The sequence below is a fragment of the Citrus sinensis genome, chromosome 3, assembly GCF_022201045.2.
Source record: "Citrus sinensis cultivar Valencia sweet orange chromosome 3, DVS_A1.0, whole genome shotgun sequence".
Taxonomy (NCBI): Eukaryota; Viridiplantae; Streptophyta; class Magnoliopsida; order Sapindales; family Rutaceae; genus Citrus; species Citrus sinensis.
In genome coordinates, this window is record NC_068558.1 from 38,427,865 (window position 1) to 38,496,945 (window position 69,081).

A 69,081-nucleotide genomic window follows, 5' to 3' on the forward strand; every position below is an offset into this window, starting at 1 on the left:
TTTCTATCTATTTGTTATTTTCATTTTTAATAACGCCAAGGATCCCGATATTTGAATCGCATTTATATTTCAATAGATAAGTGACAAATATAATTATAAAAAATAATAAAATTTAAATATTAGATCGAACGGGTGGGGTTTTCGTGCTAAATGAAGTTATTCTCCTATTCTTCTCTTTTGAATGAATGCAAATAATGACAGAACAGTTTTTGTTAAATTACTTAAATAACATTCATATAAAATAAAATGGTTTGAGTTTGAAGTTGAAATCCGTTTGCAATTTTCTAACATCAAAAAATGCTCCGGGCCGCTTAAAAGCATGCCATGTTTTAAATTCAATCAATAAATAATAGGTTGAGGCTTTTTGGCGGCAGAATACTCTTATTTTAATAAAATATTTTATTATAATATATATAAAAACTGTCTTACAAATTCTTACAAACTAGTATAATATAATTATTTTAAACATTCACATAAAACATTCATTATTTAATATATAATTCTCCTGCCGTAAACACTAAAAATTTTACTGCCAATCTCTTAAATAATATTTAACTAAATAAGAATTAAATTAATAATTTAATATATTTTGAACATATTTTTGCCTTTTGATTTTTTTGAAAAGTTTTTTTTTGTAATCTTCTCTTTTTTTCTTTTTTCTTTTTTTTTTGGTCTACCTCTTCTTCTACTTTTGTCTTTTTTTTTTTAAATTTTAAAGAGTGTAAAAAAACTAAATTCTTTTGGCATGTTAAAAATTGTAAAAAATAAAAATAAAAATTAATTTTTTAATTCAGTACATGAAGTAAATTGATTTATTTAGTTAGGAGAGCCCAAAACCCATACACAAGTTTAATAATTCTCTCACTAACGACGTGAGATATTAGTTTATACAAAAATATAAATTTATATATAAATATTTGCCGCTGCATCACATTAATCTTCTATCTAGACTGAGCAACAATCAGGCACTCTCTCTACTCTACGTATGTAAAAGACAATATAATTCTTTCAAAATTGAGCAAAGCCAACAGACGAAATGCAGCTCCGTATCATCTCCAAGAAAATTATCAAACCATCTTCTCCAACTCCTCTGCACTTAAAAACCCACAAGCTGTCCCTTCTCGATCAACTTGCTCCAGATATTTACACCTCATTGCTTTTCTTTTACAATGGCCCATCAAGAGTCTATGACGAAACCAACACTAGTACGAATAACGTTTATCATCGCCTCCAAAGCTCTCTGTCCAAAACATTAAACCTTTACTACCCTTTTGCAGGAAAACTACTCCAAGATAATTATGTTGTTGATTGCGACGATTCTGGCATCCCTTTCGTTGAAACCCGAGGACCCAGCAGTATTAGCATGTCCGAAGTTCTTAAAAATCCGGAGATGAACACACTGCAACAATTGCTTCCATTCAATCCCAACAAAAAGTACTTAAGTAGTACTGATGATGTCAACGCGGCCGTCCAAATCAATCATTTTGATTGCGGAGGTGTGGCAATAGGCCTTAATTTCAGGCATATTGTAGCTGATGGAGCAGCATCGGTCGGTTTTATCCAGAACTGGGCCAAACTTCATTCCAGTGATGATAATTCCATTATTAATTATAAGCATACTGTGGTTGACTGCACGGATACCTTCCCACCAAACCAAGAGATTTCGAGTTACGCGAGGAGGATCAACGAATGGCAACGTGCACCAGAATGCGTGACAAAAAGGTTTGTGTTTGATGGTGGTAAGGTAGCTGCTCTTAGAGGAGAAATAATTAAAAAAGACGCAAGCTTGAGTTTGAATCAATATCGCCCGACAAGGTTTGAGGCTGTGAGTGGGCTTATCTGGGATGCTTTGATAGCTATGGATAGAGAAGAAAATGTTGGTTCTACTTGTATAGCATCGGTGCCTGTGAATCTTCGAAATCGAATGAATCCACCGTTACCAGAAGATTGTATTGGGAACCTCTATCATGCGGTGACATGCACAGCAAATAAGACTTCGGCAAGAAACATTAATCAATTTACAAAGATGGTCAGTGATGATTTTGTGAGGAAAGTTTATCAAGATGGTGGTATTGTTTTTGTTAATCAGTATAAAGAAGCTGTTGAAGAGATTATGAAGGGTGATAATGGTGTGAGGCTGTTTGGTTTCACTGGTGTGATTGGACTTCCATTTTATGAACCTGATTTTGGATGGGGAAAGCCTGTATGGTCTACCACGGCCATGAGTCTCAATAATATTGCAGTTCTATTAGGTACACGTGATGGTAAGGGAGTAGAAGCTTGGGTGGGATTGCCTATTAATGACATGCCCAAATTTGAACAAGATCCTGGTATCCTCACCTATGCCTCTTTCATTCCAAGCCGTGGAGCAGGATTTGATTGAACCATCTCCCAAATGAGAAAAATCTTTCTCCACATCTATTGTACTCACAATCAACCAATAAAATATCATGAACTACATCATGACATGGATGGATACCTTTTCGTGTATTTCGCTAATGTGTTATGATTACAGTGGACTGTTTTCGATTGTAATGGATAATTGTATTGTATTGTGTTAAGCTCCTCACGTACACAATAGGTAATATTAAGCGGTATTATGGAAACTCTAGGGGGTAAGTCGTAAAAATGTTATATTTTTATTTTTTATAATCCTGCAATACGGCCGTTGGAATTCTTCTAATGTAGCTAGGATTCCTGGTAGAAACAGAAGCTTTTAGTGTAAGCATTAAAAGTATATGAAGATAGGACAAACATAAATCCCTATGCTGCATAAAATTTTTGATATGGAGAAGGAAAGGTGAATTATGTTGTTCAAAATCTGTTGCATTGTTTCGAAAACCTCATGTTGAATGATGCTTTTCGTTGCTGATGTAAGAGAGATTGTAACATTTTTCAAGTTTTATGGTTTGATAATCTGGACGAAAACGGTTTTCCGTTTCTTGAGCAAACGGCTAACTCTTTAAGTCCAGAGAGCATGTTTGCTGTTAAGGATAAAACGGCTCATCGTTATTGAGACAACGGCTAACCGTTTAACTCCAGAGAGCATGTTTTATGTTCTAGAGAAAACGGCTCACCGTTATTGAGAAAATGGCTCACCGTTTATTTACAGGGAGCAACGTATTTGACATTCTGGAATAAAACGGCTCACCGTTTATTAAGAAAACGGCTAACCGTTTATTTCCAAAAAGGCGTCAATTGAAAAAACGGTTAGCAAGAATGAAAATTTCAATTGTCAATCGATGCAAATTCAAACCAAAAGAGTGTCTTCGAAGAAGTACCATTTCTAATGGTTGTATTCTATCAAATAAACCTCTTCTTCATTAAAAAAAGACACACAATTAGATTGATTATCAGATTTTGCAGGTTTCATATATGTTCTGGAAATACAATCTTTTTTGCTAGAGTTTGTATTCAGGATTTGATATATCTTGGGGGTAATTCGCCAAGAAAAACTCTATAGCAAATCAAGATTGGTGAGGGCAAATAAAACCTTAAAGGAAAGTGTGCAAACACGTCTCAAATCCTAAGAAACTTTCTTTGTTCTTTGCCTCCATATTCTTATTATTCTCTAACAATCTTTAAGGTTTTATTTTCTAAATGGAGGCTGAGAAGAGTTTAACGTCATTTCTTAATCATAGTGTCCATCTCGATCGTTTTGATGGAACTAATTTCACTCGTTAGAAGGGAAAATTGTTCTTTCTCCTTACTATTCTTAAAGTGGCATATGTTCTTGATCCGAAATTGGAACCATTTCCAGAACCAAGAGAAGATGATACCGAAGTTGTTAAGGCTGAAAGGAAACGTCGTGAGGATGATGAATTGATGTGTCAGGGTCACATACTCAATACGCTTTCTGACAGGTTATATGATCTCTACAATTCTATGACTTCTCCGGTGGAAATTTAGAATGCTCTTGAGTACAAATACAAAACGGAGAAAGAAGGTACTGACAAATTCCTTGTATCTAAATATTTTGAATTTATTATGGTTGACACAAAATCCATTCTTGATCAAATATATGAGTTACAAATTATTGTTGCTAAGCTTCGAGAGTTAAAAGTTGAAATTTCTGAATCATTTCAAGTTGGGGCTATTATTGCTAAATTGCCACAAAGTTGGAATGATTATAAAAAGAAACTCCTTCATAGTAAAGAGAACATAACTTTAGAAGAATTGCAAAAACACTTGATAATGAAGAAGAGACTAGGTCTCGCGAATCCAAGGATAAGCATGATTCTACTAAAGTTAATGTTGTTGAAGCTAGTAAATTCTCAAAGAATTTTAAAGTCAAGAATGACAAGAAATTCAAGAAGTCCAGCACACAAAAGTTTTCTGGAAATTGTTTCTTTTGTGGTAAGAAAGGTCATCGCCAAAGTGATTGCAGATTTAAGAAGAAAAAGGAAGAAGTGAATTCCCATAAAGCTAATGTTATTGAAAACAAATCTGAAGAGATTTGTGCTATGGTTTCTGAAATGCAAATTGGCATGATTACCAAAACCAATATGGCTAAAACTAAGTCCTATGATTGGTGGCTCGATTCGGGTGCAACAATTCATGTTTGTAATGATAAGAAATTTTTCTTATCATACAAAGAAGAAACGGAAAGACAAATAGTTCTCATGGGGAATAATAATGCAGCCATAGTAGCAGGGAAATGAGTAGTTGAGATCAACTTCACTTCTGGAAAGAAAGTCACATTGTATAATGTCTTTCATGTACCCTCCGTTAGGAAAAATCTTATTTCTGCTAGTTGTATGTGTAAGTATGGGCTTAAGATTGTGCTTGAGGGTAATACTTGTATTATCTCAAAGAATGGATTATTTGTTGGGAAAGGGTATTCTTGTGATGGAATGTACAAACTCAACATTAATAATAATAATATCAACTTAGCTTATATTGTTGAGTCTTGTGATGTTTGGCATGCTAGATTAGCACATTTGAATTTTAGATCTTTGAAATACATGTCTAAGCATGGTTTCATTAATTGCAATGATGTTAAAGGTCATAAGTGTGAAATCTGCATCCAAGCTAAATTAACTAAGAAACCTCTTCCTAAAGCCGAACGAAATACTCAAATAATACATTTAATACATACAGATATTTGTGAGTATAATGGCATTTTAACAAGAGGAGGTAAGAGGTACTTTATCACTTTTATTGATGATTGTTCTAGATACACTTATGTGATACTTAGAACAAAAAATGAAGCTTTTGATAAATTTAAAATTTTCAAAGCTGAAGTTGAAAACCAAAAAGATAAGAAAATCAAAATGGTTCGTAGTGATAGAGGTGGTGAATATTTCTCAATTGAATTTAATAATTATTGTGAAGAAGTTGGAATTATTCACCAAAGATCAGCTCCATTTACTCCTCAACAAAATGGTTTGGCTGAAATGAAGAATAAGATCTTCACTGATATAATAAATTCCATGATCCTTAATGCAAAACTGCCAAATAATTTATGGGGGGAAGCATTACTCACTGCATGTCATATTCATAACAGAATTACATCTTTGAAAACACATATATCTCCTTATGAAATTTGGAAAGGAAGAAAACCAAACTTGATGTATTTAAGGGTCTGGGGTTGTTTAGCTTTTTATAAAATACATGATCCTAAATCATCAAAGTTAGGTGCTAGAGGTATAAAGAGTGTTTTTGTAGGATATGCTGAAAATTCCAAGGCGTATAGGTTGTTAGATTTAGATTCCAATGTGATTGTGGAATCTAGAGATGTTGAGTTTATTGAGAATAAATTTCAACTTGATTCTAATATTGAATTAGAATCAATCATTGATCAACCATGTGTTAATACTCCTGTTACCTTCACTAACAATAATAAAAGGAAAAAGTCTATGATATCTTTCGAACCAAGGAGGAGTCAACGTAAAAAGAAAGAAAAGAGTTTAGCTCCGGATTTTATTTCATCACAAGCACTACTCTTCTTGGTTGAAGGGGATAGAAAGAATGTACTTAACAAAGTACCATTGTTGTTCAATATTGAAAAAAGATCCAAAGACATTTAGCGAAGCTATGTCTTCTAGAGATGCTTCTTTTTGGAGAGAGGCGGTAAATGATGAAATGGATTCAATTATGTCGAATCAAACATGGGTCTTGGTTGATTTTCCTCCAGGATCTAAACCAATTAGCAGCAAATGGGTATTTAGAAGAAAGTACAATAGTGATGGTTCTTTGCAAACTTTTAAGGCTAGATTAGTAGCCAAAGGGTTTAAGCAACGAAATGGTATTGATTATTTCGATACATATGCTCTGGTAGCTAGGTTAACTTCTATAAGAGTGCTATTTGCAATTGCTTCATTGAAAAATTTGTATGTGCATCAAATGGATGTTAAAACAGCTTTTCTTAATGGTGATCTTGATGAAGAAATCTATATGGAACAACCTGAGGGATTTGTTTTGCCAAGAAATGAGAAAAAGGTATGCAAGTTAGTCAAATCTCTTTATGGTTTAAAACAAGCACTAAAACAATGGCATGAGAAGTTTGATTCGGTAATTTTATCTCATGGTTTTAAGCATAATAATGCTGATAAATGTATATATTTTAAATTTACGAATGATTTTGGCGTGATTATATGCTTGTATGTTGATGACTTGCTTATCTTTGGAACAAATATGCGAGGAGTAGATGATACAAAGAAATATTTATTTAACTTTACAATTTAAGATGAAAGATCTTGGTGAAGTAGATACTATCTTAGGTGTCAAAGTGAATAAACATAGTGGGGGTTACTCGTTGTGTCAATCTCATTATATAGAGAAAGTGCTTCTTAAATTCAATTATTTGAAATTTAAAGAAGCTAATACCCCATATGATTCTAATATTAAATTACTAGAAAATGCAGGTCGAGTAGTAGCACAATTAGAATATGCTAATGCTATAGGTAGCTTGATGTATGCTATGCATTGTACGAGGCCTGATATAGTATTTGCAGTTTGTAAAATGTCAAGATTCACGAGTAACCCTAGTGTTGAACACTGGAAAGCAATTGGTAGGATACTTGGTTATCTTAAAAGGACCATTAATTTGGGTTTGTTTTATAATGATTATCCTGAAGTACTGGAAGGATATTCAGATGCTAATTGGGTAACCAATACAAGAGACAATAAATCCACTTTTGGTTGGATTTTTACAATTGCTGGAGGAGTGGCTTCTTGGGCTTCAAAGAAACAAACGTGCATAACTCATTCAACAATGGAAAGTGAGTGTATAACACTTGCAGCTGCAGGCAAAGAAGCAGAATGGCTGAGAAATTTGTTGTTTGATATAATGTTGTGGCCACAACCGATGCCATCTATTTCTTTGTACTGCGACAGTGAAGCTACATTGTCTAGAGCTTATAATAAAGTGTATAATGGAAAGTCTAGACATATTAGCTTGAGACATGAATATGTGAAACAATTAATAGCAAATGGTGTTATTAATATTGTTTATGTTAGGACTAATAAGAACCTAGCAGATCCTTTAACAAAAGGTCTTTCAAGAGACTTAGTTAAGGATACATCTTTTGGAATGAGATTGAAACCTTTGCATAATAAAGTCACCAACAATGGTAACCCAACTATGTAGTAGTTGTACCGCTACTCCATAGTTAAATGGGTAATAACAAGTTGTTGTTATGTGACTGGTTTGACATCGAATAATAAATAATCTCATTCGAGAGTTTCGGTGCAAATAGCTACGAGATTAAGGTTGAGTATTTACTCTTAATGAAGTTCAAGTCTTATAGTAGCTAAAGACATGATTTGAAACTTCACCTAAGTGAACATAAGAAATGGTGCCGTTTCTAACAAGGTCATGGTTTAATCTTGTAAATGTTCATGAATCTAAGATAGAGCACAAGGCCGGAATAGTGCTAACTATTGGAACACAACTTTGAAATCTGGGATAGCTTATATGTGATGTATCTCCGGTATTTACTTAAGAGACAAAGTTTAATGCTTAGCACACTATTGTCCTGTAAATGCTTTGAAATACACTCACTAATTAAAGGTTAAAATCGAAAGATATTTTTTTGTATGTATAAGTTTATCATTAATAAATCTGAAAAATATTACAAGCTAGTGGGGATTGTAAGAGAGATTGTAACATTTTTCAAGTTTTTTGGTTTGATAATCTGGACGAAAACGGTTTACCGTTTCTTGAGCAAACGGCTAACCGTTTAAGTCCAGAGAGCATGTTTGCTGTTCTGGATAAAACGGCTCACCGTTATTGAGACAACGGCTAACCGTTTAACTCCAGAGAGTATGTTTTATGTTCTAGAGAAAATGGCTCACCGTTATTGAGAAAACGGCTAACCGTTTATTTACAGAGAGCAACGTATTTGACATTCTGGAATAAAACGGCTCACCGTTATTGAGCAAACGGTTAACCGTTTATTTACAGAGAGCAACGTATTTGACATTCTGGAATAAAACGGCTCACCGTTTATTGAGAAAATGGCTAACCGTTTATTTCCAGAAAGGCGTCAATTGGAAAAACGGTTAGCAAGAATGAAAATTTCAATTGTCAATCGATGCAAATTCAAACCAAAAGAGTGTCTTCGAAGAAGTACCATTTCTAATGGTTGTATTCTATCAAATAAACATCTTCTTCATTAAAAAAAGACACACAATTAGATTGAATATCAGATTTTGCAGGTTTTATATATGTTCTGGAAATACAATCTTTTTTGCTAGAGATTGTATTCAGGATTTGATATATCTTGGGGGTAATTTGCCAAGAAAAACTCTATAGCAAACCAAGATTGGTGAGGGCAAATAAAACCTTAAAGGAAAGTGTGCAAACACGTCTCAAATCCTAAGAAACTTTCTTTGTTCTTTGCCTCAATATTCTTATTATTCTCTAACAGCTGATTCTTCTTCTTCTTCTTCCAAGCAAAAATCCCAAGAAGCGGGTTCAACGCCAGCTTCAATGCCATTATATTCACAAAGTATGTGGGCTGTTCATAGCAGCTCGACTGACACTGCAAATTTCAGTGCTTTTGAATTAATATCTAATCCTAGTATTCTTTTGTTGGCTCAACATCAACGGGGCTTAGATTACATGCAGGACAAGTCATCTTCCAGGGACTTCAGGATTACGCAAAACTTATTTGAGACGGTCAGAGTTTAATTCAGAGCTGATGAATCACCAATATGGTCTTTTTGACTATCAGCTGAGAGAAGTTTCACTGAAGATAACACACGAACAGTTGTTTCTCCGGATATCAACCGATAAACATGGCTTATCCTTGATCAACAAGCTAATCAAAGTGCTTGCAAATTTGTTGCTGGTTTGATATGTAATGGCAACTTTGAACAAATTATTCAAATTCCTAATGATGATTACATTTGGGTCGTCCATCATATTGCAGTGCTTACATCCTCTTTACAAGAAGAAGTTATGATTTAATATATCAAGCAGCGTCAGACCATGCCTCTTTCTGGCATGCCATTAGCAAGAATGTTACAATATGGAGATGAAAAGGTTCGCAGAGAAGATGATAGGTCCCAGTCAGAACTACACTAATTCAATGCGTATGATTCTCTTTCGGTGAGAATAAACCACAAGATAATTTTAGATAATTTGCTGACTGATTATTATTGAACTCAAGAGCGTATTTATACATTTAATCACAGCCCACTACTATGATATACAGCCGAAAATAGAGGCTTATAATACGTCCACTAAGCAAATAGCAGAATACAAAATAAATGCAACTACCTAGCTATTAACCCGTTCAGCAAAACAAGTAGCACAAGATAATTTAAATGCAACAACTAAACAAGCTATGAATACTCCAACGTCTATTTTAAGTCGATAACTATGAATATTGCTTCGGTTCCTACTCCCTTGCATGTATGACTTTCACGCCCTGCATGCCCATGTCACACGTTTAGACCCCATCCTTCATACTTGAAATTTGGTTTTGTCACCCTTGTTATCTTACATGGTTCTCCAGCCTCATCAATACCCTCCCCTCAAAGTGGACTCTTGTCCTCAAGGTCCATATTTTTAAATAGATTCATTGTTTCCTTTATGATTCGATAAGGAATGAAATGAATTTTTTGGTTTGGCACAGTCTGTTGGGGTAACCTCCGCAGTAATTTCAGTTTCTTCATACATAATATCTCTCGCATCAGTACTTCCTTCAAGCAACAATATTTGAGGGCCCATACATTTGTGACCTACAGTAAACTTCTCAGGACAGTTAAAACAAAGCCCTTGGGCACCACGTCTCTGCATCTCGTCCCACGTCAAGCGTTTGACATTAGATGTTGATGTTCCGCTAACTGGGAATGGCTGGGAAAACTTGTGTTGGACTTGGTCTGCTTGCATATGCGCCAAACTGATAGCTTCCTTCAAAGTCTTTGGCTTGAACATCCTGATGCCATCATATATCTCAGGCTTAAGACCTCCCATAAAAGTTCCAACTAAAGCTTTTTGCGTCCACCTATGAACTCGATTGCCCAATCTTTTAAACTCTCGTTCATAATCACGTAAGGTGCCCACTTGCCGCACCTTGGATAGAGCTTCATCAAAATCTTCGCACTCGGTAGGTCCGAAACGTGCCCATAATTCTTCTTCAAAATTTGTCCATGTAACCGTTCTTCCCTCCTCCTTATAAGCTTTGTGCAGCCACTGCCACCATTGGTTGGCTTCACCCTCAAGATGGAATGATGCCAATGCAACCTTTTGTGTCTCCGTTGTTCCCTGGTATTCAAAGAATTGGGAAACTTTGCTAAACCACTCCCTAGGATCATCTCCAGCGTACCTTGGAAATTCAAGCTTAGCCATTTTTGAGGAGAAAATCATTCGGCTTCCACTAGCTTCCTCCTTGGTATGCTCCTTGTAAGAATGGCTAGGGTGATTATTGACGTTATGGCTGGACCCTTCCTTGTTTGAAAAGAAAGCCTCGGACATACGATTGATGGTCTCCTTAAGCTGATGCAGTTTGTCATTAATGCCAATCTCCATTTGTTGCAATCCATCTTGAAGTCCATCAAGCCTCGCTTCTAAATTTTCAATCCTTTCTTTGTTAGTTGCCATGAGAACAATAAAGTTTTTGAACAAGATAATGCGGCTCTGATACCAATTGATAGGTCCCAGTCAGAACTACACTTAATCAATGCGTATAATTCTCTTTGGGTGAGAATAAACCACAAGATAATTTTAGATAATTTACTGACTGCTTATTATTGAACTCGAGAGCGTATTTATACATTTAATTACAGCCCACTACTATGATATACAGCCGAAAATAGAGGCTTATAATACGTCCACTAAGCAAATAGCAGAATACAAAATAAATGCAACTACCTAGCTATTAACTCATTCAGCAAAACAAGTAGCACAAGATAATTTAAATGCAACAACTAAACAAGCTATGAATACTCCAACGTCTACTTTAAGTCGATAACTATGAATATTGCTTCGGTTCCTACTCCCTTGCATGTATGACTTTCACGCCCTGCATGCCCATGTCACACGTCTAGACCCCATCCTTCATACTTGAAATTTGGTTTTGTCACCCTTGTTATCTTACATGGTTCTCCAGCCTCATCAGAAGACAAATTTTGCATTTAATTTCGATCAATGCAGCAACCCTTTCCGGAGATCCCTTCCGGAACTATGTCGTGCAGCATGTCTTATCCCTCGAGAACCCAGAAGTGATCGAAACAATCAGCTTTGCACTTACAGGCCACTGTATTTATCTCTCCTTGATAAAATGAGGCAGTTTTGTACTTCAAAGATGCTTCAAGTTTCAGAACATAGTGCAATATATTGTTAAAGATTTTTTGAGCTGTTACAATATCCTGCTACTTTCCAATGACAGATATGGGAACTATGTGATTTAAACAGCACTGAAATAGACAATTCGAGCGAAGGTGAATAGACCTGATCTTCATGATACACTAGTGATCAACCTCGTCTTGCTGCTCTGCAGATAATGAGATATGGAAGGAATGTTTATAATGTAATTAGCCATATGATCTCAGAATTAGGTAAATTTGTTTAATCGTTTCCTCGTTCATGTCTGTCATAATGTTTTAGGAAAACATTTTATATCTTTCTGCTTGAGTCTTGTACTGTCTTCTCCTGTTTCCAATGTAATAGAGTTTCTTCACAAATGGAAAAAGCTAGTTTGGCCAGAAGCTTTTGTAGTAGTTGCACAGAAAAATCGGTTTGAAGAACAGAGCAAAAAGCAAAACTATATTTCACAGAGAATAAACATTCATCTCGTTCTTTATGACATCTTTGCACTCAAGAGTGCCTCCAATGGCTTGCAAGCCTGAATATATTGGTTTATAGATCCCAAAATGCCAGCCATTTTGCAAGCCGCAACGCAAAGCATAACTGGTTTATACTCACAAAGTATTCTCTCCTCATCATTAGAAAATATATTCCATTTACAAGAGTCCTCAAATATTACTTCGGTTACAGAGAATGCAAAGCAAAATTTTTGAGAGTCAAGAGTACCTTAAGCATTGCAGCGGTTTCCTATGGCTCATACGTATAAATAAGCCATATCTAAGCAGAAACTATGTCAGTGACGATTTAATGTGTGGACAAGAAGTCCTACTCGCAAAAATTGAACAGGCTATAATGGATGATAACCAAGATTACCTCTAAAAACCATATTCTGTTCTTAGAGTCCAATAAATATGCATCAGATAAGGTGCCGGATTGTGGCAAAAAAAATTAACATATGCAAAGGCTTGGCATCTTTTGGTGTAAAATGCAAGTCATGAATAATAATAGGCAGAAATCAAGGTGCAACCATAAGTAAAAGGTGTTAAGATTAAATTTTAATAGGAAAAGGTTCCTCCGTCAAGTTCAATCCCTGCCCTCCTTACTCAAAACTAAATAAAAAACAAAAAAAACATACACAGCTAAGAGTTTTTAGTCAAAACGAGGCACCTCTATAGTTCTATGAGTCAAATTAATATGGTTAAACACATGCTAACGAGCACCCCCATGTAATAATTGGCCCCTTTAAAAGCCTCCCAAATTACAATCCTGGATAAAAAGTTCACAGGATTCGCATGAGTTTCAGGGGAATGCCTCTTTACTTTTTATTTATTTTTTTTTTTTTTCAGTACATCTGTTATCAGGCCAAGGCCCACGAGGTGTGCCTCATCTTCACAAAACTGCAGTCGCCACGCTTATTTCCAAGTGACCAGGAAAGTCGACATTTTCGTGTCAGAGTATCTAAATAACGCTGAATCCATATAATTATTTTCCACCTACAGTTAGCTAAACCTTGCTAGCAGACAGTTTAATACAATGAACAGGAAATCTGAAGACATTCAACTGGCAGAATCTAGGAAGGATCAGGCATAAGTTCGTCCGAATAATATTCAGAAAACAAATTACAATCTGACTCGTCTTCGTAACTAAATCCAGTGCCACTGAGCTGATTGCTACATGTAACATTCAACGGGTCCTTCTTCACGCCAGCACTCGTAGTTTTATTGTATAACCCTCTACTCCTGTCCAGGAACCCTTCCCTCATCATGCTTGCAAATCTTTCTCGGGCATCAACAAGGGGGTTCTTTACCAAAAGTTGCTGTTGATCGTAGGCTTCCCTAAGAACAATAGTCTGAGTGTTAAGCTTCATAGAGATGTAAAAAATTCCAGGATGCCGTTCAAACACTTTGGTAAACTTTTGAGGCAGAGACAACGGTATGCGGAGATTACTCACATTCTTACGCTCTGTTTTTTTTCGTATGGTGAGATGAAGAAGCTCATGAAAGATGCCAACAATCCTCTTTTCAGAAACATCAGTACGAGGATCCAAATGAGAGGCATCAGTGTAAGGTGAAGTATATGGCAGACTCTGCCACTCTTTTAACCACTCCATGCACTTCCTTTTCAGCCCAAAACCCCTTGTAAATCTAATTGGGAAGGCCAAACTATTACTTCTTAAATCTTCTTCCTTCTGCTGTAAAACAGCATTTTTTTGCAATTGGGAGACAGCAAGGTCATCATCCCATGATAACAGTTTCAAGCCAACACGATCATCCGGGAGGCGGACCAAAGAAAATAATTCAGGGTGACGTGTAATTAAGTAATCACGGTAATCATAAGGTAATCCCATATCCCATTTCAGCTGGTCAATGGTTTGTAAAGGAAGCATTCTGTCCCTAGTGAGCATAAGAAGTTTACATAGCCTATCAAGAATGTCTTTCTGGTTCTGCTGAAGAATATTAAGCCCTTCATGATGAACATCGGCAGCTTCAGGAGTCAAACCAAAGCAGGGAACGCGAGTGCCTCCACTGTCCAGAACATGAGACTCACAAAAAATATTCGGGTATCTCCTTATAAACGTGGAGAGCTTAAGATTTTGTGGTAGACCGAGTTGCCCTCGATGCCTGCAAAGGTGGTAAATAGGAACAAAACAATGCGAAGCAGAGGAAATGATAGAAACAAGGAAGCAGGCCGCTCTAAGATCCTTCTCAGCAGCCACAACAGCATCCAGAGACTTATCTTTAGCCCATTTCAACTTAACATTCACCAGACCGAAATTCTGCTGGTAACTAAACCCTTTTCGGCATTCACTTAAAAATGCAGAGTATACAGCTCTACCCGAAAACAACCAGTAAACCATCTCATTCTTCAAAGGACCAACAATTTAATGTGCTACAAATCCACCATTAAGTGTTTACAGTTAAAGATTACCCGCCCTTTCAATGCGCAATAAGCAATCTGCGAATTTGCAAAGTATCAGAATAACTAAACAATCCACCGCCTTAATTATCGTCCCCAAAAAAAAAAAAAAATTAATTTCACAGATTAGAGGGCCAAAAGTGTCCATATAATTGAAAAATTCAACCATTTTCACCCATTTCTAATCAAATTTAAATTTTGATTGTAGACACTCTCTCTCCGAGTCGCAGTCCAATTTGCCCACAACTAAAATACTCGTCGTTAACTCTAATTACTAATAAAATTATACAAATTGACCTCTAATAAATATTAACCTCAAAAGCTTATTAACAAAAAAAAAATTAAAAACAAAAATACCAAACCGCTCGAGTGCTGGTGGTGCTCTCAGGATTACTCCGCTTCCATTTGAGACTTGTAAGCGCTATGCTTGTGATAACTCTTCAGTTAATTTTGTCCACTTAATTAATTAGAATGCTTTCGGCCTCTCCAAACTAGGCCTTCCGAATAGCCTAAGACATCGTCACGTGTGTATGTTTAGATATATGATTTAAATTTTCTTTTAAAATTAAAGTAATTGATAATAATAATTTTTGTTATACGTCAAAAATGTTATGCATAAAAGTACACAAAACGAGGGTGCAGGCTGTCTTTGGTTGCATAAAAGTACACACAATTGCAGCCAAAGATTGGTGCAACCCTTTTTTAATTTAACCGGTTGCCTTTTTAAAAAAAAAATATTAAATATTAAAATAAAATAATATATTAACTAAAAAATTGTGAAAAAATATAATTAATAGTAACAAAAATTAATTAATTAATTAAAAACAAAGAAAAATATGATCTTATGAAAATAAAGAGAAACAAATAAAATATTTATATAACAAAAAAAATTATTTTTATTTTCATATGATGTCTCATATTTAACATAAAAATTTTCATGTATGTTGTTACTTGTCTCAAGTTTATTATTCTAAATATCCCTAAAAATTTCTTTTCTTAACCGTTTCATGTTTGACGTTTATGTTGCATGTTTAATAACGTCTTCCACATGTATCACTTGTTTTGTTACATGTTTACATCAAACTCATGTTTAACTTCAATCGTGCCGTGTTCATATTATTTTTTTATATGTAAACTTCATATTTCATGTTTACGTCACATATTGCATGTTTGCCTTCAATTATTACATGTTTTAAATAAAGATAAAAAATGAGGATTTTCCATCCCCTTTCATGTTTAACATTTATGTTGCATGTTTAACATCATCTATCACATATATCACATGTTCTATTGCATGTTTACATCGAACTCATGTTTAACTTCAATCGTTGCATTTTTAACTCCAACCCTTGTCTGTCTAACTTCATGTCTCATGTTAATTTTTTAAATGTAAATTTCATATTTCATATTTACATCACATGCTGTATCTTTGAAATGTGGTGTTGCATGTCAAAAAAAAATAGCGTCAAAAGGTTTTTAATTCTTATATGTGGCGTTTATGATTGATACACAACACAAAACAACAATTAAATATGAGTGTGATGTAAACTTGCAACATGGCAGCATTTCATGTATGTGACAGACAATGTTGTACATGAATCATAAACACTAAACATGAAACGAATAGGATTAAAACCTTTTTATTGCCATTTTTTTATGATATACAACACCACATTTCAAAAATACAACATGTGATGTAAATATGAAATATGAAATTTACATGTAAAAGAAAAATATCAGACATGAAAAGATTGAACTTAGACACAACGATTGAAATTAAACATGAGTTCGACGTAAACATGCAAAAGAACGTGTGATACATGTAATAGGTGATGCTAAACATGCAACATGAATGTCAAACATGAAACGGACTGGAAAATCCTTATTTTTTGGCTCTATTTAAAACATGCAATAATTGAAGTCAAACATGCAACACGAAATGTAAACACGAAACATGAAGTTCACATATTAAAAAATAACATGAACATGACACGATTGAAGTTAAACATGCAACGATTGAAGTTAAACATGAGGCATGTAACAAAACAAGTAATACATGTGAAAGACGTTATTAAACATGCAATATAAATGTCAAACATGAAACAAGTAGGAAAATAAATTTTTAGGAATATTTAGAAAAGAAATGTTACAATCTAAAATTTTAAAGTGCGGGAACGTCCGGGAAAACGCATAAACCGTGCGGTTTAAGCGCTTTAAGTTTTAAACCGCGGGGTTTTAAAGTTGTCCTGGACGTTTCCTGCACTTTATGATCCCGGACCAGAAAATTACTATATTTTAAATAATAAACTTGACACAAGTAACAATATACATGAAAATTTTTATGTTAAATGTGAGACATCATATATAAAATGAAAAGAATTTCTTTTGTAATATTAACTTTTATTTATTTCCTTTCATTTTCATAAGATTATATTTTCTTTCATTTTAATTTATTTATCTTTTTTTTTAATATTCGAAGGGTGTCTACTTCACTCACATTTTGTAAGGAAGAGATTGTCTCCACTCAATTAACTGATAATTGAGGAAGTATTAAAACTAACCTCCATAAAGCTCCTATAAAGGCTCGAACCCCTACTCTCACCATTGTAAATACAAGAATTCTCCTATTGGATCAAAGGCCCGTTAGTTTTGAAACCTAACAATTGACTTAGCTAACAAAAATAAGTCTCAAATCACCCAAAAAAAATATATATATAGAAAAACCAATGGAATAAGGCTCCAAAGAATAATATAAAAATATATGCATTTGCATTATGAATAAAAAACGATTTGCCATGAAAATTCACGAAGATGCGTAATACTAGCATAACCTCAAAGTGGATAGCTGCAAATATTGAACACAATTTAGCTTAAACTTATTTTACTTCTTCCGATTCTTTAAAAGAATCTATATACAGAATTTCAAATCTAATGTGAAAAAAAAAATTGGTCCACTCTAATTTGAACATTTACAGACATATTATTTTACAATCTCTTTAACTCAAGTGTATGTAAATTTTCCACAGCCACAATAAAGGTTAAAATCTTTTATAATCAAGGTAGTAACATCCAAAATTGCGTTACAGTTTAAACGAACACATACCTAATCTCAGGAAGCCATGAACTTCATCTTCCATGCTTCGAACCATGTAATTAAGGAAATTGTACGATAGTGGAAGTTTGCTTCTGAAAATTTAAAAGAGGAATAATGCAATGTAATTTTAGAGAGTGTCCCCAGTAAATCCAAACATAGAACAATAGAGCTCAAAACAAGCAAATGACACCTTGAGAGAGAGAAAAAAAAATAAAAAGTACTATTACCCTTGAGATAATAACGCTCCAAAATAAAAACAAAAGCTCAGGAGAATTTGTTGACAAAAACAACAAAAGATAAAAATAAAACCCTCCAGTTGTTTTGAGGAGTTTCGCTCGCAGCTTGGCTTTCACGGCAATGGTTCCGGTGATGACTATGGCAATCGTGGCTCAACAACTGATAGTGAAGACGAGAGTGCAGGAGGAGCAATAGTTGCCAATCGGAAAAGCAGCAGCTCTGCCGCTCTCTCTCTCTCGTGCACAAACAAGATACCGGAGTTGATGGACTGGATTGGCTGTTTGATGTGAGTGAGATGGTGGCTTTAATTTTATGAGATTAGTAAAGAAATAGAACAGAGAAATTAGGGATTTGCGAGAGATGCCCAGGAAATTGGTGACGAGCAAAGAAATTGAGTAGGAGAAAATTATAAAGGGATTTGAAGAAAATAAAAAATTGCTGGCAGCCGGCATTTACAATTTGCCCTTTTATTTCTATTTTTATTTACTATTAAATCTCAACCGTTAGATTCATTTTAGTTAAATCCATTTCTCACGTGTTTTTTTTCTTTTGGGTAAAGAAATACAATCACATTTCACACATCAAGTTTTCACATTGTTAATTTGGCACAAAGCTGGAGTAATTTTAAATATAAAAGGGTAATATAACCAACTAATGTACATATAATGTGTGTAATTAAATTTAATATAATCACTTCTTATATGATAATTTTTTAAAATAAATACATAAATATCATGCATTGTTTATTTGTTGTATAACTGACATTATATTCCTTTGTACTATAAAATTTCTCACAAAGCTGACATAGAAAGTGGAAATCATTTAATTTTTATACTGGATCTAAGATTCACAATTGTTGACTTTGATGCTTTTAACGTAAGACTAAACAAAGGTTGGGATCTTTTATTTTTAATTTTTTTTAATACTAGATCTGAGATACACATTTGTTGACACCGGGGGTTTTAATTAAAGGAAAAAACTGGGTTGGTTTGATTTGATATTTGAAAACTATTGAGTGAGACTATTATTTTCAAACCCCTTTCCTGTGGAATCTTATTTTAATTCCCAAAATATCTTTTTTTTCCATTTTTTCAGTTTCTTTTCTGATTCAAAAAGAAAAAAATAAATTCAGTTTCTTTCAAACAACTTCAACTGCAGATTTTTTAAAACAATTTTTTGAATGATTAAAGCATATATATGTAATTGAAAAAAATCATACATATGTATGAATTAAGTAGAATTAAAAATGGACAAAAATAATTATTATGTAATTTTTTTAAATTAAAAAAAATTAGAATGTAGAAGTGTTTGTGAACAAACAGAAAATTTAAGAGGCTTTGGTGTAGTTGTATGGATGTAAAAATTTAGATAGAGAAATATAAGGGTATACTTAGATTTATTTTGTCCTTCAATAGAATTGCATTAGGAGAGGGATTTTATAAGGAGTATGGAGGGGTGCCAATAGTTAAACTCAAAACTATGTTCTCAAAAATGTTGGAAAATTTTGCATTACATTATGGAATTTGACACTTTAATATTTGAAAACTGTATTTCAAATTGTAAAAACTGTAAAATCATGTTTGATATGTGAATATATAAATAAATAAATAAAGGTATGTGTTTGGTTGAACCTTCTTTCAGAATTATTTTTTTTAGTGTTGATCACTTGAAATCAAAGTATCACTAGAAATCATTAATAAAGGCTAGTGTCCCCAGAAATTCTTGGATTTTTTGCAATATGAGATTGAATGCCATAACTCTTATTTGTATTTTACTTTTTATTGGTGCTGTTGGGTCGAAGTAGTAATCCTATTATATATATATATATATATATATATATATATAAAGATAACTGAACTGATTTACTTTTTAAAGTATATCTAAAATTCATGATTGTTGAACCTAGCGCTTCTAATTTAAGAAAAAAATTAAATGGTGGGATTATTTAATTTTTATACTAGATAAAAGATGCACATTTGTTGACACGGAAGCTTCTAATTGGAGGGGGGAAAAACAAAGTGGGTTGGTTTGATTTGAGATTTGAAACTATTTTTCTCAAATTAGAATATGATTAAAAAATGACTAATGATATAGTTAAAAATTCTTATACAAATTTATTTTGTACAAACTGATGTGGCATTATAAAATTGGTTGAATTAAATATCTCTTGACCCACATAATTTATTTATATTATTTTATATTTTCATTCAACCAATGAATTAATACCACATCAGATTATATAAGATAAGTTTGTACAAGTTACGTTATGTAATTTAATATCTTTTATATTTGAAAACTGTACTCAAATTATAAAAACTGTTAAATCATGTTTGATATCTAAATATATAAAAACAAACAAATAAATAAAGATATGTGTTTGATTGAACCTGTTTTCAGAATAATTTACCACAAATTAAGTATCATTATAATTTTTTAATAAAGAAAACAATGACAATAATTTTTTTTTTCAAGTCGTACTAGCAATCCCATAAAAAAAAAAAAGTGGAACTAGTGATGAATATAAATAACATAAAAACGTAAGAATGGGTCGCATAACAATAACAAAATAATTGGACTCATTTATTTTTTTATCTTAGATCTAAGATTCATAGTTGTTGACCTAGCGGCTTCTAATTAAACCAACAAAAAAAAACATTTATAGGGATTTATACTGTAATTTAGATTTAATATTAGTTTGAGCTCCGTTTCGAGCTTTATATAATATTTTAATTAGTGGACAGTGGTTATTCAACAAGCAATAATATGTAATTAAATTTTAACTGTATATTATAAATCCATATTTGACAAAAGAACATTAAAAAACTTCGCATAACTTAGCTTGACATTGCACCCAAATTTCTTTATACTATATTGATATATAAGAGTTTCTAATGTGCCATCAATTTCTATCTATTTGGTATTTTTTTTTCTTAATTATGTTGGGGATCCCAATAGTTGGATCCAATTTCTATTTTAACTGCTGTGACATTTATTTATTAGACCGTCTAACAGTAATTTTACAAGTTATCTAATAAATAAGTGACACATGTAATTATGACACAAATTAAAATTCAAATAATAGATCCTATGGGTGGTGGGTTTTGTGTTAAAAGAAGTTATTGCCTATTATTATTATTATTATTGGTTTGAATGCAAATAATGACAATAGCTGTTTATGTTAAATTACTTAAATAATCTTCATATAAAATAGGTTGGATTGAAATTCGTTGCAATTTTCTAACATCAAAAAATGATTGCGGCCATTGAAAGGCATACCATGGTTTACATTCAATAAATAATAAAAATAAGACTCATAAGTATGCACAAGCATAACGTTATTAATTTGTATAAAACTATTTGCCACTGTATCACATTACACTTCTATTTAAACTGAGCAATAGTATTGGCTTTTTTAGCTGTTGGTTTTTAAAGTTTCAAAAACATTTTTTTTAAAAATAATGCCGAGCACCCTCTGTTGACACATGTGGCTGCTAATGTGTCTTGCAAATATGTTTCCAGCTTATGGTCCAACATTTTATTTTTGTTTTTTGGTTTTGACCACGAGGTATCTTGGGGAGGGTCCTAACTGTGGGAGGCACCTTTAAATCTGAACCACAATCCAGACTAGAAGTCCCCGCTTTAACCGAGAGGCACATGTTCTCCCAACAAATGCGACTTCCCTGCGACTCGAACTGGAGAGCAAATACAGTCAAGCCACTTAAGGGAATTCCATTGTCGGGAGCCAACACTTTGTTGGTACGGTCCAACATTTTATTAAGAAAAAGTTTGCCGCATTTTGCAGCTGTCAGTGCTTTGAAAATTTCCCACCTCTTCAGCTTAATGGAAAGATGAGATAAATACAATTGTGAGAGTGGTGTTTGGTCCCTGGGTGCTATAATCAACCTTATGCTACCCCATCGCTAGTGATTAGAAAGGACTTTGAAGCATCAAATACCTGCAGAATATGTCAATGGCTGTAGGTTCTATTCTAAACTTCTGCTCTTGATTTTTATGGGCATGTGTGTGTTATACTTGCATGCTTCATTCACAATTTCGTCATTCGATAGCAAAGCCAACAGAGGAAATGTTAAACTGGTAAATAGGAGCAAAACAATGCGAAGCAGGGGAAATGAAAGAAACAAGGAAGCAGGCCGCTCTAAGATCCCTCTCAGCAACCACAACAGCATCCAGAGGCTTATCTTTCGCCCACTTCAACTTGACAGTAGTCACCAGATCAAATTTCTACTGGTAACTAAACCCTTTTCGGCATTCACATAAAAATGGAGAGCATACAGCCCTACCCGAAAACAACGAGTGAACCATCTCATTCTTCACAGTACCAACAATTAAATGTGCTACAGATCCACCATTAAGTGTTTACAGTTAAAGATTACTTGCCTTTTTAATGCACAATAAGCAATCTGCAAATTTGCGAAGTAGCAGAATAACTAAACAATCCATTGCCCGTAATTATCCTCCCAAAAAAATAATAATAATAATTTCACAGATTATAGGACCAAAAGTGTTCATATACTAACAAATTCAACCATTTTAACTCATTTCTAATCATATTTTAAATTTTGATTATAGACACACTCTCTCCGAGTCTCAATCAAATTGCCCACAACTAAAATACTCAACAATTAACGTTAATTACTAATAAAATTATACAAATTGACCTCTAATAAATATTAAGCTCAAAAGCTAATTAACTAAAAAAATTACAAACAAAAATACCAAACTGCTAGAGTGCTGGTGGTGCTCTCAGGATCACTCGGCTTCCGTTCGAGACTTGGGGCAAAACTAAACGTTGAACTTGTGATAACAATTCAATTAATTTTGTCCCCTCAATTAATTAGAAGAAAAATACCAAGTGGAGAGAAAGTTGAGAGAACACTGAGAGAAATTATGAAGAAAATGATAGAGAGAGAGGACTAATTTCTTTTAGTGTTCTCTCAGTTTTCTCTATATTTAGCACTATTCTGATTAGAATGCTTTCGGCCTCTCCAAACTAGGCCTTCTGAAAGGCTTAGGACATCGCCATGTGTGTATATTCAAATATATGATTTAATTTTTTTTAAAAAAAATTAAAGTAATTGATAATAAAAATTTTTGTTATATGACAAAAATGTTAAGCATAAAATTAATTGTACATAAAACGAAATTTCATTTGTCAGAAAAAAATAATATTTTTATTGGTCGGGGTGCAACACTGTTGTTTGGGAAGAAAAATTGATGTGCAACATGTATATCTGATGCATCTGTCCAATAATAATCTGCCATTTGGCAAGTTTGTAGCAGACCCACTAATTTTTTATTTTAAAATAAAATCATGGTTATTTTTTTTTCCCTGCTGATTTTCTTCCAAAATATTTTCTAAATTCTAAAATGAAATTAACTAGTAGTTGCATCTTAGCCAACTTAAAGATTGGGCTTCAAGCCGTTGTGAGTGCTGCTGATTAATCCGCATTACACAATTCAAGAGAGTAATTTTTTAAAGAAATGAATCCATCGGCCGCAAGAGTTAGCAGAGACTCGAGCAGTGTCTGTGTTTGTCTTTTTCACTCAAACTCAAGGCCATCATCGTTTCTGGGCATTAACAACAATACAATTTCATTTAACAAAACAAACACAAACACCCTTTTGCTGAATACTGCTACTAATTCTAGAACAATAAATCGAACCCGGGTCTATCGAAAAAACAGCACTGGAGTTGAAGCTTGCTTATCTCCGGCTAAATCACTCAGACAGATTCTTGAATTGCCAGGAGTTCATCAAGGCCCTGCTTGTTTCGATGCTCTCAGTGCCAAGCTTGTTGAAAAATCTGGTTTTAGTTTCTGTTTTACCAGTGGTATGCATATGCGCCTGCTTTTTATTCCTATTACTTCATTTCCTCACATGGGTTTGTTTCTTTTTCTCGAATTAAATTTTAGTTTCATGCATTTTATTATTGGCAATTTGTTCTTATTGTGTTTTAACTTGTTGCATACACTCCTATGGTAGTTTTTAGATTTTGTAAGTATGTTTCCCTCTCAATGGAGTAGTCTAGTTTGCAAGTGAGTAATGCCTTTACATGCTTCCATCATTAGGATTTTCAATATCGGCTGCTCGACTGGCGCTGCCAGACACTGGATTTATTTCATATGGAGAGATGGTGGATCAGGGGCAGCTGATCACCCAAGCCGTGTCAATCCCTGTTATTGGGGATGGCGATAATGGATATGGGAATGCGATGAATGTCAAGAGAACTGTAAAGGGATATATTAAAGCGGGCTTTGCAGGGATCATTCTTGAAGATCAGGTCCATACTTCTTAAATAGTTCTAGATTTTCAAATGCTTATTCTGTAATAGTGTTGTTATTTCATTAACCGTGCAGAACGTCTTAAACTAACAAACTTGTGCAATGACCATTCCACCTTTAATTTTACACAATTTTGATCCTTGCTCCTTATGAAACTTTCATTCCAAGGTATCTCCGAAAGCTTGCGGTCATACACAGGGCCGGAAAGTTGTGTCTAGAGAGGAAGCAGTGATGCGGATAAAAGCAGCTGTTGATGCTCGGAAAGAAAGTGGCTCTGACATTGTTATTGTGGCTCGAACTGATTCGCGCCAAGCTCTGTCTCTGGAGGAATCACTCCGGAGGTCAAGGGCTTTTACTGATGCCGGAGCTGATGTTCTTTTTATTGATGCACTTGCCTCAAAGGAAGATATGAAGGCTTTCTGTGAAATCTCTCCTCTAGTTCCAAAAATGGTATGCTGTGTTTCCCATGATATAACATTAAGTAATTGCAACCTAGTACTAAGTGAATGATATATACTTATATCTCATGCTTAATTATTACACTTTAGAAGAATTGGCTATGTTGGTGATGTAACAAAATCTAAAGTGCTTCAGCTAGTTTTTATAGCAAGAACAATCCCAGATGGCATAAAGAGTAGCTCTACCGTTACTAGATATTTTCCTTGAGCATGTTGGGAAAATGCAGTGCTGAGTGCTCATTTTCAAGCTTAATATATTTGCCTGTAGCTCATAATAAGTTTTAGTTTTTACATTTTTCATTCCAGAAATGTATTTGGTTATAAGTACACTATTTTGAGTATTTTCCAGCTGGAGGTTATTAATACAAAATTATTTTTCCAATGCAGTATAATTTGTGATAGACAGTTTGGTTAGAGTAACTGCTGCATGTTTGGAATCCATTACCCAGTCAGCGAGGATTGAGTACATTTGATAGTGATTGCGTCAGTGAAGTGCAGTTGATGTTTTTACTTTCAAACGTAGTTGTGAAGTTGCATTCTGCATTACACCTTGAGTTTCCTTTGAATTAGGCAGTCTGAGGCATTTTTGGCATCATCTTGGACTTATTCTTATTATTTTTTCTTTTCTCTTTTTTAATGAATTATGACTTTTCTCTAAGGACCCATCACTTTCTGTCCATTGATGTCTTCATTCATAAGAATGGTTATAGGATATGTACCTTCATTTGCCGAAAATATGGGTAACATTCTGGGGTTACTATACCAATTTTATGGAGCTTTCACTTAATTGCAAGCTTAAAAGTTTTACTTTCTATGATTCTCCCACTGTGCAAAAAAACTTGTCATCTATGTTTTATTCTGTAAATGCACAAATACACAGATATCTAGCTGTATATGTAGCCTGTATCCACTTCATGACATAACTGTTGTATCTGTATCTATAGGTTATAGGTATATATTCAAAAAGCCCTTGAGACAAATGGTTTGCTACTTGTACTGAGGGAGTAAAAGCTTCAGTCATAAAGTGATATATTATACTGTATATGCATCTGCTGGAATGATTTATTTCATTTAGTTTTGTCTCATTTGCAAAGACTCTTGATGAGAACTTTCTTATTTCATGGACAATAAAGCATAGACTCTAATTGCAAACAATTCCAGTAAAAGATAAGCACTGACATTATCTTATCTGTTCCCACCTTGTGCACTCTTCTTCTTCTTCTTCGCCATTTTTCTTTGTTTGGTACTGCAAAACACTACAACCTTGGTAGTCGGGACACTCGTGAGATAGTCCTTCTCCTACTATTTACACCTGCAATCTCTTCAATTGGGTCAATGGTTTTCAGTTTCATTGGATTAACTTGAACTGTCCTACTTGTATTATTGGGACATGCATTGGAAATTCTTGATGAAGTAAAATTTCTCAGTATATTGTCAATTTCTTTTGTCTGATGGAGCTCTTTTTTTCTTTCATAGGCCAATATGCTTGAAGGTGGAGGAAAAACACCAATACTTAATCCACTTGAGCTTGAAGAGCTCGGATTTAAACTTGTGGCATACCCCCTTTCCCTGATAGGAGTTTCCGTTCGAGCAATGCAGGTCAGATTTCTTCACTGTTTTTCTACCGTGCATAAAGTTCTAATGCAAAAGGTGAAAAGCTGCACAGTGGTGGGACTCTACCATTTTGTAGATTTTGAAAAAGACAACTCCTACGCTTTTAGAAGTTGATATAATTGTATTTTGACAATGTGATTAATATGCTATAAAAGTATCATTTGCAATTGTTTTTCTTCTTTAGAGATTTTGGTAATTAAATTTTTCTTTTCTCCTTTACCGGAACTGCCATTTTAACAGAAAAATTCTCCGCAACAGATTTGTTCGTTCCAAATTTAGGTTTTGACATGGTTTTCATTTGCATTATATTCTTAGTCTTCATTGGTTGTAAGATAATGTGCTCCTTCGTTAACACCTGCTGCTTGGTTGTATTTTGATGAATGTAATTTGAAATACTGCTGAATAGAATGTCATATTCCTTGTTTATGACTACTTTTATATAGCATTCCTGGACTGTAAGTTAACCTCTATGACTAATTTGCAGGATGCACTTACTGCCATTAAAGGAGGTCGTATTCCTTCACCTGGAAGTATGCCGTCTTTTCAAGAAATCAAGGAAACCTTAGGGTTCAACACTTACTATGAAGAAGAGAAGCGTTATGCCACTAGTATGAGGAGGTTGTCTTCAGAAAATGGTGTGTCAGACTTTGGCTCCTAAATCTAGAAACTTCTTTTACTACCAACTCTAGTTGTCACCAAGATAATCCGATCTCTCCGGGTTAGAAATGTGGAGTTAAAGTTGCATTTAGCATGAATGGTTCTATAACTGAGACTACAAGGATCTCTTTGGTGAATGAATAATAAATTCTAGCTGTCACTTGATACTTGCACATTTTTCTGGTTGAGCATCATGTTCAGTCTTCTGAAATTTTTTGAAACCTCTTGTTTAATATTTGTTCATTCATGTGCTGCATTCTTTAGCACACACAAGTAAATTATCAAATTTAGAAAACCCAAAACTTTTGGCTGGCCAATTTTGTCCCACTCCCACTCGGTTTCAAGTAATTTTCATACGTTACTGATTTGCTTTATAATATTCGTAATAATAAATATATTATATGTCAGTGACCAGTAACTCATACGATACACAACCAATGGCTCAAGATGACACAGCACGGAGGGGTCAAAGTTCCCAAGATCCTATTGTCGAAGTGATTACTCCTGAAGTATACACCAACTCTGGTGCAGGTGGTTCGAGGGATGCTTTCTCTGGGATCTGGTCTCGGACATTAAGAGTTAAAATCACTGGCAGAGATGGATTTGAGAAACTTGATGTTAGAATTCCTGTAAGTTCTCTTTCCATTGCAGTCAACATAAACCGTTCTTATAAGGTTATTTCTGGTTCTATCATAACACTCCTCCATATTTCTTGTGAATCGAAGTGATAAATAATTACACTACTTTATATATTTGGAATCAAATTTGGTTTCTTTCCTGATTAAGTTGTATCACTAAAATGATGTACTAATTTTGTTTATGAAAAACTGACTTACTTTTTTCATCATCTTTTTCTCACAGGCTGGATTTTTGGATGGAATCACAAATGTAGTGCCAGGTATAGTTTTTTATCGAACAAACTTTTTCAGCTCTCGTGTCTTTTTTCCAGATCCATCATTGAGAATCATAACAAAAAAATGTTGCTATTATGTTATTACAGCTTTAGGGGGAGTAAACCTCAAAGAACTTTTGAATGATGCAGCCGAAGAAGTCGGAGGGAAGCTACTGTTAGACTTTACTGACACAGTCGGTGACAGAATTCAAGTCTTTCTTGAATGAATGCACCAGTCGGCAGCTGCCTGCCATGCTTCAAAGGTAAATGAATGCTCCTTGGCTGTGTGTAAAACAAAAAACTCAAAGCTAACCTTCTGAGAGTTGCGGTCTTGATATCATTCTCTCTTTTTGGAGGGGGGAACTCATATTTAATATTATTCCAGAAAATTGAATGAGCATAAGAACGGGAAAATCTTCAAGAGTTTCTCGATGGATACAATGCCACCCCAGTAGTTTTTTAAGCATTTGGAACAGAAGCTTCTTCAACCGGATATTGAAGCCCGTGGTCTGGGAAAATTAAAGATATTTGAAGAACGATGTGACTGATTATGTTGTATCATTATAATAATCTCACTAAACTCTGTTAATGCTTTTTGCTTAATCGCTCGAATAAGGTATTGTGCTTCTTGAAGGCATTTGTCTTAGGATGCGGCGAATGTGCCACGAATCGATTAGTCATGCATCAAGCAAGAACTTGGACTTTATTATCCCAATGAAATGTGATAATACAATTTAGCATTAATTTACCATACTTTTGTGTGTAGCATTAATTATTGACATTAATTTTTTCTTCTCTGCTTAATTCTCGAGCACTTTAATACGTATACAAGAGTCCCAGGAGAAGTGCATAAACGATAATCCAAAGATGTAAATTAATTGAAAATGCAACTACAGATGAGAAATAGAAAAATGAATTTATCAAACTTATTGTTCGGTAAGTAGGCACACAAGTACATTCTTCAAAGTGACAAAGAATAATAGGTTTTTCCTCACCGTTACAACTTTCACAACAGCTGAAGAAATCAATGAACAAAAAAAACTATCGAACCCCAAAGAAAACGACAGCTTAAGCAACAGATCTAAAGGATGAATGAACATAAATCACATCGGGCCACTCCCTGGAAAATTACAACTATTGGTGAAAATACAGCTTTCGAAACAAAGTACATGGGACTCGGAGTTTATTGCAACTCTAGATTTGCTATGCCAACCTTCTTTACCTCATAATATAAATGTATCTACCATCTCCCACCTCAGTACAGTGGGGCAGGCGGCTTTATCTTATCTGTAGCCGCCACCATAAGGTTGTCCATAAGGTTGTTGGGGAGAATAACCGCTAGCTCCTGTCATCGACCTATAACCACCCTGCATAGTTGATCCAGGAGGCATCGCTGTTTGCGGCTGCATTTGGCTCATTCCCATATTCCCCGGACCCATATTCATCCCTGTGTTCATCCCCATCCCCATTCCCATTCCCATGGGCTGATTCATACCTCCATAACCCCCCATTCCCATGCCCATGCCCATGCCAATGCCTGCTCCAGGAGCTCCACCCATGCTCATGCCCGCAGCAGGAGCACCACCCATTCCCATACCCATACCCACACCCATGCCCATACCCAAGCTAGAACCCATCGCAGTATTTGGTGGAGCCCGCAAAACGCCGGTGCCAGCACGACCTAACCCAGAACCAGATCCCATAGCTTTACCCATTGTGATGGTAGATGTCACTGCTGCCTGTTGTGGAGGTTGTTTCTCCATTCTCCTCTCTTTCCGATTAATTGCATCAAAATCAACACCAATGTCCGCCAGTGGATTTGTTTTAGCTGCGAACAGCAAAATCTATTTATGTTAATTTTCTAAGACAGATATTGAGAAATAAAAACCCAATAACATATTATTGTTGGTTCAACACCAAGAACTTACGTCCTGATATATTCAAATTAACTAGCCCTCTACTAAGTGTATCGGCCCAAACCGCTGATTTGGGCTCAAACTTAGCCTTGGATTGTTGAGGTTGTGGAACTATAGCAAGTGATCCTGTTGAAGAGGGAAGAACCGGTTGTGAAGCTACTGGGGGAGTTGGTGCTTGAGGAAGAAAATTATTCAGTAAATCATTGTTCTGTTGTGTTGGACCAGTTGGATTTTGATGAGCAAATGCGGAACCATTTGGATTTTGATGAGCACTCAGTGGACCAGTTGGATTTTGATGACCAAATGCGGGACCAGTTGGATGTTGATAACCACTTGCTGGACCAGCTGGATTTTGATGAACGAATGCCTGACCAGTTGGATCTTGATGAGCACCTACTGGAACAGCTGGATTTTGATGAGCAAATTGTGAAGCAGCAGGGACTGCAGAACCCTGATGGGCTAGGAAGTCCCCACTGTTAAACTGAGCAGTTGGTCCAGCTGGAGTTTGAGGAGCCATGTACGAAGTCACAGAAGCTGCGGAACTCCCCTGTGAAATGAAGTTATTATTGCTGAACTGTGCAGCTGATCTGGATGACATTTGAGGCTCTACATATGGCGCTGCAGGAGACATAGATCCTGTCTGCGGTTGGAAGCTCCCATAAATATTAGCATTTGAGTGTGCAGGCTGGCCAGCAGGAGTTGAAAAGGGAACCTGCGATGCTGCGGCAGGTGAAGGTCCAGGAGGAGGAAGGATATCTGCCAGAACATCAGTGTCCTGCTGTGAAGTTGACAGTTCTTGAGGCAAAAACTGTGAGTTTCCTGGAGAAGGTTGAACATTGGGGACATTGGGTGCAGAGTATGTCATGCCATAGAATGACTCCTCAAAGTTATTGACAGATTCCCCTTGCGAAGCAGCTTGCTGGGGCATTTCTGCATTTTGGTTCAAGTGGAAGGGAGCAGTAGATGCCATTGCCTGTTGTGGAGCTGGAGCATTGTCTGTAGAAGGGAGAGCCTTGAATGGAGTGTCCCCAAATGGATCTTCAAAAGTCTGAATCAAAAGAATATATGTAAATTTTCATCTGAGGTGTTAAATGTAAATTAACTTTTTCCTTTTTACATGTGGTTCACAATCTCCCATTTAACTATCCTAACATAATGCATATGATGGTTCAATTTGAACATAACCTCTCAACTTGGTAGACATCACACTAGAAATATTTAAGATATCTTCAAAATTGGCAAGTACTATATATCTTCAAAATTGGGTAAGTACTCTATCAAAATCAAGAGACAAGTGGAAATCAACGAAGAACCCACGATATCTAGCCTACAAGCAAACACATGTTGCCTGATGGTGATTATAGTATAGCATGGACTAGGATGTCATTAGTGAAACCACTACATAACATTTTGATGTCCTAAATGAATGCCTAAAGTTCCTTCACAAACTATTCGCCGACATTTTTCCCACAGAATGCTTTCCCTTGTTCAACTTTTTAACTATTGTGTAGAGGATGTTTCTAGCATTTTATAAAGCCAATGTGCTGTAACTCTATTTAAAAGCCATTAGCAGGCCCCAATTCAAGATGTGTGCCTTCAAGAGGCCATTAAGCCAGAAGGGGAAAATTGAACTTTAATATACTCACTAGACCAGCATTATGTGCATCACTGGAGAAGTTGAAATGATTCTAAATATTGAACTGATTTATGACATGAATTAACACAACAAAAAATGATTTCAACAGAGTTTATAAATTAGAGAACAATATTACCTGATTCACAACATTGGATGCTGATTGTGATGCTGGATATGTGGATGCTGCACCAGAGTTTGAGAATGCCTCAGCTTCAGTAGTGGAACTTGCAGGCACGCTTGGCATAATAGCCAATGCATTTGAAGAAAATGAATCTGACAGAGAGCCAAGCAAGTCTATCTCAGCAGAGTTTGAAGTTGCAAGGGCAGCAGCGGTCGGCATAGAAGCAGAAGCTGATAAAAGAACGGTAAAATAAAATGAGTTACAGTACTGTGTATCATCACAAAAGCAGCAGCCAAAAGGGCACAGTCCTAGCTCCTCAAAACAACTATTTCCCCAATCAGATCAACCCCAACATCCCGCCAATCATTGCACATCCTTATCCTTGTTCAAGCATGTGGTCCAGTGGGGAGCTGCGTCAAACAGATTGCAAAACACTTGGAATCTAGGAAATTTCGCATACTTAACCAAAAATTTAGTGTTTTCAGTCATTTTATTAAATCTAAAAGAAACAACAAAAATTAAAATACTTCCAATTGAAAACATCCAGTGCCCTCTTCTCCTTCAAGCAACATAGAATAGCTTGGCCAGCATAAAATTAACCAGAACATGGGATATGATCAGCATATCAAAATTACTGATAATAGAAAATCCTTCTTACTGACTCAGATGCAGGATAACCCAAATTCTCTTAGTACATGTAGGAAAGCTAATTCCCGATCAACAGAACTGGGAAATGATTTTAAAGAGAACTAGCATACTGAGTACCATCTTGCTTTTATGTGCACGTCTGGACATAACAAAATTCAAAGTCTCAAATGAGATCAGCATGCCAATGACAAGGGGGCTTCTAATTACATCTAAACTAACGGTTTAAAGTAGAACCAATGAACGTAGCACATCTCTTTCCTAGCTAAGATCGATAATAAAGTAAAGATCGGCTTCCAAAAGCATTCTGACATAATAGTTAATTTGGCTCCTGAAAGAGCATTGTACATGAGAGTCGCTGAAAGTCAACACAACCTGGCAGTAACTCTTGCTCCACCTGAAGACCTCAGCAGTGCAATTTTTTAAAATGTTAATTAAGAAAGATTTATTATGATAAGAGTCCATAAAAGAGCCTCAATTTAACAAGAGCACAAACTACAGCCAAATTCAAATTTGGCTGCAGAAAATAAAGGCACAAAGCACATACATAAACCTTCCTTGGACCCAACCTGAAGCCTAAACTACTGCCAAACAAATTCTTCATGCTTTCTAAATTGACTTTATGGATGCTTTCTCAGATTCTCCAACCCCCATAAAGTGCGTGTCTATTTTAGCCAAACATAACAGACAAGAAAAGGTTTTGGCTATTTAGAAACACATTTAGAACAGGCAAAAGTATTTACAAACCAACCTAAATGAATCAACCTTACAGGCCATTGCTGCACCCCCACCCAGATATCGAAGGCAAGAACCTAGAATGTATTAGTTACTTCGCACTTATAGAAGCACCAGCTCATACCATGAATACAAGTACTCCAATACACTTTCAAGTAGGAAAACTTACAATAAAAAAAGGACAAACAAGTATGGTCACATTTAACCATATTTTAGAGAAACTAAATGCCAATGCAGATTACATATCAACACTATCATACCCTCAGGTCATGATCCTTATCCAGAGATGAGACAAAAAATGTGCTTAATAAATTAATATGAACACAAATAAAATTAAATACCGAACAAAGATGCCCTCACCCGATGGCAACATGTTCAAACATCTTAACTATAAGAAATCATGGGGTGGAATCTTTAACAGCATGAAAAGATATTACAACAAGGCACTTCACAATTTGAGCAGAAGAATTACATGAAAAAGGGAATTATTGTACCTTGAACTGAACCACGTGGATCAAATTCATCAGGAGCCACAGCTTCCTGATTAGCAGATGTAAAATTGTCAAAAGTATTGGTTGCTTGGTTTGGATTATGACTTGCAGGTGGAGAAGAAGCTCCAGGAGCAGCTGGTGGAGAAGAAGATCCAGGAGCAGCTGGTGGAGAAGCAGCTCCAGGGGCAGCTGGTGGAGAAGAAGCTCCAAGGCGGGCTGGTGGAGGAAGAACTCCAGGGGGGGTTGGTGGAGGAAGAACTCCAGGTGGGCCTGGTGGAGGAACAGCAGATGCCGAACTTTCTCCATCCCTTTTATCAACAGTAATCACAATTGGACACACTGATGAGTATAATTGTAAGCACAATCTGACTGCATTACTATGTTACGAGATAAATACCTTTCACTGTGAACAGGGCTTCGAGATTCGCTTACTGCTTCTTCATAACTAGGAGGGGCACCAATATTTTGTTCAGAAAACTTCCGCTCAAGCCCCCTGCCAATACAACACAAAATGTTGAAGCATTTCAGTTATGCTCTATCAGATCTCAACAAGCGACTAGCAATCTCCAATAACATCAACGAGTCGTGATTTCATTCACTTAGAGCACGCCCCTCTTGAGAATTATAACCATTTCTGGGAAGACAAAATGCATGGACATCCATTTTATCCACAAAAAAATTTACTCACAGCAATGACACTAAAGCTCAATCTACCTGCATTAACACGATGATGTCCGTACAGATATTCTTGTATGATTCTTTTTCAATTAGAAATTCTAATTATTGCGTAATTTTGGACATTCCTCTTTTAGTCATGATTAACTAGCCTTCTCTACTGTCAGCCAAACATATAAATTAAAGGAACAGAGAAAATCCAAGACGACAAGGTTCAAATATAGTGTTGTAGAGGTCTCTACAAAAGTGGATTCATACCGAGATGATAATTGACCATCATCAGAGTTTCTGCTTGAGCCATCTTGATACGCATCGACACTTCTACTTCTTCCGCGATAGTCATCATCCCTGTACACATCTCTGCTATAGCGATCTTCATAATCTCTGCCATACCGATCTCCATCACGACTATAAGAGTCTCCGTTTCTGCTAGAACGATCATCATCCCTGTAGCCATAGCCATACTCTCTTTCTCTTCCATAACCATTCTGATCATCATTTCCATAGCGGCCTTCATAACGATCATTATCATATCTGTCACCATATCCTCCAGAACTTGAATATGAACCAGGTCTGTACATTCCTCCAGCAGTTGTGTTGCGAAACCTGTTGAATAAATAAAATACATATCTCTCAGAAAATCACACTAATACTCAATCATACCAGGGTATTTAAGGATGCCAACCACAGAAAAGTCCAATGGATCGGAATTTCAAAAAATAATATTAAACATAAGATAATTATAAGGTCCTAAAATGTTACACGACTCGGAAGTAACACATAAATTATATAGACTTTTCATAATCAACATAATGATCGTATCTCTATGATTATCATCTAGTACAAAACAAGCAGTCCATTATCGTTTGTATGAATCATAAAGCATTGCCATACAAAACCTCAACAACAATCTACAAGAGATAGTTTTGATCAAAACAAAGGGGTAGAAGGAGATGATACAGATGTTGAAACTATATAAAATGTGGATTGGGAAATCAAAGTTAGGTTTTATCACATCATATTACGGAGATTATTACAGTAAATCTCCTGATAAAATAACATGGGGGAATTCAAAACATAGTCAGAAACACCAAAAGTAAAGCTAGAGCACAGTTAGCCCCACCAAAAAAAAAAAAAAACAAAAAACAAACTAGAGCAAACAACAAAACCAACAGCCACACCCAAGAAAAAGTGTTTAAGTTGGACCATTTTCTAGAGCAAACTCACTTATCCCTGTTAGCAGCAGCCTTCTGTCTAACTTCAATTATCCTTTCTTTATCGTTTACCAGGGCCACAAGGCTCTGAGATTTCTTTCTGACATTGCTACCCTGGTCCCTCCCACTGGAATCAATATATTGGAAATCGGACAATGTCTGTAAGATGAGCAAAAGACTGTTCTCAGATATAGATAAAGATAATCAAATAGCTGCAAAAAGTATAATCAACCTGTTATGTCTTTCAAACAGCATTAAGAAACTGGAAATTACCGATATTTGATATGAGTGTTCACGGATATCATCTATGACACGCTCAGACCCATGCGCTACAAGGTACTCCAACACAGTCAAAGCCTGAAGCCCAACACAAGAAAATGTTCAATTCTAAATTTCCAGTAAAATACAGGAAAAATATAGAACACACAGTAAGCCAATAATTTAACATTTATAGCAACTGCAATGACCATCAAGGTTAACAAGAGTTTTGGATAAATAGCACCCAAATTGGCAGACACATAAGAAAAATATATTAAAACTTGCAGAATAACAAATTGCGAGTATAAGCTATTTGATCTAACTAACACATCATTCTGACCTTGTAGACATGACGCCAATTCTTTCCAGTGTCATTAATTCGTTTCCAAATGACTCCAATAATCATCTGGTATTCATGACTGCAAAATTTTCCAAAATGAGATCCTTTGAATCAATTGAAGTAATGCAAAGCACCCAAGAAAGAATTGTTCGAGCTTACTAGTTTCTAGTAGCCTGTGCAATATCAGCAAGTAGTGTTCCATGAGGACCCCAGGGTTCATTGCTAGTAGCATCAAGGACCTGAAAGGAAAAAAAATATAAGTCGTCTCAAGTATCTTACAAGCATCTAACTGATTCAAACAACAAATTCGTAGATCAACGGATTCAAAAATCACCATGAGGCAACTTTCAGTTAGACGCATGTTAATAGATTATCAACATGGGTTTCATAAAGTCATCTCGTAACATCAAATCCAAAAATGTGACCTTATCTGGCTCTAACTAGCTAAACAAACAAGGAAACCTTTACCTTTTGTTCAATTCCGGGAACTTTAAGTACTTTCTTATTGACCCCTCTCTTACTGCAAGAACAGGAAATAGACGCACAAAAACAATTAGGCCAAAATGCTCACAAAACATACACATAGAAATTACCCAGTCAAATGCATCATAAAAACGACCCATAACATTACAACAATGTGAACGAGGAACAGACTTACATGTCCCTAAAAGTTTGATCGAAGGCTTTCTTCATCGCCGACTAGACTCAAAATGATCACTTCGAATTGGCCTGGCCCTGGTTTCAAATGAAACAAGCTCACTTCACAATATATATCTCATGCCCTGCTTAAAAATAAAATAAGATAACCAAATTAATCAATCAACAATCATTCATCAAAACTCCCAAACTTCCATTCATCTATTATCAAAATAACAACAGCAGCACGCCCAAATCAAGAATCAAAATAATCAATCATATTGTAAAGCTTGTTCAATTTTTAACATCATACATCCAGATCCAACACAATCAACCAAAAAAAAAACAACGAAGGAGCATTGCAGCAGACTAGTTATAATTGACAAAAAATTAAATGAAAAAAGCAAACAAAATAAATTTAGTGATCTAATTACTTCAAATAATTAAAAACAACAAAACGATTTTTTTAGGAGAATTTGAAAAACGAAATCTAGAAAGAAAAAAAAAAAAGGCAGATCCGAGATTCAGAAACAAACCTGATGGAATTGAATTGAATTGGATTGGATTGAATGAATAGAAGCGAAGAAATCGTAGATCTGATGAGACGAGAGAAATGGGGGAGAGACCAGCCAACAAAACGAAATAGAAGAAGAAGAAGAAGAAACAGGAGAGCGGTCTCCGTTTAGTTTTGCTTTTGCCTCTGCCTCGGCTTTTAGATTTCTCTTTCTATTATTACTATTAAATCGGAGATTTAGAATAAACAAAGACAGCGCAACTTACACGCAGCTAATTCGGAGCCTTTGTGCTTTTTTCCTTCCTTTTTTTTATTCTTTTTATTTAAAAGGAATCATTAACTTTTGTATTAATTTCATTTAATTTTTTATTTTTATATTTTTATTTTGTTGCAAATGACACGCACACACACTACACAACAACGCGGACGTCGGCGCGTAGCTGGTGCAAGGTGGCTTGGCTGCCTCCTACATTAGTTTTAGCCACCTTTCTTATTCCTCAAAAACTATTAGTTAGTAGCTTCTTTTTGAACGTGTCCAGCTATCCAATAAATAAATAATAAAAGTTTTAATTTTAAAATAAAATTTTAAAGTGGATAATATAATTGGCATGATTCCTTGGGTAAAATAGTCATTTCACAAAGCGGATAGTGACGGCTGGTAACAAAAATTTGGTTAGAATGTTTTGGGCAAATGATATATTCTTGCTATTTGTAGATAGCAATCTCTACATTTAAATCGTACACAACTTGACATCAAATCATATTTTATTTAATAGTTATGTACTAGAACCCCTAGAGCCAACGGCCGCAGGGTATGGCTGTGCTCCAAATGTTTGATAAAATGACCCGGAACGCGTGACCACGACATTCTCCCCCACCCAATTCTGCAACGCCCTCATAGCGATTTGTGCTTCAACTGTTGCGCCACGAAATGGGCACCATCCTATGAGCGGCGATGATGTCCATTGCCAGCACAATGTTACATATAGCCCGTGTAATGGCGGGCAACGATGAGGTCTGTAATATCTTTCTAATGGATAATCTGCAACTGCATACAATTAAGTATATGAACTAAGCCATCTGCCATCAGTAAGCCCGCAACATGACAATGCTATCTAGTGCCTGCTTGATAATACTACCCAATAACTTGAGTAGTTTAATACTTCAAGTAGTTGCTCGACATTATACCAATAGTTATGTAGTTCGGTGATAATTTCTCTTTCTTTGTGTGTGTGCATAGAAATTTCAATAAGGGATAATAAAATAATTTTTAATATATTATAAGATAAGATATACAGTATTGTACTATATATTTTTTTGTCTTTTAACTTATCATTAAGTCAGGGATTCCTTTATTGCAAAATTATTATTATTATACGCGAGTGTTTTCTTATTAGGACGTCTTGATAAAAAATTTTAATCCACTCCTTCAATCTCAATCATTGAATTTGTCCAAGAGATTTAATTTTAGCATTACCATATACAAGTTATAGAATTTTCACTTTCTATACCTACTTTTCATCTTTCTCTACCAATCTAGTATAATTGCTAATGATTTATGAGTTTTAATAGTAAATTATTCATTTTTGTGCTTACACACAGACTATTGCATAAAATGTAGGGATTTAATACTCAATTTAAGTTATGAGTGATTGAAAAATCAATTCAGGATGAAGTCGAGTACAAAGTTGGATAAGTCAAGAATCTGGTCGAATAGAAAGTTGAGTAAGTATATTAAATGAGTCGAGTATTAAGTGGAGTACTTTTTAAAATAAATTGATTAAAAGTCGAGTAAATTTTTTGAGCAAGTCGAGTAAGAGTTATGTAATTTTTAAAGACATTAAGTACGAAGTCGGGTAAGTCCAGTATTTAGTTGAGTAAAAAGTGAAGGAGATGAATAAGTCGAGTAGGAAGTCGAGTAAATACATTGAATAAGTTGAGTATTAATAATTTTGAAGATAAATTGAGTCGAATATTAATAATTTTTAAAATAAATTGAGTAAAAGTCGAGTAAATATGTTGAATAAGTAGAGTAACAATTATGTTATTTTTTAAAGAAGTCGAGTTCAAACTTGCATAAGTCAAGCATTCAGTCAAGTAAGAAGTGACGTAAGTGAGTTGAGTAAGTCAAATATCTAATCGAGTAAATAAATTGAATGAGTCGAGTATTTAGTGAAGAAAAAGTCAAGTAATTTTTTAAATAAGTTAAGTAAACATCAAGTAATTTTTTAAATAAGTTAAGTAAACATCAAGTAAGTTTTTGAACACGCCGAGTAAGAGTCGAGTAATAATATTGAGTAAGAAGTTATTTGATCAAGTTGAGTAAGTATATTGAATGAGTCAAGTATTAAGTCGAGCAATATTTAAAACAAACCAAGTAAAAATCGAGTAAATTTTTTGAATAAGTCGAGTAACGGTTATGTTATATTTTAAAGAAGTCAAGTACAAAATCGGATAAGTCGAGCATTCGGTTGAGTAAAAAGTGAAGTAATAGAGTTGAATAAGTTAAGTATCTAGTCGAATAAGTAAAATAAAATATTAAAGATTTTAATAGTTTAAGATATATTTTAGATATTTTGGGAGAAATGGGTTATATCCCACGCAATTTCCTCATTCATTCTCATTCCTGTCCAAAAAAATGGACCAGTACACACAAAACCAGATCTACGCATTAAATTTATTTTTGTATAAATTATAAACAAACCACTCCTGACTCCTGAACAAGTATCTAGATTCGTCATTGAAGTGTTAGGAATAATATATAACTAAATAAGCTAGTAGTTGGGATGCTTTTTTGACATTTTGTCTCGGCAAAATTCGAAATTCTTTCCTTGTCAGTCCTAAATATTTTTCCCTCGCAAAACCCTAGAATCTTCTATTTTATTATATAGTTGAAATTTCTCTAAAATTCGACGTACAAAACTATCAATCGACATTCGAAAGGCCCAAAATTTTCGATTTAATATTTGATCAGATCATCGACTATGGTATGCATCCTGAATCTGTTTGATTGATCATTTTATGTTTATTTATATATGAAATTTGAAACAATTTATTGGGGATTTTTTTTGGGAATTTAATTATAACAATATTATTGTTCAATTTGATTTAGGCTGCAAAGATTCTTGCTAATTTAATCGTGATGGGTTCTGGGATATTGGCTAGGGCGGTAGTTCAAGCATATCGTCAGGCTCTTGCCAGTAAGTTAGATTTATTTGGCCTTTTGATTTTTTATTATGAGAAAATTATATTTATTTCGATATGATTTTTTTTTTAAATATTGTTACAATTTCTTGATGTAGCCAATTTTTGAACACGACGATATTTCCATTAGTAAAAGATTTGTTTGAGTAAAAATTTAATCCCTCAGCTCAATTCTTATTGTTAGTTGTTACTGCAAGTGCAGGGCAATACATTAGCTTTGGGAATCGAGGTTGAATTTTCCCTTTTTAAAAGCTTTTTGATTCAGCTTTTTTGTTTAGGCATAATATAAGAGATGAATGGGTGACCAGGAGGATAATAACATAATGAATATAGGGTGTTGCAGGATTAGTTTAACAGAACATAGAGTTCTTTTTTAAAGTTGAGACTTCACAAATGGAGAGGGATTCGAACCCCCGGTATTCTTATCAATACTTCGGTTTTCAAGACCGACTCTTTCAACCGCTCAGACATCCATCCCCTTTGCGCTTTGCTACCGTTTTTTTTTACTAAATCTTTTCTGTTTTTTAATTAGAAATAGATCTATATGGTTTTTGCACAGTATGACTTTTCCAGGGAAAATAAATGAGAGAAGTAACTATATCGTTTTTAGTTTTCAGTTAGTCATTGATAAAATCAGTTTTAAATTATAGTCTCATCTTCATTGTGAGTGTTTATTAAGCGGATATATTTTTCCCAAAATTCTAATGAGGTCTTGAGGTCTAGTGATATCCGCACAATGTATTCATGATTTAGCATGTGATTTACTCATTATAAGCTGCTAGTTTCTGCCCCTGATTGGCTGCCTAGGCAATCTGGTGCCTTTATTGCATGAATTACAGCTAGTTTAATCACAGTGGCTGTGAAATTTTGTTCTCTAAATAATTCTTAAGGTAGCATGACAACTTCTTTCTAGTTCAAAAATGACAAAAATGACGAAAAATCAAGTTTTAAAAAAGCTCAAAAAGGCTTTTAAAGAAGTTTAAAATTTAGCTTCTCCCAGGAGATGTTAAACAACATTTGTATCCTTCATAAGCTCTTTGATCATTTAAAACTAGATGATACAAAAAATTGTAGAGAACTTTCAGACAAAGAAGGTTCCTTTAGAAAAAGAGAGAAGCCACACCAAACGAGATGAGCACTAAATGTTCGAGGCTTTTGATTTTCCACTACAAAGCATGTGGAAACAACTTCCCAATGTTTATAACACTAGTTCATTCTGTATTCAATGTGTTTCATCTACGTTTCTTCTAAACACTATGAATTTTTGGTCATTTGAAGTTATCAGCAAATAATCTGAAAAAAGAATAAAAGATGAAAACAGATAATTTCCTTCATCCAACTTGCATCCTGCTGGTTCTAACATCATATTAGCTGCCAGAAGTCCTAAAAGTCTGCTTGGGCATTGATCATAGTCTGTATGACTGTCCGAAAGATATTTTTTTGCCCCTACTTTTATGTTTCTAAATAGCTATCTGCAAGGCTTCTGTATGTTCAGAATTCATGTGTTCCAAAATTGCATGCTTTGGAGAAATAACACAAGTGACATGGCACCACATATATTGTGAATTATGATCGTGATGGCTTCAGATGTCTATCAACCTTGTGCATAACTAACACGTAGTATATTGCAGATGCCTCAAAATCTGGTGTTGCCCAAGAAACACTACAAAATGCTGCTCGCAGAGTAAGCAAAAGCATGACGGAGCAAGAGGCCAGGCAGATTCTTGGTGTATCTGAGGAAACCACTTGGGAGGAGATAATGAAGGTGAGTTCTATTATTATGTGTCTGTACACTTTTCCGTCTATAATTTAAAAAGGTTTCTAAAACGTGTTTCTTTTGCTTGTACAGAAATATGATACTTTATTTGAGAGGAATGCCAAAAACGGAAGCTTTTACCTTCAGTCAAAGGTTCACAGAGCCAAGGAATGTCTAGAGGGCGTCTATCCAAGCAAAGGGGATGGTAGCCCTAGTTGAGACCGTTTGAAGCTTACTCTTTGCACATATTGACCCATGCCTCTGATTGTATTTCTGGTATGATGGCTTTCTTTAAAGATAAAAATTGTATACGTGTACAAGTTCATGTGCAATTGACCTTGTTTTTCAATCCTTAAGTTTAAAACTGGTGGCGGATGAACCAGGAAAGATTCTCATAATGCAACCATTTTGTCTTAAGAGACAATGGATGGGAGGGACTAACCTAATTAAGTGTAGAGTTTTTTTTTTTTGAGAAGAATTGTAGGCAGGCTTGGCTGATTGTAATTGTTATCTTTGTTGAATGGAACTGTACTCTGCTGTCAGTTGCCAAAGGAATGAAATGCATTAATTTTGAGAGTGATCTTTAAAGTGCCCCGGAACCGTTATTTTGACATAAAATGAACTGTGCTTTGATCCATTTTGGTGCTTTTCCTTGATCTTTTGATAAGAAGACTTCTTCACATCCATAAAATAATTTTAATTTTAAGGAGAGTATATTGTTACGGGATGATTACTTTGCGCAATTCACGTGGTACCTACACAACTTCTAGCACAAAAGTTGTTAAGTAAGTCTATTGAACGTTTCAAGCTAAGTAAGGATGTTTGCGAGAAAGCTAAAGAGAAGAGAGAACAATGTAGTAAAAAATAATTTTATTACTCGCAAGAGAGAATATAAGAGAACTTTACAACGATATTTGAGTTGCTTTTACTTGGTGTGCTGTGTTTTGTGTGTGGTGTGGTGCGTGCAAAATGGTGGGTGTCATGTCCTATAAAGAGGCTTGCCTAGTTCTAGAGAGTTCTATGCAACTTGTGCAATTACACAAGTGTAGAATTAATTAGATATTTACAAGTGGTAGTGTGTTGTAGAGATTTCTAGAATCGAGCCGAACTTATTCACTTTAACTTGTGGACTTGGGCTTAACACTGGGCTGCTTGCTACTGAGCGTCGACGGTCCTTTATTGAGCGCACCTTGGCATGCTAATTTGGTCTCTTTTGATGGTAAATTTGAGCAGCCCATGGCAATATTCTTCTTGTCAATATGCTTCTTGTTTAAGCTTATTTGGGTTGATGGTGGGTAAATTTTCACAAAAATATATAAAGAGACCTGTAAAGGGGTCCTCCAACCACAAGGGGCGAAGCTATGAAGGGGCTAACCTGGGTTAGTTTCTTGAAAAAAATTAATTAATTATAAATTTACTCTTTTTAAAAAACTTATAATAAAATATAAAAATATAACTAATAATTATGATCAATATCTATTTTTTCTAAATCGAAAAACTCACCCAAATCCATGACTAATTGATGCAATTATCCAAAGTCTAAATTCTCTAAAACTCAGTTGTTCAAGTCATCAAGTTGTCACCTCATGAGTGACGGCCAGCCTCTGTCGCACCCGCATGCTCATATTATTTTTAAATTAGTTATTAGCTTATACTTTTGTCAAATTTTTTGATAAAATAATTAATAATTCTCTAATGTATTATTATCGTAGACAATATAATTCAAATAAAATAATATATGAGTTTTCTTTTTTGAAGAATCGCAGGACAAAATTTATTTTCATTGTATTTTTATAATTTTATTATTAGTTTTTTACTTATCTGGTGTATTTTAATAATTTCATTTGTATAGAATAATTTTTTTGAGAAGTAATTGAATTTTAAAAAAAATCTAACCAACCCAAAAAATAGTGATAGCTTCGCCACTGGCAACCACAATTCTAAATTTATGTTTAACTTGGACTCCTATGTTTTTTAACATCCTTGGTACCCTTAATGACTATGTTTTCACTTTTTTGAACAACCTTAGTACACTTAATGACTATGTTTTCACTCAGTACAAGACAAGAGTCTTATATTTATGATATTGTGTAAGACAAAGATTTGTATCTATTGGGAGCTCGTTCAATGCTGCCATTACTACGCTCCTCGCTGTTCCTAAACTCAGAGATATAACAGCATTCGTGTTTCCATCAAGAATTGTTTTGACCTTCATTGGCTGGGCATTCTACAGATCGTCAGACTCTTCTTTGAGTGGTATGCTCTGGGAGGCACTTAGTTATTCTGATATGAGAAATTCCCCAAATCCATAACGTGGCAATACAAAGACTTCTTGCAAATATGCTTTTAATACAATCAAATTTCCACTTCAGAGTTGTTATTATTATTATTATTTTTCCGAAATCATTGCACCAAGACAGGTTTGATCTTACAATCATGTGCTTTAATTTGATTCCTAGACAAGAATTAGATTCGCATGAAGTGGGGTCGCTGTATTGCATCCAAGCTGACCAAACAACCCAAATGTTAAATTGAAGTGAGGCCAAAACCGGGGGCCGCATTAATTTTTAGTAAATTCATTGGCAAATTAGCTATGAGTAATCTAGAATGCATTGAAATTAAAACACAACACCATAAATCGATGGAGTTTAATAACAAAAGAAAACAAATATAATTATAGTGAATGATCATACCATCCATTTTCTATATGAAATTTGTTACAAAATGAAAAATTAAACTTCAATTTGGGATTTTGATATCCGTTAGTATTTGTCCTATTGTTTCTGTTTGTTTCTTGACAATTAATAATTATGCAACGAATAGGCTCTCTCTAAAACCTCATATGTTCCATGTTCTTATATTGCCTTGCAGCTGTCACATATTGCTATTCAGCACCATTGGTTTGACTTAAAAATGAAGAAAAAGAAAAAAAAGGGTCATAAAGTTTCATCCAGAAAAAGTAACATATTCCAACTCGAATTCAGAGAGTGGAAAACAGATGCAAGAAAAACAAACAGAACTCATGGGGGAAAAGAAAAAGAGCAAATAATATACAATAATATTAAGAGAATAGTAGCTCTTAATTGATGATTTATTGGGTCCACTCACTTGGCATGTTTTGATTAGGAGCAGTTGAGATGATAAATGGTGATAAAAAAAAGAAGTAGATGACGATGACTTTCTAGCTGTAATTTCATCTTTCTTTTCTCTGCTTCTGCTTCATAATACATATGCAAGTTTTGGTTCAAAGGGACAGATAAGTTTTCCATCACTTTATAAGTTTTCCATCACTTTCCCCATATAAATTAAAAAGCTGCATTATTTGATAGCAAGCATGAATCGTCCACTTCTAGACATATTATCAACTTGACTAAAAATAAAAAGTGATAGTGATGTGATTAATATGTTTACTATGTTGAACATGGCATTATGATTAATCATTAACATTTGTATGCATCCGTGGTGCCACTGCAGAGCTGTGTGAATTATATCACTCGTTGCGTGTGTTTTAGGAATCAAGCAACCTGCTTTGAATGGAGAATTTAGTTTCAAAAATTGGGATTTAAAGGGATCAATTAAGTTAAAACAATTTTATGAGCTGTTTTAATCTAACTCAAATTATAAGTACTCAACAAGAATCTCTTGCAAGTTGCAAGTTTCAAGCTACTACTATAATTCAATATCCATGAATTATTGATCTGCCCTAAGAAAAGTCTACAAGACTACATTCATAGAGGCTACTTGTAATAATTATCTATATCCTGTCACTTTTGATTATTCAATGTTCCTTATCTCTTTGACTCTTTTAACTATTATAAATGTACTTAGGAGAATGACACCGAAACTGTGAAAGTTTGGCTAAATGAATAGCTAAACTCATCAGTTTCAAAAATGCACGTCCAAAACTATTTATATTAGGTAGTTTCGTACGTTGATATGGAAGTGTATAAATGTATTATGCAGTACATTAATTTGTTTTATTATTATTCCCAAAAATATTTTTAACTCAAAAATTATTTTGAGAAAAAAGTTAATTAATATAATATGGCTGGTGAAATGTGGCTTTCATATGTTATTTGACTGCTGAAATAGTTGCATGCGTATCAAGATCATAATTGCATGCGTATCAAGATCATATACATATAAGTCACGTGCAAGTGAGAGAGAGACTCAGAGACATGAAAAATTGTGACAGAAATGTCTTCGTTTCTTATTATTACTGACAATCTCAATACACAAAGCAGAAGAAGGCCCAAGAAACAAACGCTCACAATAAATAGAATCGTACAAGACAGCAATGGCATATACAATAAATTATAAATTAAAATCCCAACTGGAAATGACGAAGCAAACTATAAAAAATAGAAAGCAGCTTCCTAATCCTTTCTACTTCTCCAGAATCTCACTGTTCGTCCTTTTTTTTTTTTGGGGGGGGGGGGGGGGGGGGGGGGGGGGGGGGGGGTCCAGCACAGCAAGAGCATGTGGAACATGGAGACAATCAGAGAAGTGGAAACAGTCTGGTCTGTGAATTGGAAATTGTGGTATTCAGATGAAATGCTCAGACCATTATTTGAATGACTTAGATAGGAAGCTTGATATACATGACCTTTCCTCTCGGAGCCTTCCTTTATTTCACTATTCAAACTAAAACCTGCAGATTGAGGGAAAGAACTGATAAGTCTATTTTCGAATTAGTTATTTGATGATATAAACAATCTAATTTAACTTGACGAATGTGACTTGAAACAAGAACTGAATTAATTAATACTTACATGAATCAACTCTATTGGAGGCTAAGCGTTTTGAGCTTAGTAGGGTGGTGGTGGAGATGCATAATTGTAAACTGGTGGTGGAGGTGACTTCACAGGTGGGGGAGGAGAGTGGTAGTAGTATGGAGGTGGTGGGGATGGTGATGGAGGTGGTGGGGATTTGTAATAGTACGGTGGTGGAGGCGAGTGGACTGGTGGGGGAGGAGAGTGGTAATAGTACGGAGGTGGAGGAGATGGTGACGGAGGTGGTGGGGACTTGTAATAGTATGGTGGTGGAGGTGAGTGGACTGGAGGGGGAGGAGAGTGGTAATAGTATGGGGGTGGAGGAGATGGCGACGGAGGTGGTGGGGATTTGTAGTAGTAGGGCGGGGGAGGAGAGTAGACTGGTGGTGGCGGGGATTTGTAGTAGTAGGGTGGAGGAGGAGAGTGGACTGGAGGTGGCGGGGATTTGTAGTAGTATGGAGGTGGAGGAGAGTGGACTGGTGGTGGCGGGGATTTGTAGTAGTATGGTGGCGGAGGCGAGTAAACTGGAGGGGGCGGTGACTTGTAGTAGTACGGTGGCGGAGGCGAGTAAACTGGAGGGGGCGGTGACTTGTAGTAGTACGGTGGCGGAGGCGAGTAAACTGGAGGGGGTGGTGACTTGTAGTAGTAAGGTGGCGGAGGTGAGTAAACGGGAGGAGGGGGTGACTTGTAGTAGTAAGGCGGTGGAGATGAGTAGACTGGTGGTGGAGGTGATTTGTAATAGTATGGGGCAGGTATGTGGACTGGCGGTGGTGGTGACTTGTAATAGTAGGGAGGTGGAGGGGATGGTGAAGGTGGTGGTGGAGACTTGTAGTAGTATGGTGGTGGGGGTGAATAGACTGGTGGTGGAGGTGATTTATAATAGTATGGAGGTGGAGGAGATGGCGATGGAGGTGGCGGAGATTTATAGTAGTAAGGTGGTGGAGGAGAGTGGACTGGTGGTGGAGGTGATTTATAGTAGTATGGCGGTGGTGGTGAGTGGACAGGTGGTGGAGGTGACTTGTAGTAATACGGTGGAGGAGAAGAATAGACCGGTGGTGGTGGAGATTTATAATAGTAAGGTGGTGTCGGATACTTTATTGGAGGTGGAGGGGATTTGTAATAATAGGGTGGTGGTGGTGAGGGTGAAGGAGGTGGTGGAGATTTATAGTAATATGGTGGTGGAGGTGAGTGGACTGGAGGTGGTGGAGATTTGTAGTAGTATGGTGGAGGTGAGTAGACAGGTGGGGGAGGAGACTTGTAATAGTATGGTGGTGGAGGTGAGTAGACCGGTGGTGGTGGGGATTTATAGTAGTATGGTGGTGGTGAATAAACTGGTGGTGGAGGAGACTTGTAGTAGTACGGTGGGGGATGGGAATAGACTGGTGGAGGTGGAGACTTATAATAGTATGGGGGAGGAGAGTAAGTTGGTGGCGGTGGAGACTTATAGTAATATGGTGATGGAGATGGTGGTGGCGGAGACTTATAGTAATAAGGCGACGGTGGGTATTTTACAGGAGGTGGGGGAGATTTATAGTAATAAGGTGGTGGGTATTTCACAGGAGGTGGTGGAGACTTGTAATAATATGGTGGAGGTGGAGGAGACTTATAAATGTAAGTTGGTGGCGGTGGAGGCGGTGACTTGTAGTAATAAGGAGCGGGGGTAGGCTCAGGCTTGTGCTTCTCACATTCCTCATAAGGAGTCTTAGGAGCATAAGCAAATGGCTTGGCGTAGAGCACAACTTCATAATCAGTCTTCGACTTGACTTTAAGTTTGGCTCCCTTTTTACCCCAGTGCAAGTCAGTGGGAATATTGCATGGTGAACCCTTTGGTGCCATATGGAGCTTGGCCTTGCATGCTTTGGCTCCATATTTGCCGTAATCAAAACCTTCGACTGTGATGCTGTATTTGCCGTTGATCTTCGTCTTTCCATATGCCTTGATTTTCTTGTCACCAACCTCGCATGTCACTTCAACTACAGCACCTGTTACATGAATGTGTCAATTTTGTCAGCATCATTTGTTGCACAAGTCAAGCTACTAAGGCATTCTAATTAGTCACTCCCCCACCAACTACAATAACTAAATTTGTCCTATCTTGTTAATATATTGCAAGAATTATTTTTATATGATTCTATGTTAACACAATTTGCCTATTTTAAAAATAATTGAGGAAGCATTAGCCACTAAATCCAGGGAACTCGTGTTGCCACATAACAATTTACACCCTGTTAATACGCTTATATCCTCTCTGTTTCGCGATTCACAAATTAACCCATCAATTTAATACAGACACGTGTAAATAAAATCAATTTAATTCTCTAAGACATGATCCAATAATATCATTTTTCAAAATAGCATAAGGTCAAAATTGTAATAATAACCACATTACTTGTTGTCAACACTACACCATCCCCAAAGCAATAATAGCGACATGATAATCCAATGGCCAAAATAGCCAAATTTTACATATTTTATTCTCTTTGCACCGATTGGTTCTTTTTTTCTTTTTAATGCTAATTAAAAGTCATTCAATTAAAATCAAGAAACGAACCATGTAAAAGCTTGTTGACATATACTCTTAATTTACGGGAAAATTAATGAGCAATAATTGATATTAAAAATTAATTAATGTTCCAAGAAAACAAATGTACCTTTAAGATGTTTCTTGTCATGTGACTTCTCCGGATACTCCCAGTCGTAACATCTGAAACAGTATACTTTTCCAACAACCTTCACCACAAAAGTGTGGGGATGTGGATGAGGGTGAGGGTATGGCGCAGGTGGTGGCGGAGAATGGTAGTAGTACGGCGGTGAGACGTAATGCGTGGGTGGTGGAGGAGACTTATAGTAGTAAGGAGGTGGTGGATACTTAACCGGGGGAGGTGGAGATTTGTAGTAGTATGGAGGATGTGGTAAAGGAGATGGTGGTGGTGGAGACTTGTAATAGTATGGTGGTGGAGGATATGGTGAAGGTGGTGGTGGAGATTTATAGTAGTAGGGCGGTGGAGGATATTTCACGGGAGGTGGTGGAGACTTGTAGTAGTAAGGTGGCGGTGGAGATTTCTCGGGTGGGGGTGGAGACTTATAGTAGTAAGGTGGGGGTAGATGCTTTTCGGGTGGTGGGGGAGACTTATAGTAGTAAGGTGGTGGTGGAGATTTTTCGGGGGGAGGAGGAGACTTATAGTAGTAAGGTGGGGGTGGAGAGTTTTCAGGTGGTGGGGGAGACTTGTAGTAGTACGGTGGTGGCGGAGATTTCTCGGGTGGTGGAGGAGACTTGTAGTAGTAAGGTGGGGGTGGAGATTTTTCAGGTGGTGGGGGAGACTTGTAGTAGTACGGTGGTGGCGGAGATTTCTCGGGTGGTGGAGGCGACTTGTAGTAGTAAGGTGGAGGTGGTGAAGGAGATGGTGGTGGGGGAGACTTGTAGTAGTAATGTGGGGATGGATATTTTTCAGGTGGCGGGGGGGACTTGTAGTAGTATGGTGGAGGTGGAGACTTTTCGGGTGGTGGGGGAGACTTGTAGTAGTAAGGTGGGGGTGGTGGTGATTTCTCAGGAGGTGGAGGAGACTCGTAGTAGTAAGGCGGAGGTGGAGACTTTTCGGGCGGTGGAGGAGACTTGTACTCATAAGGTGGTGGAGGATATTTTTCGGGTGGTGGAGGTGACTTGTACTCGTAAGGTGGTGGTGGAGATTTTTCGGGTGGTGGAGGTGACTTGTACTCATAAGGTGGTGGTGGAGATTTTTCAGGTGGTGGAGGTGACTTGTACTCATAAGGTGGAGATTTTTCAGGTGGTGGTGGTGACTTATACTCATAAGGTGGAGATTTTTCCGGTGGTGGTGGTGATTTATATTCATAAGGTGGGGGTGGTGGAGAAGCATAAGAGTAGCCATCAGCAGATACTGAAACTACATTACTTGAAACAACAACTATAATGGCCAGCAATGCCACTGCAAAATGGGGCCAAAACTGACCCCGAGGCGGGTTTCCGCCCGGAATCGCCATGATTACCGGAACAATGACCTCTTTCCGATCAATGTGGCAGGCTTTTCTGCAGTTCTTCTCTAAAGATGAAAAGTGAATTTTAGAGAAGAAATTGGGAAAGAAACAAATAGATGAGTTATTGGTCTAGTTGAGTTTAGAGATGCATGAAATGCTTAGTATATATAGTGAAGTAGTCGGTAGAAGAGAGCTGTCAATTGGGACCGATTCAATTGGTCTTCGCGATTATTTGATTAAATCATTAAAACATAAAACGCAGTTTGGCTTAGCTGGCCCCTCTGTTTGATTATCCATTTTATTTTGAAACACTTGTTCACATTTCAATCTGATCACTTGGATTCCTTCCATTTGGTGGATTTTAGCTACATTACTAATCCCCAACTGCTCTTTTAACTTATTAATTTACTTATAAATATTTTTTTATTAATTCATAATTATTATTACTACTACTACTATTATTATTATTATTATTATTTTTCACAATTCCAGTACTCCTATGACAGATTGCATTTCCAAGCAGCTTCTCATGAACAGTCCAAACAATTGTAAATTTGAGAAAATTTAGCAGCCACCCCATCAGAATGTCTTTTGTATCCGATTATCTAGGCCTGCTTCCTGTAAAACAATACATCCAGCCAAACCAGACTGCTCTTTTGGTTCTTATAATCAGACTTATTATAAATAAATTTGCATCCCCTGTTGATCTGAGCTGTATATAATTCAAACTCAAATATGTTGTAAATTTGCTCAAAGATAGATCCTTAAAAAGGAATCAAAACTGATTATTATTTTTATTTTTATTTTTGACTCAAACACGTTAATGCCACAATGACTTTGTTTAGAGCATAAATAATGGAATGAGTTGCATGTGATGCTTCAATTATGATTTATGAGAATGGCATGTGCATATCAATCAATTAGCATCGCAGCTTTTGCAGGTACTTTGAGCTACACCCAACACCACGTTTGCCTAAAAGAAAAAGGAGAAAAAAGAAGAGACGATAGTTATTTGGAGTTGATTTTCATTTCATCCAAGAAATAATAATAATTCAACTTTTATATCTTTTGACATGCTTCAATATAAATTTTTGCCCCCACTGCCATAAAATGCCTTTCTTTGGACCACCCCATGTAATCATTTTCTTCTCAAGTATTTTCTACAAAATTCTAATTGATTTTCTATTTTATTTTTCACTTAAGTTTTTATTAAGTATCTAAACATATATCTTCTTTGTCTAGCAGGGACATCTTCACTTTTTCATTATCTTAAGAAACTCAGACACGAAAGAAAGAAGACGAATTCTATCTAATATGCCAGCAAAAGAAATACACTCACAAAATTTTAAAATTTATTTATTTTTTCTATCTGTTAGATTTATCAAAAAAATACAAAACATCGTTATAACATATAATTTAATGTCTTAATGTATTCCTGCATAATTTAAAGTGGGTTTTAGAATTTCTTGTAAGACTCTACAAAAGATATGAAAATGAAATGAGTGTTTGTTATCGATTTTGGTACTTAAACTATTAAATGCTTTAGGTAGACATGGACCGAATAAAGAAGCATTTTGTTTTGATTTTGGCTCCGCTAGAAGTTTCCTTCATATTACCTCGATTCTACTAAATGGTAATTTTGCACATGGGGCTTTAACAACTTTTAATTTCCTATTCCTTCTATAAAATCAAAGCTAGGCCACTTTGCTTTAAAATCAAACTTCTTGTAGCTGGCCAGCTATACAGGATTATAATTTATAACAACGGTTTTAATTAATATTGAACGATTACGGAATTGGATTTGTTTTCAGGAAAAAATGTTCAATTACGAATCCAAAAGCATTGATAGATTGATTCCATCCTATTCTCTTTTCTAATTGTCAATGCCGTGTACAATTAGGGTCTTGAAGATAATAGAAGTTGGTGGGCATGAGAGCGGGGTGGAGAAATATTTATATGACTTTATGTGGTATGAGTTGTTATTGATGAGGAAAATAAAGAATGGCGTGGCTTATTATTTATCAAATGAGTTTGAAAATATTAAATTGTTGCCACATTTTATCAACGTACAACTGGTAACAACACACCCGTACGTAAATTATGATACAAGACTTGCAACATTAAAACTTTAGAGTAGGTCGATCCCAAGTACATGTTGTCACAAGTGTGAGGTCTCTCACTTGTGACATGAATTTTTCACCTAAGATACCTATTAAGTTAAATTTTTAGGTCAACGATAACTTAACACTACCATGCATCATTCTTCATCAAATCTTTTGTGGTTAATGTGAGTGGTGGTAGTATTGTCTCTCTCAAATGACCACTATTTAATGATGGCGAGTTACAACATTCGAAAATATAGTTCTCAATTATCAACAAGTAACAGTTAAATCATCATGTTTGAGACAATTATTCAGCTAATCTTTGTATTTGAAAATTAATTTTAACCAATAGATCATTGTAGTATATACGTTTATGTAACATAGATTTTTTTTTTTGTTTTATCGTGTATTATTTTACTCCTGAAATATTAGATCCCACGGCTAGGAAAATAATGGTAAGGATATGTTAGATAGTTTTTAAAAATATATAATTTTAACTAAACAATTAACTTAAGTTATACAAATTATACTAAAAGACTTTTTTTTTATTACATGAGATTATTGCTCAAACTACAACTCATATTATTACTGGGACCAACTACATCAATACTTATGAAGTTCTGCTCAGATTTTTAACCATCACTAATATTCGAGTAATATGTACTCCACTCATTTAATTAAGGGATAAGACTATCTTAACTTAATTATATATTATAATTAAAGAAAGAAGTACCCCACATTGTGTTTGTCAATAATATTTTGTCCATTATGTCTATATGACAACGAGGGTTCCAACAGTACCGAGTCCTAGTTAACGGACACCACTAGTGGCAAAGGCAGTGAATGATTACTAGTTAGGCAGCTGCGGCAGGAAATTGGCATGAGACGAGTTAAGTATAAGAGAGACAAAATTGGAGTCATTGTCAATAATTATGAACAAGCAAAGAAGAATTTGGCAATTGAGTACTCATTCATCCTAAACTCATCAATCAATCAAGAGCATAATAATAGGACCACATCATCGCCCTCTTCATTTTATTTCCTAGATTTTTAATTTGAAGTGGGAAACTGATTTTATGACTACAAAACTTCACCTAACACTATAACCACTCCCCTGACGGCAGCCACCACCCTGCCCCCTTTTGCTTTTTCCTCTTTTGATCAACGTTCAATTTATTTCTCATCTTTTAAAAAATGCAATTGAAGATATTAACAATTAGAATGTTAAATTCAAGACAATAACTCTTAATTGAGTCACTGGTCGGAGTACAGTTGCTCGTTTAATCTTTGAGATCGAAAATTCGAATCTTTTCATGGGTATGAGAATTTATTATTTTCTTTAGTCTCAAACTTTCATATTGAACTTAATTTAATTATAATATACATTAAGATGGGTCTCAGCAAGTATTGAATTGGACTTCAAATCCCAACACGTGCATTGAGCTAATTTCGTTATATTATATACTCTAATGTAAACTTCGATAATGCATGCATTTTTTTGAATGTTTTTCAAAATTGACCGTTTATATATGCTGTATCAAACAATAATGTTGCTTATTTTTCCAACTTTATTTTTTGAAAAAAGTCTACCAAACGCATTTCTTTTTCGGTACGCAAACCACCTATTTAAAGAATTTCTTTATGAACGTTATTGAGATCGATATGATACATAATTTTCTATTAATTTGCAAAGGAGCTGATAAAATTTGTTATTCTATCATTGGCTATACAGCCCTTATTCGAACGTTGAATTTAATTCGATAACGAAGACCAATAACAATGTTGACAAATTCATAAAGAAATTAAAATTAGAGGACCGTCTTTAAAGTAGCAATAGATTATAAACCCCAGCTAATTGTGCTGTGACCATTGATAATCTACACATACAAGTTAGCAAATTTTAATTAAATCAGTCGTAATCACTGCTACAATTGTTAATTTCTTATATTTATCTACTAGTACTGATAATTTCATTATTTGTTTATTATTTTTGGTCATATTCAAATGCCAACGTGCCACGATTGCTCACATGTGATGTATCAATGACCTGTCGGTTTAATTTTGTTCAAATTTGACATTTCTTCATTGCATCACGCATCCGCTCCCATCAAACAAATCCGTACATTATATGTTGGCCTACCAACAGCAAGTAGCCAAATCATAAAATTTACCCAAAAATGGAAAAAAAATGAAGAGGTTAACTTTCAGTTTAAACCCTTTTACTTCTCAACATAGCTATTATGCACACGTTGCTGTAATAATTGTTTTATATATTAGTCAAAATCAACTTACATATTTTCTTCATGAAAAATCATGTAGTCCAAAAAAAAAAAAAAAAAACTAATGGGTTTGGTTTTTGAGAGTTGATCTTTGAAATGGCATTGTAGTTTATTGTTTTGTTTCAATTTTTAGGTAGAGTTTTTAACCTACCCTTAAAAATTTATATGAATGTCAAGTATTATAATTGTTTTTGAAAAGAGTCATATCGATTTTTTTAGGGTATGACTAAGTTATATATAATGCAGCAATTGTTTTTAAAAAAATGCATTATAAATTATCAAGATCTCTTAAATTTGATTTGAGATTAGTTTGGATAATCAACTCTAGAATAGATTAAATATGCTAAATATTTTGAAAAAAAAATCAACCTTCACAATGCATTCAGGAGGGTTTAAATACCTTATTTCGAGCATGAGTCAAGAAGATCTCTACCACTAAATCAAAGAGTGCTTCGCTTACGGATGTTCTTTGATTTTGAAATAGTTAATAACTTGCCTAATTAATTATAATGGTGTGTCAACGTATTTACATTTAAAAGTTTAATAGTTGAGAATATCTTTTCCCTACTGTTTAAACTTGGTGGATATATTAGTATAAAAAATTTAGGATTCTCATTGAAACCAATCCTAAAAGCAACAATAATTATATGAATATACTAAGAACATGTCTTGGACATTTGATTTGAAAAATAATAGCAATGATAATAATAACGACTTGCTTTTTATATTGCCTTAATGGATTAAACAATGACGTGCTAATTATTGATGGAGAATTATAACGTCTAGTGCCATTGATAATCTTGCTCGATAAAATCTTATGATTTTAATTTGAGTGAGTTTACATGCACTCTAAAATTTATTTTGAATGTTTCTTAATTTTAAAATGGGGAATGAGAGATTGATTTTTAAGGGTGGTTCGAATGAGTATTTCATTCTCAAGAATGACCATTTTACCCCTACAAAATAAAAAATTACCCATTTTGCCCTCATTTCAATAAAAAATTATTATAATTAATTAATATATTATTAACAATAATTATTATTAATACTAATTTTTGAATAAATAATTACAATAATTTATTATTATTATTATTATTATTAGTGGTGGTGGTGGTGGTGGTCGTAGTAGTAGTAGTAGTAGTTAATATATTAATATATTATTAACAATAATTTTTGAATAAATCATCGCAATAATTAAAATACAAAATAATGATTATGACAATTGTTATTAATTCATCTTGAATGTGCTAAATAATTTGATTGGTGTTTTGAGTAAATCAATTTGAGTAATTATTTTTTTTTATCATTTTAAAGAGTGTAGAAAGTAAAATTTAATTTTTAAAATTTAGCACATGAGTGTACAGAGTGATTTTTAAAATGAAAATATAGTGCATCCTTTAAATAATTGGATGAAAAGTAAAAGTGTATTAAGAGATGATTTTATCCTTTGTCATTCATCTCATTTCACAATACCATATTTTACTATTTACACACGGTAATCTCCAACAAATTCTCAATTTTTTTTTTCCCAAGTGACAATGTTCTTCATGCAAATATGCTGTAGCACGCACGAAACTACTCTGCTAACTTCATTTTCAAAACTCATTGTCCCATTTTTGTTGCACATCAAGAACTACTTGTCTAGAAATTTCTTTAATTTTTTTCCTAAATGATAATTGATGTGAGCCAAAACTGTTTTTTTTTTTTTTGGGGGTATTTTGGGGTTTCTGAGTCTTTAAGACCAGCTATTGCTAAATCACAAATTAGATTGCTTCCCTCCAGATTTCCCAACTCATTTTTTTCGCAAAGCCATATGAACATGATACGAAAACTAAGGGAAAAGAAAATGGGGTCATATTTGGAACTTTGTCAATGTTGACACAAGGTAATGTTTTGAAATTAGAAAGAGTGCATGGAGTAAAATTTTAATTTTTAATTTTTAAAAATAAGTGTAAAAAATATTTTCTTCTCCAATAAATGATGTATTGATTTCATATAAAATCTTATATATGTCAGTGAGATTGATATTTTTCTCAATCTATATTTTTTCTACGTAACACCTGAATGATATATATTGCTTGTGGAATCTTAGTAATAACTAAACCTCAACAATGTAATTTCATTTATAGGTTGAGCTCCCTTTAAAAAAAAAAAAGGAGAAAAAGAAGAAGAAGAGAAACTATATATTTGGTCAATTAGAGTCGTTGCCAATCAGTAGATAAAAAATAAATTCATCTAAATTTTCTAATTATCAGCAGCTGTTGTTGTCTCAGTCCCATAATGTCAAAGACAGAGAATTTTGATGCGTGCACGTGTTATTTACCAATGGCTCTATTCAGGCTTTCCACCCCCTACCCTACTCCTTGAGTCAAAAATTAGCTTTCAGAAACGAAAGTTCACGTCGCTTTCGCCTTTTCATTCTTCTTTAGATTTTTTTTTTTAATGCTTTTGAGAAATCACTCAATACTTATCGCTATCTTTTAATTATTGGATATTGAAAATTTAATGCAATTTTAAACTTTAAATATTTTTATTTTCATTCAAAAGATTTAATTTTTTACATAAAACTTATATTTAGTTTTCTGCATCTTAATATATATAAAATTATTCGTAAACATATGCACTTATTTTTTTTTAATACAAATACATTCTTAAATTATGAAATTTAATAAATTATGAAATTTAATAAATTATAAAATCATACGATTTAATAACATATAAAAATTAAGTTTCTTAAATCGTACGATTTAAAATCTTCTCTATGTCGAACCTTATAATTATGAATAGAATCAAACAAATTGTTGTCACATCTTCAAATCTTTCTCATGTCATCAAATTAATAGTTACGAATAAATAAAAGTCAAGTAATTAGTAACTGAGGCGACATATATGTCCTTTCTTAAAATCATTATGCCAAGCACGAATTTATTCAACATCATCATGTTGTCTTCATTTTTGGAAGGATGATAAATTTAATTACTTTAACTTATATAATTGTTAAGTTTTACTAGTTAGTTTCTACACAGTTAAAAACAAAAAAAGTAAACACTACCTTACAATCAATGTATGGTACATTCTTCACTCATAAACAGTAAATAAGTGAGACTCGCTCACTATTTATGTGAGAGATGTACCATACATTGATTGTAAGGTAGTGGGATCCAACAAAAAAAGATTACCTCGCATTCATTAATCATTAATACAGATCTTCGGACCATATATGCATCTATAGATCGCCCACCTGAATGAGGGTTCCTGCACTCTATCAAAGTGTGGAAAAGCTGTTACACATTCCTACAGCATAACGGTATTTCTTCAAATTTGACTGTTAATTTATCTTTAATAAAATTAACCTCTTTGACATCTTTTGAGCTACTAGAAAGCATACATGCATGTGATGAATGAACGTGAACGAAGGAATTATCAGCAGCCTCTAAAGGTTAATTGATGACTTTGCTATTCCAGAAATATTAAAGAATCTTATCCCTTCCTTGTTTGGAGCAATTATTACCAGCAACTTGCCTTTGTTTATATTAATTATACAGTACGATAATAAAGTTGCTGAATACTCCCCGGACATGCTGCTATTTCAACATAAAGGGAAACATGAATTTTCAAAGAAGCTGTGTGTGTGTGTATATAAGTTGTTATATGGTGAGAATTCTCGCACTTTATTAAAGTGTAAAAATGTTATTACATTATATGGTGTATCAATATAATAAATAATAGAACTAAAGTTGGTTGGTGTAAGTGGTTCAGCATTCTCACTCCTTAAGAGAAGTCATGGGTTCAAACCCCGCTCTCGTATGGAGTCACACCACTTTGGCCAGCACTTTACCCCTTATGGGTCGATCCGGTGCGAGCGGAGATTAATCTGAGTTGTGGTACGGGTTTAAAGATGTCTCTCACAGTTGGAGCCCACTCAAGACCACCTCGTGGTTCAAACCCAAAAATATAATATAGAATAGTGTTTCCGCACTTTAATAAAAAGCATTTAATCGATATTTAACTTAAATCCTGAAATTAGAAGAAACAATAGTTTCATCATCGAGACACAATAGCATGTCTGAACATATATGTACATATTTCTAAATCAATCAGTAGATACTTCAAAAATAATAATAATAATAATGCTGTTTTTATTAACTTATATTTTGGTGAAGGCACATGGCAAGCGGAATCGTATGACAGATAATATATCCCTACTTGCTACTGAGATACGGTTGATTTTTAAGAGCTAACTTTCGATGAGTTCAATAATTTATGCACAGCCATCTCTGGAGAGCTGATGCCGTTAGGGTTTCTTTGCTTTCGTCATTCTTCTAAATAATCATTAATAGATTATCAACACATACCAAATTAATCATAGATGTATAATTAATAATAAGCCTATTATATATTCTTGTCTTCATTTTGGACTTATCCGGATCCGATCTGCAGTACCAAATTAACAAATATATTTCATCTGACTGAACGCTGATTAAGGAGGATTAATCATGTGGGAATGTCATCACCATATACATAGATAACCAAGTTTTGTTTATTTTTCAAAGCATCATTTTAAAGTTAATTGGCCCATTTGTCCACTTTGTGGATCTCTTTTATCTCGTTTATTTTGTATAGAAACTTCCGAAGCCGTCCTTGTTGAATATGTATATAAGATATCATAGAGATTTGAAAATCAAGTAGGCATAACTAAACATTGTTGTTTTGTGTATGTGATTCTCATGCGTCCACATCTCATTTCACCAAATCGAAGTATTTTGATAATCATGCATAGTTCGTTACGGTGGGTAGAATAATTTACTCGGGCAGCTATCAACTGCCTCAATAAAAATTAGATATAATACACATCTGTTCTATTGACTTGTTTTTTTACTTTTTCAATTTCATTCGTTCTCTCTAATTCTTACTGGCTAGATTATTATCCAATTACATTGGATATATACTTGTCGGTGAAAAGATTTGTGTGTATATTTTGAAGAAAAAATATTTACATATATACACAGGTACATAAAATGGTTGTTTGATTCTAATTTTAATTTTATTTCTTAAGCATACATGAATGAAAACTAATTTTTTTTTCTCCACTCATATTCGGAGAATTTTAACTTTGGACCTCCTGTAGCATTTCTAAAAGTTTTAAAAGTTAGAGACATGACTGAGATCTATTGATTTCGAGTAATTGGGTATATTTAACCCAGCTATATATTACTTTTAGGCTTAAAAATAATTAGAAAAAATTTAGACAATTTGTTTCACTCGTGAACAAAATTAATTGAACTCAACAAAATACTAACCTACGCCCATTTTTCTAGTAACTCTCACTTTAAAATGAGAATAAAAATGAAAATTACTTCATATATTTTAAAATGTTTAAACATATATTATACATCCGGTGCCTAATTGCTTGTGAGTTTAAATCTTCTCGAGAGTTTATTTCGATCTCTTATTTTTAAACATATGAATTTTGAGACAGTTAATTCCTTGATTATTTTTCATAGTAAATTTTTTAATTAATATTCGATAATCCTCTACTCTCTGGGTTGTACTGTATGTGTATGTATCTTGAATATATGGCATAGATTTTAGATTGTAGTATCATAGTATTTACATCTAATAACAAGTTAAAATAAATAAATAAAAACAACATTGTTTCATTGTATACGTGATAAATCCGCATTCCACAAAAATATGTGGCGGGCCAATTAGAAAACTGCGAAGAGGTATGAGCCTAACCCTTGGCCCATGAATAAAATATGGTAGTGGACCGAAAACAACTTCCCCTAAAATCCTAATAACAACCCTCTTAAAATTTTATTTCTTAAATTATCACAGTTTAATTTATTAAATAAGAACCAATATATTAAAACTAATCATATTCCCATAAAATTTCAACTTTAAAAAGTTATCTCTTTTAATTGTTTATTTATAAAAACATGCACGTTCTAAAAGCTTCAATTATTTTCTTTTTATTATATAATTTATATCTCTATAAATCTAAACTCTTATTAATTTTCTTTTAAAAAATATTTTTCATCTAAATTTAAAATATAAATATAAATTATAAAATTGGTGGGTGTCAAAATTTTGTTAAAGCAATAATTTATTTGAGTGTTTAATTTTAAATTACATTAAAAACAAGACATGGATTAATTGGAGCTAGAACGGTAAGCATAGGTGTGAAGAGGTGCGCTTATTGCACCCGACTTTTTATCTTAGAAAACCACTTTTATTAATTCTTTTGTTTAACCTTTTTCTTATCAAATAGATTATTTAATACGAAAAAAGTAATTATCTTCCCTCATACACCACACATAATTAAGATCTCTTTGCATCATAATTCCTAATTTGTTTATTCTACAACTTAAATTTTATATATTCTTTATTTCTCTTCTTAAAGAATTTACATTGATGTTTTTGGAATGAAATGGAGCTGGACATTATGAAATGGAACAACTGCCGGGGAAGAAAAGAAATTGAATTTTATTTCTTTTTCTTGAAGTTGATCAACATGTTGTTTGATCAGAAAGAAGGGGTACCAATAGTAACACCACACGATCTAGAAATCTCCCAAAAATATAGGTAACTAGCCGAGTCCAGATGTAGGAGCTTAACCCACAATGAATCTATTAAGAGAGTGTGTGTGTGTGTAGCACGAGTAAATTTGTAATAAAATAATTTTTATTAAAATTGAAGTCTTCAAACAAATTTTCACCGCTTGAATAATTTCCCATCAACATCCACGTGTCGAATGCCATGCACCATGCGTTAATTACCGAACTTGCCGTCCTCTGTCGGAGTGTTCACTCAACAAAGGACACTTTGTGATGTTCAAAAATTTCAGGGATGACGGGAAGGTACACTTAGTGAAAAGCACAAAAGTCTGACAGCCATTGATCTCTAACGTATTAAGAGATTTCAAGCGTTCAAGGCTATTCATGGATGTTAGATTTGGAATTTTGCTGATGCGTAGATATTCAAGGTTGTTTGGAAGCTACAGCTTATATCGTTGCGGAAACGTCACCCATCTTCAATGTTAATAAGAGAACGAAGATTTTCAAGCTTATGCAATCTCCAATCTCGACGGGGTCGGAACTTGTGGCAAGAAACGATGCTGAGCTTCCTCAGAGTCTCTGGAAAACTTCCTGGAGTCGACACAAGCTTTGGGCATTCTTGTATGAATAATTCGGTGAGGAAGCTGAGACTGTGTCGCAGGTTGGGAATGACTTCGAGAATCTTCCAATCCAAGATCACAAATAACTTCAAGTTCGGGGTAGCCAAAGGCAATCCTCGCTCAGGGAAAGATACAATCTTCGGGCACTGTTTTATATCCAAGATAGCAAGTGACATGTGGTCCTTTGTAATCGAAACGGAGTCAAGATTTGGGCTTTTGGGAATTGGTCTAGTGATAAACATCTTAAGAGAGTCGCAGCTCCTGTCTAAGAACAAATGATCGAGCAGTGGATACTGGTGCAGCGTTTCGACACTGGAGGGAAATTCTAATTTCCTACAGATACAGATATATATGAAGCCTTGTCAAGCCAGATGGTAGATAGCCTCCGTGAAAGAACCGTACAGAACAACAATCACTGAGATTCAAACGTCGGACATAAAGATAGTTATATGAAGTCAGTTCCTCATGTAGACACTCCAGGGCGTGACAACGTTCAATTGTAAGGCTATACAAGTCCAGCGGCAATTCCCTTAATTCCCTAGGTTCTGTTACTGTCAACCGCTTAGAGCTAATGAAGTCCAGCAAACTTTCTGCAGCGTTTCGTGTGTTACAGTGTTAGTAGTAGTCACTGGCTCGTCAGTTTCAGATTTAATAATTGATTCCTCAGAAGCATCTGAATTCGCCTCCGAAACTTCATTATCACTTTCTCTAAGCTGTAACATTTTTCCCATCAAGGAACTGCAGCAATTCTTCTAAAATTGGAATTCTTGTAGGTCTATCGAGTAGCTAAAGCAACTGTTTTATAAGTGGAAGTCTTCTTCAGCAACTGTTCTAAACATTTTTCTGAAGATCAATTCAGCAATTTCTAACGTTATGAAAATTTTCTTAACCTAATTATGACATAATAAATAAAACAACCAAAATATCCCTTGTTTTGTTGCAAAAGAGAGTTAGATCTTACTACACCCCAAATCCGAATTAGTCGGGTTCGATGCGGTAACCAAAAATCAGGTGGTTTTAAAAAAAAAAAGAGAGTTAATTATGTAGGTGACAACGTTGCAAAAGAAATTTACATAATTTTGACAAATTCTACATTATGGTCTCGAGTTTACATTTATACATATGAATATTAATCTCACTTTCACAGTTTCACTAACAGAAATTATGAATATAATCAAATTGTTGTCACATCTTCAAATCTTTCTCATGTCATCAAATTAATAGTTAGGAATACATAAAAGTCAAGTAATTGGTAAGGCCATATGTATATGGCCTTTCTTGAAATCATTATGTCAAGCACGAATTTACCCAACATCATCATGTAGTGTAATAACTAATAAATAAATAAAGGACAATTATGACTTAAATTATAAAGATGGGCTTGGAGAAGAAACAAAGCACCTTTTGTTATATTTTATTCACCTCATAATCATTACATTTATAGTGGTCTACAGATAAGCCAAGAATGAGATCAAACTTAGTACAATAAATGAGATCAAATCTAGTACAATTGTTATTGTTATCTTGATCTTGATAAATAAAAAAGTAAAAGTTTAAATTAATGATAAGTTAGGAGATAAGGCTAACTACTTTAACTTTTCAGAACACTAATGAATGCCAAGCTTGTTGCTCTGTCATCTAACACATTTGAATTCATATTACCCAAGTTTGGTAGCTCTGTTACAACATCATTATGTTGGTTTCATTTTTGGGAGAATGATATTTTAATTACTTCCACTTGTATAATTGTTGAGTTTTAGTTGTTACCTTCTATACAGTTAAAAAAAGGTTACCTCACATTCATTGTGACAGATTATCGGATCATAGTTAACCTGGTCACCATGAATGGAATTAACTTTGTTTTATATTTAAGATGAAAAAATTAATTACTAATACAAACTTACTACATCATTAAGGAATTTCTTCAAATTTTATATTTATTTACCTTCACCTGAAATTAACCTCTTAAACATCTTTTGAACTCCTAGAAGGCATATATGCATGTGATGAATGAACGCAAACAAAGGACTTATCAGCAGCCTCTCTAAAGATTAATTAATAGGAGATTCCCTATTTCCTATTTAATGAAATCAATATTATCATTTATTTTTTTATTGTTTTCATAATAATCAATAACTCATGACAATATAATTTTACAACATTATTCTTCTTTTTAAATATATTTTTATTCATATTTATCAGAAACTAAATAAATCATATAAATAGAAATTAAAATAAAAATTTGAAATACTAAAAATAAGAAATATATATTTCATTATGAATAAAATTAATAATAAGATATTTTTTATATATTTTTTTGTTATTTTAAAAATATTTTCTTATAATAAATATATATTTTATATTCTCAAGATAAATTATCTAGCCAATGGCCCATTTACCCCTCGTTTCTTTTAAATATTTTGGTATTAGGGGGATTTTTGGATATTATAAAAATAGTAAGAGAGTAAGTGACATGACCCAAAAGTGTTATTACTCCCAAGTATAAGAGTGTTTAGTTATAATATAATCCAGTGAATTCGGGGTCAAACCATAGAGAATTTAAAATCTAGTAGTCAATTTATTAAGAAAAGAAAATTAAATGTGGGAAAAGAAATTAATAGGAATCAATATAAAAATATGTTAAGGTTACATGATCCACTCTCAGGATTCAAACTATAATTTTAATATTTTCTCATTTTTATAATTTGCCTCATTTTTACTAGTTAATTATTATGTTATTTAATTATTAACTAACTATGTGTGTGGATAAATATGGAATCAAATACCTAATGTACAATAACTATATTAATGTGTCGATATTATGTCAAAATACCATATAGATTCAAAGAGATCTATAAATTATCATGACATAAAAATAACCAATAAAATAAATTTAAAATTCACTTGAGAAAGTAATTAATTTAATAATTTGAAACCTTGAGTTTTACTTTTCACCTTAGGTTAGTAAAATTAGTCACTCGTATTGAAATAAAACAAAACACTCTTTTTTATTTGACAAACTTCTGAAATATATTACAAAAAAATTGATACAGAAGAAAACAAGAAAAGAAAAGAAAAGAAAGAAAAATTACTCATCTTCTCCCTTGTTCTCTCTTTTTTTTTTTTTGCTCTCCCTCCTGCTTGCATTTCTTTGCCTTTATAGGTGAGGAATGCATCCTCTTCTTTTATTTTATTTTTTTAATATACATACATTCATGCATAGAAGTGTGGTGGTCAAGTGGCAAAATGGCCACCTGACCATCACGAGCATTATCAACTTACTTTTTTTTTTCATTAATTACATTTTCTTAATAATGCATTCCAAATGACTCTATCGATTCTTCTTTGTTTCCCATTTTTAGTTCCAACTCCTCTTTATTTTTAAAATATATTTGCAATATAAAAATAAAATAAAATAAACTTGTTACAAATTAATTTAATATGAAAATATATTTGAACAATATTAAGATAATTTAAGAATAATAAGCGCATTAATTGACATTGTAAATGAAAAATTGATAATTTTATTCTTATTAAATTTACCCTTTTTAGTGTCAAACAGTAAGTAGTATGTATTAACTTTAGTAGGAAAAAGTTGACAACGTCCTATTAATTAATTGACCAGCTTTGCTCTTCCAAAAAACTTTAAACAAAAACATATCCCTTCTTGTTTGTAGCAATTAGTACCAGCAATTTGCCTTTTATTTTAATTGTAACATATTACAATAATAAAGTTGCCGAATATTCCCCGGACATGCTGCAATTTCAGCATCAAGGGTAATGGGATTTTTCGAAGAAGCTATGTGTGTGTGTATTATTTTGCTCGTAGCTTCTTAGACCATGTTTATTCATTATTAAAAAAAATCTTGCCGTTTTAGAAGATGGAATATGCATGAATGAAAAAACCTAATACCATATGTAGAGGAATCACAATTTATTTATTTTTTGTTTGCAATAAGCTACCTATCTGCAAGCCTATTAGTAAGCCTATTACTCGTCTTTATTTTTGACTTATACTAATCCAATATGCAGTTTCAAACAAATACAATATATTTCATGTGATTGAATGCTGATTAAGGAGGATTAATCATGTGGGAATTTAATTATATGACCAAGTTTTATTTATTTTTTAAAGCGTCATTTTTAAGTTGATTGCACTACAAGAAAAATGGTTATTTCCGAGGGTAATTATCCTCGGAAATACACAAGTGCCCTCGGAAAAAAATTATTTCCGAGAAAGTTCCGCCGTCGACCGTCGTCGTATTAAGTTGCATTCGAAAAACACAATTTCCGTTGAGCCGTCGGAGAAAAAATTATATTTTCAACGGCAACACTGTTGGAAATGGCATCAGTTGCCCTCGGAAATAACTTCCATGAAACTGAAAAATTACATATTTCCAATTACATCTTGCCCTTGGAAATACCAAAAAAGCTGTCGAAAATGCTCATTGTTTTTTTTTCAAATATTTCCTTTATTTATTCTTATTTAATCTTTCATTTGCAGTAACTGTTTTATTTTATTTACTTGGTTTCTTTTGACAGACTGATATCAGAATGAGAGATCGGTTCCCCCATGAATGAGAGGTTGGTGCCGGTGTGAATGAGAGGTCGTCGTTGACCGCCGGAATTATGATAGAATTTCTAGGGTTTTTTTTTACCGGTAAATTTAATAAATTTCATTGATTTATGATTTTATTTGTAACCGAGTTTTTTTCTTAAATATTATATATTTGAAATAGGCAATGGTTTCAAATAGTAGTCGCTGTCTTTTTTTCGTTTGCTAAAGTAATTTTTTTGGGTTTCTTATTGATTATTATTTCAAAACAAAAAACAGTTCATTAAAAAAAAATCCGTGTAATTTCAACTTATCTCTACATGCATTTCCGAGAAAATATCCATTGTCACCGAGGGGTAAATTACCCTTGGAAAAATAGTTACTAGTTTCTATGTTTATCCGACGACCTTTGTAAAAAGTACTTATTATCAAGAGTAAATGATACTCTTGAAAATGTATGGTTGGTAATAAAGCTATTTGGTGTAGTGTAATTGGCCCATTTATCAAATGTTGTGGATCTCTTTTATCTCGTTTATTTTGTATTGACACGTACAAACATATTTTGATTTATGCACAGCCGTCCAAATTGAATATAAAGATTTCAAAATCAAGTGGGCATAAATTATCAACTACTTCAATAGAAATTATATATAATAAATTATCGAATCACATTGTATAACGGTCGGTGATAATATGCATAGATAGATGCACATTTTTTTAAAAAAATTTTAGTGGAGCTTGGATCGTAATTAAGCATCCAGTGTTAAGAATTTAGCTTATTCGCGACTACACCCCGTTTTCATCTTGTAAAACCCCTTGTCAATTCTCTTGTTTTATGTTTTTTGCTTTCTTCACAAATTTACAATTTTTTTTGTTAAATTATTTAAGAGAACAAATTAATTATCTTCCGTCATACACCAAATAATTAAGATCCCTGTGCATCGTAATTCAAAACTTGTTTTCTTTTACAATTTAGATTGTTTATTCTTTGTTATTCTTGTTGACAAATTTATATTTGATGTTTTGGAGGCGAAAGGGAAAAAATTGTTTCTTTATTTTTATGTTGATTATAATTTCAATTTTTTTTACACTCAAGTAATTTTCAAAATATATCGAAGCTATGGCCAAGCTTACCCATACTGGATCTATTATTATTTATCAAATAATGCCTACCATTTCATTTGATGAATCTAAGATTTTTGGTACGTAGAGTATAAAAAAATATTTTTAGTGTGAGTGGGACTATTGGCACCCCTCTAAATATTTCTTAACACCCATTTTCTTAATTAACTCTATTAAAATATTTTTAAAAATATAAAATTCTTTTAACAGCTCCATCAATGACAAAAATACTCTTATTTAAAACTTGTTAGTGTAAAATTTATTATCTAATTTTCATTTATTTTTATTATTAAACCACATTTCGACAACGGAATTTCTTCCATTTAAAGGAAAAAAAACAATGGATTTTTATTCTCTTCATTTGGTAAATTCCTCACCCGAAAATTAAAAAAAAAACAACATTTTTTATTTATAAAATGTTGGATTTTTTTAAGAGAAAAATTTATTTAACTTTTGAGTTAGGATTTAATTAGAAATTGTCTTATTATGTAATTTTAATAAAGGTTAAAATTGAACAAAAATAAATAAAGGTTAAAATTACAAAATAATTAAAGGAATTTTAACAGGTATTTTGAGGGGTGCCATTAGTCCCACTCTTTTAGTGTCCAACCAAATTTGTTAAAACGAAAGGATAGATTGACTGTCTATTGTTATAATACTCATAATAGTTGGTATTGACAAACAACTTGGCTCCAATTTTTCATAATGATTTGGAGGTGCAAAAATAATTCCGGCAAAAGGCATGAGTTTGTATATCTCAAGAATTTGATGTCTTTACTATTTGTTAGAAAATTTTGTAGATACTTGGAATAGTTGGTGTTGGCAAAACAATTTTGGCTACAGTTTTGCAGAATGATTTGGAGGTATAGACATAAAACATTAATTTATATATCGGAGGAATTTGACGTGTTTACTATTTTAGTTAGAAAATTTTAGAGTCTCTTGAGTCTACTCCTTGTAACGTCACGTATTTGGCTCAAGTGCACATCATTTTAAATAAACAATTGAAAAG

At 34.2% G+C, this 69,081-nt stretch overlaps 6 protein-coding genes across 21 annotated transcripts; 3 read left to right on the forward strand and 3 right to left on the reverse strand.

Annotated features, from left to right (window-relative positions):
* The first annotated feature begins 1,036 nt into the window (after positions 1–1,036).
* LOC112498336 (stemmadenine O-acetyltransferase-like) lies at positions 1,037–2,383 on the forward strand. Its single transcript, XM_025099223.2, has one exon. It carries the CDS (start codon positions 1,037–1,039, stop codon positions 2,381–2,383), a length of 1,347 nt encoding a protein of 448 aa, XP_024954991.2.
* Positions 2,384–13,215: 10,832 nt separating this feature from the next.
* Positions 13,216–18,439, reverse strand: LOC102623447 (protein WHAT'S THIS FACTOR 9, mitochondrial). Of its 4 annotated transcripts, none has more exons than XM_006478805.4 (4): positions 17,996–18,439; positions 17,778–17,860; positions 15,037–15,183; positions 13,216–14,713 (listed from the first exon to the last, which is right to left on the reverse strand). In XM_006478805.4, the coding sequence occupies exon 4, from the start codon at positions 14,613–14,615 to the stop codon at positions 13,329–13,331; it is 1,287 nt and encodes a 428-aa protein (XP_006478868.2). In that variant the 5' UTR covers positions 14,616–14,713; positions 15,037–15,183; positions 17,778–17,860; positions 17,996–18,439; the 3' UTR covers positions 13,216–13,328. The 4 variants fall into 4 exon arrangements, with proteins under 4 accessions (XP_006478868.2, XP_006478866.2, XP_006478867.2 ...); XM_006478803.4 differs by having other exon boundaries at positions 15,032–15,183; XM_006478804.4 differs by lacking the exon at positions 15,037–15,183.
* A 4,944-nt stretch (positions 18,440–23,383) lies between these two features.
* LOC102624317 (uncharacterized) lies at positions 23,384–28,681 on the forward strand. 3 transcript variants are annotated; one of them, XM_006478811.4, is made up of 9 exons: positions 23,384–23,856; positions 24,095–24,306; positions 24,476–24,757; positions 26,242–26,364; positions 26,864–27,014; positions 27,568–27,665; positions 27,898–27,934; positions 28,037–28,191; positions 28,314–28,681. In XM_006478811.4, the coding sequence occupies exons 1-8, from the start codon at positions 23,508–23,510 to the stop codon at positions 28,153–28,155; spliced, it is 1,371 nt and encodes a 456-aa protein (XP_006478874.2). In that variant the 5' UTR covers positions 23,384–23,507; the 3' UTR covers positions 28,156–28,191; positions 28,314–28,681. The 3 variants fall into 3 exon arrangements, with proteins under 3 accessions (XP_006478874.2, XP_006478871.2, XP_006478872.2); XM_006478808.3 differs by having other exon boundaries at positions 23,385–23,856; positions 27,445–27,665; positions 28,285–28,681; XM_006478809.4 differs by having other exon boundaries at positions 23,386–23,856; positions 27,445–27,665.
* Positions 28,682–28,825: 144 nt separating this feature from the next.
* On the reverse strand, positions 28,826–37,379 carry LOC102625355 (clathrin interactor EPSIN 2). 2 transcript variants are annotated; one of them, XM_006478813.4, is made up of 13 exons: positions 37,132–37,379; positions 36,618–36,694; positions 36,428–36,479; positions 36,119–36,198; positions 35,960–36,038; positions 35,635–35,718; positions 35,375–35,520; positions 34,406–34,753; positions 33,870–33,965; positions 33,476–33,780; positions 31,617–31,831; positions 29,857–30,892; positions 28,826–29,756 (listed from the first exon to the last, which is right to left on the reverse strand). In XM_006478813.4, exons 2-13 carry the CDS (start codon positions 36,650–36,652, stop codon positions 29,212–29,214), a joined length of 3,021 nt encoding a protein of 1,006 aa, XP_006478876.2. In that variant the 5' UTR covers positions 36,653–36,694; positions 37,132–37,379; the 3' UTR covers positions 28,826–29,211. The 2 variants fall into 2 exon arrangements, with proteins under 2 accessions (XP_006478876.2, XP_006478875.2); XM_006478812.4 differs by having other exon boundaries at positions 36,618–36,741; positions 37,132–37,378.
* A 2,348-nt stretch (positions 37,380–39,727) lies between these two features.
* LOC102625816 (mitochondrial import inner membrane translocase subunit PAM16 like 2) lies at positions 39,728–42,649 on the forward strand. The gene is made up of 4 exons (XM_006478814.4): positions 39,728–40,096; positions 40,222–40,309; positions 41,945–42,078; positions 42,163–42,649. The coding sequence occupies exons 1-4, from the start codon at positions 40,094–40,096 to the stop codon at positions 42,286–42,288; spliced, it is 351 nt and encodes a 116-aa protein (XP_006478877.2). The 5' UTR covers positions 39,728–40,093; the 3' UTR covers positions 42,289–42,649.
* A 3,876-nt stretch (positions 42,650–46,525) lies between these two features.
* LOC102608242 (extensin-2-like) lies at positions 46,526–50,984 on the reverse strand. Of its 10 annotated transcripts, none has more exons than XM_052436138.1 (5): positions 50,585–50,983; positions 50,516–50,536; positions 49,493–50,467; positions 46,842–48,823; positions 46,526–46,720 (listed from the first exon to the last, which is right to left on the reverse strand). In XM_052436138.1, exons 1-4 carry the CDS (start codon positions 50,838–50,840, stop codon positions 46,878–46,880), a joined length of 3,198 nt encoding a protein of 1,065 aa, XP_052292098.1. In that variant the 5' UTR covers positions 50,841–50,983; the 3' UTR covers positions 46,526–46,720; positions 46,842–46,877. The 10 variants fall into 10 exon arrangements, with proteins under 10 accessions (XP_052292098.1, XP_052292100.1, XP_052292101.1 ...); XM_052436140.1 differs by having other exon boundaries at positions 49,493–49,888; positions 49,937–49,984; positions 50,129–50,983; XM_052436141.1 differs by having other exon boundaries at positions 46,842–47,569; positions 47,807–48,823; positions 49,493–50,984.
* Between the last annotated feature and the right edge of the window lie 18,097 nt (positions 50,985–69,081).

Bases quoted from the DNA above. Each gene is read 5' to 3' on its own strand.
- LOC102623447 (XM_006478804.4), bottom strand. From the start codon at position 14,615: ATGGTTTACTGGTTGTTTTCGGGTAGAGCTGTATACTCTGCATTTTTA.
- LOC112498336 (XM_025099223.2), top strand. From the start codon at position 1,037: ATGCAGCTCCGTATCATCTCCAAGAAAATTATCAAACCATCTTCTCCA.
- LOC102624317 (XM_006478808.3), top strand. From the start codon at position 23,508: ATGAATCCATCGGCCGCAAGAGTTAGCAGAGACTCGAGCAGTGTCTGT. The intron at 24,307-24,475 runs GTCCATACTTCT...TTTCATTCCAAG, and splicing joins GGATCATTCTTGAAGATCAG to GTATCTCCGAAAGCTTGCGG. The intron at 27,935-28,036 runs GTATAGTTTTTT...ATGTTATTACAG, and splicing joins AATCACAAATGTAGTGCCAG to CTTTAGGGGGAGTAAACCTC.
- LOC102625816 (XM_006478814.4), top strand. The intron at 40,310-41,944 runs GTAAGTTAGATT...AGTATATTGCAG, and splicing joins ATATCGTCAGGCTCTTGCCA to ATGCCTCAAAATCTGGTGTT. The intron at 42,079-42,162 runs GTGAGTTCTATT...TTGCTTGTACAG, and splicing joins CTTGGGAGGAGATAATGAAG to AAATATGATACTTTATTTGA.
- LOC102608242 (XM_052436132.1), bottom strand. From the start codon at position 50,840: ATGGCGATTCCGGGCGGAAACCCGCCTCGGGGTCAGTTTTGGCCCCAT. The intron at 48,824-49,492 runs GTACATTTGTTT...TTCATGTAACAG, and splicing joins TGACAAGAAACATCTTAAAG to GTGCTGTAGTTGAAGTGACA.
- LOC102625355 (XM_006478813.4), bottom strand. From the start codon at position 36,652: ATGAAGAAAGCCTTCGATCAAACTTTTAGGGACAT. The intron at 36,199-36,427 runs GTAAAGGTTTCC...TTTTCCTTTCAG, and splicing joins TTCCCGGAATTGAACAAAAG to GTCCTTGATGCTACTAGCAA. The intron at 36,039-36,118 runs GTAAGCTCGAAC...AAAATTTTGCAG, and splicing joins GCACAGGCTACTAGAAACTA to TCATGAATACCAGATGATTA.